Source organism: Hetaerina americana, unplaced genomic scaffold (assembly GCF_022747635.1).
Source record: "Hetaerina americana unplaced genomic scaffold, ioHetAmer1.1.p SCAF_19, whole genome shotgun sequence".
Lineage (NCBI taxonomy): Eukaryota > Metazoa > Arthropoda > Insecta > Odonata > Calopterygidae > Hetaerina > Hetaerina americana.
The window spans coordinates 4259018-4331106 of NW_027286752.1; the positions used below are offsets into that span (position 1 = coordinate 4259018).

The 72089-nt window shown below is 41.7% G+C and overlaps 2 non-coding genes across 2 annotated transcripts; one reads left to right on the forward strand and one right to left on the reverse strand.

The window, feature by feature from the left end:
- Positions 1–32462: 32462 nt before the first annotated feature.
- On the reverse strand, positions 32463–32534 carry TRNAD-GUC (transfer RNA aspartic acid (anticodon GUC)). Its single transcript has one exon. It is a non-coding gene; the product is annotated as a tRNA-Asp (tRNA).
- A 29619-nt stretch (positions 32535–62153) lies between these two features.
- TRNAP-UGG (transfer RNA proline (anticodon UGG)) lies at positions 62154–62225 on the forward strand. Its single transcript has one exon. It is a non-coding gene; the product is annotated as a tRNA-Pro (tRNA).
- Positions 62226–72089: the final 9864 nt, after the last annotated feature.

A 72089-nucleotide genomic window follows, 5' to 3' on the forward strand; every position in this document is an offset into this window, starting at 1 on the left:
AAGCTATTTTGATTTTCCGGGAGTTTTCCTTCGATTTCCCCTCTTCTTGTTACTAGTTTTGATGTATTTCACAGCAAACTTCGGATAATTATGTAATTCTTGTACATACAGGTATCCTGTATTATTCACTCCTATCATTATTTAACAAAGATGTGTGTGCCCCCTCTAAAATATGGATTTATAGATTTCTCTCGGTGAGGGCCTGAAGCATGTAGCCCCAAGGTCACCCTTATCGTTCCGTCGCTGAGGAATAAATTCCGATTTATCAAAAATTATATTACTAGTTGTATCAGTTTTCCAAAAGTTGGGCTATGAAATATGAGTTTTCAAAAATATTATTACTGTCGTGTGTCATATTGTTTCCAAAGCGCTGCTTGATGTAGGGTTTTTGCCGATTCTGCCTTTGATGGAAATAATAAAGTTCCATTTTATAGGAAAAACAGATGGTTACTGCCTAGATAAGTGTTACCGAAATGCAATGAAGTACCACCAGTTCCTTTTTTTCGTTCGCCAATGTTTTTGTCGCGCGTCTGACTGTGATATTTTATTATTCTGAAATTATATATTGTGAACTTTTTTGCTGACGTATTCTTGAGTTTTATTTAATTGAAAATTTATGTGCTTATTCAGAAATGGTCAAAATTCAAGGTGAACGTAGATACCGTTGAAGTACTTATTCCCCTCAGTGAATAAATTAACCAATTAAACCGCGAACACTCCACAAGAGCGTCAAAGGGTCCCGAGCTGAACCAATAAAATATACGAGGGTAGGTTGAAAACTAATGCACACATTCTTGTAGACCACAAAAAAATTATCTTTAGAAGCACTCCTAGTAGTATGTGGAAGTAACATTCCTCCTCAACTCGCATGCGTAGGTTTGAGGTCGTTACATTCAACCAGTGTATTTTGAGAAGTGGAAGTATGGATACGTGTTGTGGTGCTGTGTCAACGCGAGGTAAACAGCGTGTTGTTATCGAATTTTTAACTGCTGAAAAAGCGACTCCTACTGAGATCCATATTCCTATAAAGGCTGTTTATATTGCCGATGCTGTTGATAGGTCTACTGTAAATCGGTGGGTAGTAAAATTTCGTGGTTTCAAGCTTGAAAAAGCCATCATTCTAATGACTCCAAATAAATAAAATAGTTTCAGCGGTGAATTAAACGAGAGTGATTTATATTTTAGTTACATTTTAACTATTATCCAAAAGGAATTATTTATGTTTTGAAGAAGAAATTTGATGCTTATTTATCGTCGTATTTGTTTCGCTTGATGATCTAGAATGTGCAACAATTAAGTATTAACGATTTTTTGTCCTCACTTCCATATTAAGCGCCGCGGAATCTACAATGGTTATTTCTACTCTATGAATGGGCGTCTACGTGTTTATGTGAAATTGAATACCCTTGTGTGTTACGATGTCTGGTGTGATGTGGAAGAACTGTTCCATAGTGACTGAAATACATGTTTTATTTTTGTTCTCTTAATGGTGGTTTCAATTCCGAAGGGCTAAGAGTCCCGCCGTCCTTACCTATCTCCCCTCTCCCCGTTGTAGCGCCATGCCATTTGGCTACGGGCGAGAGAGGCGATGTCCTAGGGTCCACGCCCCTCACCAAACGCCTCGATTCCCCAGTCTTCATCCCGTGACTCATTTACGCTCCCGTCTATCCCAGTCCCACTGCTTCTCCCGAGTATTACCCTCTGTAAGTAACCATATGCGTCCGTGTAGGACTAAACCACTTGGTTAATATTTGACTTCTGTTAATGAAATTTTTATAGATTATTCCCACCCCTTTTCTATATGCTCTCCCACAGTGGGTTATTCGTATAAGAGTTAATTCCATAATCCTTGTTTCTGCTCCAAAACGTGTACATATCCATAGTTTGCAGTCGAAATACACCAATGTGATTTCTATGACTGACAATGGGCCAACACTTGGATTGTAGGGCAAATATTATTTTAATAGCTCATTTAACGGTTAGGTAGGTTCTGGATGGACACAACATAGCAAACGTTACAGCGATAATACCCTTGTCTCTCATTACAAAACATAACCGGGCATCCAACATTACAACTTTTCCCTTTTCATCTCCGGATAATTCCTTCCTCCCTTCAATTCATCCTACACCCCATCCTATTTCTACTCCTTCCTCGTTTGCCTAACATTCTCCCCTCTATTACAGTCTTCAACATCCCATTGCCAATCATAATGCTCTACATCCATCTCTCCTGCTTCCTTTGGATGTCTCCCAACAATACTCTCTCCTTCCCTCGCCATACTTAACACCTACTCATTTGTTTCCCTTCCTATCCACTTCACCTTCTCCATCCTTCTCCACACCCTCATTTCAAAAGCGTCCAATCTACTCCTTTCATCCTACTTCAATGTCCTTGTTCCCGAGCTGTATAAAACAAGGCTCTACGTCAAAGTTTTAATCAGCCTTTTCTTAAAATTGTTACTCAACATCTCTGTCATCAGTTCCCGCATCCTGGTGAACGCTTCTTTGCCTAGGGCAGTTCTTCCCCTTATACAGGTATACCCCTTGTATACGAGGGTAGGCTGAAAACTAATGCACACGTGCTTGTAGACCACAAACAAAATGACCTTCAGAAGCACCCCTGGTGGCATATGGAAGTAACATTCTCCCTTAACACGCATGCGTAGGTTTGAGGTCTTTACATTCATCCAGTGTATTTTGAGAAGCGGGAGTATGGAGACGTGTTCTAGTGCTATGTCAACGCGAGTTAAACAGCGTGACTTTAAAAGTGACTCCTACTGAGATTCATCGTCGTTTAAAGGCTGTTTATGGCGACGATGCTGTTGATAGGTCTACTGTAAATCGATGGGTAGTAAAATTTCGTGGTTGCGAGCCTGGAAAAGCCATAATTGTTGATGAAACATCGCAAACTCGTCGACGATTTGAATCAAAGTGACCGGTGAATTACTCAAAAGCGTATCGCAAACCATATTGGAATATCCAAGGAACGTGACGGCGTCATTTTTGAACAATTGGGATACCGTAAAATCTGTGCACGATGGGTGCCACGCCGTCTCACAGACGAGAACAAACAAAACCCTCCTTATTCCCCCTATCTTGCGCCTTGCGATTTTTATTTTTTTCTTCAAATGAAGAAACGCCTCAAGGGTAATCATTATGCCTCGGACGATGTGGTGAAGGCAAAAATTCGAAAACAGCACACTCTTTAACATCCGTTTAATAGCATTAGGACACGTCTCCATACTTCCGCATCTAAAAATACCCTGGATGATTTTAACGACCCCTAACCTGCGCATGCGTGTTGAGGGGGAATGTTACTTCCAAATGCCACCAGGAGTGCTTCTGAAGGTCATTATGTTTGTGATCTACAAGCATGTGTGCAATAGTTTTCAGCCAACCCTCGTTTCTACTATTTTAGCATTTCAGTCCAAAACACTTCCGAGATACGTAAACTGTTCCACCTGCTCTAGTTTTTGCCCTCCTACTTGAACGTTAAACTTGTACTTTCTCTTCTTGAAAAAACCGGATATTCTTCGTTTTCTTTACATTTATTCATATGCCACACCTATCACACTGACTTTCCAATGCACTCAGCAATGGTTACAACCCCTTGGCTGACTGGCAAACGGAAGCTTGATCTTTATCATTTCATTTTGGTGCTTTATTATTTTGAAAGCTTTATGGATATTGTTAATAAGGTTGAATGTCACCGTGTTTTGTGTTGCACGAATATTTATTCATTGTGTATTTGTGCACAATTAATGTATTATATTCTCGAAAAACTGATTAGTGTTAGTGTTGATCGCCTCTAATCTCACCTGGAGACATAGATGCCTCCATCTATCTTGCAATAAGATCCTCTTCTACCTTTCCCTCCTCATCCCTCCGTCGGAAGATTCATGTTTAAGATATGACGGATGAACTCAGCACGAAAAAGTTTAAAAGCAGCGAAACTGGTTGCAATTGAAATAATAAGTGGAGAGTTGCAAGAGGATTTCTCGTCACGTCGTATGACCTAGTTATTATAAAATGAGGAGTTCAGACGGAGAGACAACAGCTGGTGATGCCTTCTTTGTTCGTAATTCTTGCCGTATTAAGAAGCACATTTTGAAGTTGCTTGGCGTCGAAATCAATGAGTAGTCGTAGTTTTGAGGGGAGGCGACCGACAGCTAAGGTTATTTGCGCCATAGGGGATGGACAGGAAAGGATGAAGGGTGGAGAGAAACCCGGCGTCGGCATTAGCCTACTCTTTACGAAAGGCGCCAAGGGGTCCGCAGTTTAACGTCCCATCCGACGGACGGCGTACTGACTCAAAGTGCCCTCCACAAAGCACCTCAAGTAGGGATCGAGATACCTCTGAAAAATATTCAACACCGCCGGGATTTGAACCCGCGCCCTCAGGGTGGGAAGCCAGTACGTTAGCCACCGCACCATCTCGATCCCCCTCGAAATCAGTGATCGGCTGGGAAACCAGTAATGGGGTCCCCTCATGAAAACCATTATTCTGTAATTCGTCTTATTGCTTTAACAATGAGAAGACGTTGTGCTAGTATTGAACGAAGTTCAATTGTGTCAAGCGTATAAAAATCAATACGTGTAGTAATAATGGCAATAGTAATAGGCAGTACAATATGTGTAGTCATTACGACAGAGACTACCTGCCTTACACCTTTTTGGTGGTTCGCGGGGTATTTATGTCGATTTCTATTTACAGACACATCGCAATCTGAGGGCGGAGTGTGGCAGGGAGTATTAGCATGCCAACCTTCCATTGCGTAATTAATATTCAACACGAATCTTTGTAATGGAAAAAGACGAATTTTTGCTTTGAAGGTGGCGGGATGATTTAAAAATAGTTTTATTGTGTCGATCGTTCGCTATGTGAGGGGAGAGCGAGTGTTTAAATCGATGAATTCTGAATTCTAATTAGTAATATGTCCAGTGGGTTAATTTTGCCGATACAGCGTGGGATTCTAGCGGGAGACTTCACAGGTGGACTTGAGTGTTCTGCACATTACGAAAACTATTTGACGTAATAACACAGGCTCCAGCTAATCCCAAATATTTGTCTCATATTCCAAACAATTTAAAAGAGCTCCCTCCTTTTTACTTTCAACTACAGGTTCCTACGTACTCGCTGATAAAACCCCCTTTGCTAAAAGACAGAAGCGCATGTGATGTGTGTTCTAGATGAATAGTTGTAGATAGTTTGTGATTGAGATGTTAATGATTTCCAAGCGCTTAACTCTTTCACGAATTATTCGACAGAATTTCGTTTAATTTTCGATGTGTTTTCTATTTCACTCACTCCGAAAGTGCATCGCGGTTCATTGAAATTTAAAGCTTCCTTGAAACCAGCTGCCTAAGGGGTTTGTTTGAGCCCTTTCCATCAAATTTTAGGAGTTTTAAAAATAAGTGTAAAGCAGCCACTGGGTGATAAACTTCATTGATCTGTGATTACAGTATTAAACTGATATACTTATTAAAATATTGTTTGTGTGTTATGTGGACGGCGTGAGAAGTTGTATTGCAAAAGTGAATGATGTCTTAACGGTGCGTGGTTTTGAACGGAATATAAAATTGAAGAGAGTGTGACTATGGACGAAGTGCGGCGATGGACGGAGCGTTGTAGGTATGGTGTGAACCTAGCCCTTGTGCGATGGTTAAGGCGCGGTTGGTAATCTTTAAGTGTCATTGTATGTAAGAATGTTTTGTCTCATATGTTTTTCTTGTGTATGTATGTATGTGCATTGTAAGAGTGACCGTTGATAAGAGTTGACCGTTGCCACCAGGATAATTGTCTAATTGCAACGAGATTTATATAATAATAATAAATTACATCCTCATTTGTTTACATCTGTTCGGAATATTGCCTAATATGCGGGAGAGTATCCCGCAATATCATGGACTCGATACTTCTCTCCATTATAGTGCTGTGTCGTCGGCAAACATTCTCACTTTGTTGCTTGCGTGGGGACTTGAGTCGCAAATGGCGCGTGGGACTCTTTCTTTCTTCGCCCCTTCCGGTGACGAGCGGTGAGGTGGGGGCGCGTGCCTGGATCCCCTTTCGCCCCAGGACCTGTCTCTCCTGCCCCCACTCAGTCCTCCTGAGCCTCCCCCACACCCCTCCCCAAAGCCCCCCCCCTTGCGCGTTCGTCATTGAATTAGTATCGCCGCTGTCGCCCAAGTGCTCACCCCGACCCCCTCCTCTCATTCCGCCGAGCTGTTCCTTCGCCTCTCCCGTGGAAGAACAAACAAGTGCGGAGGCTAGGTTGTCACACCCTCGAGGGAACATGGCAAAGTCGAGGGGATTGGAAATTAGTCATGCATGCGGGGACCTGGGAAGCCAGGGAAATTGGAGGGCGGGGGGAACTCTTTTCCTCGCGTACTGAAAATTTTCGGGGTAAAATTGTCGGAGGATTTGAACGGTTGAAGTGGCGTAATATCAGAACCTTCAATTCCTTAAATAGCTCCTTTAGAGAAAATGACATTGCTTGAAGGAGTGCATGCGTGAAAAATGGTTTTTTGTGTGAATTCTTCGGCTCATGCATTTTTAAGGGTGTGGGTGCATAGTTGAAGGAGTGCTTTCTTGAAAAATTGAATTCAAAGTATCGAGTGTTTTCCGCATTTCCACTCTAATGATTCGTCGAGCTTTCTCTCACTCATTTCGAAAATTCAATCGAAATCGTGATAAGAATGTGTCCTAATACAGATTTTTGCGAATATTTAGTCTTTTATAGCGTCAAGAAGTATCACAGGAAGTCCCGATCTCAATGAATGAAATACTCAGAGATTTAGATGATAGTATGTATTTACTCCATAGAAACAGAAGTGGTTTTAGCTCATATGTTGGGCACAAACAGAGTACATATTTGAATTAGTGCTTGAAACCCCCTCGGCTTTCGTACACAAATGTTCATTGATCGGCAAATAAATCGTCAGATTAGTGATTTGCTCTGACATAGTTAAAAAAATCCAACTTCGAAATTTATAAACAGGTTGATCAGTCGAATGTTTCCTACAAATTTGGTTACAGTTCCGTCTAGTCCTGGGAAATCGTTAGTGTTTCAGACCACTTGGCATCCCGAGAACCATGTCAGAATTCGTAAATTTTAACCATAACATTTTGGACAAAATACCCTTGATTTTGGACCACATAATTTTTCAGAATGAGTGCTTCTTATTGCTCGGATGATACTCTATGTGTCATGAGATAGTATTAATCCACTGGCTAGGCTGGAAAATCCAGAATAGGATGAAGATTTTCCCAATAATCGGTTGGCTTCTGTTTCGTCACATCACTGTCTTCTGCCATCTTTTCCGGAATTTTTTAAATTCCTGAATTTAATATTTGCGTGAAATTGGCGTGTACCTGGAGGGAGGCGATAAAGGCGGGAAGTTTTACGAGGGCTGGCTGTTTGTTTTTGAGGGGGTGGGGGGCGAGGTTGGAAGGGTCAGACCGAGGAGGATTGGCGGACGTCTTAATACACCTCAAGGAAGGAGATGCGTTGTCGAGAAGGATGGATGGTTGGAGATGGGGAAAGAGAGAGAGGGAAGCAATCTCGTTTTTTTTATTAATGCAAAGATATTAGTTTAGGGCCGGTAAGACTAGTGGGTGAAGGAACAGGTGATGTATAAAGGAGGAGGGAGACTTCCATTCTGTTCTATCAAGTGAAATTTATTTTTCTCCCACCGTGAATCTGTAATAAAATAGTATCACCCGTGAAAGTAACGCTGCCTTGTGGAGGCCGCGTGAACTACCGCCGTTAATTACAGAGCTGACGTGTGAATGCGTGCATAAGCGATGCTGGGGTGGGGCATGGACCTCGTGATGGCGATGTAAAAAGTCATATCCGTTTAAATCGTCGTGCAGTACACTTATTTTCAATTTTGAATTCTTTTTCTTTTCTTATTTTTATGCCCGAATGTAATTAACATCCCAATCCGAATGCAGGGAGCGTGTGTAATATTTTTGCATCTTGCAGCGAAAAATCATGAGAGGACCCACCGATGTGAGAAGAGAGTAGTTATTTGGTGGGTGATGTCTGACGTTTCGGTGCACAGTCCCCTTAGCGACGGAGTCGAGTGGCGAGGCTTTGGAGTGGAGCTTGAGGAGAAGAGTTGAGCGGTTGAAAGAGCACCACCAGCCTTCTCATTTCCAAGTCTCGACCGGAGAGCCGGAAGCCGGAGTACCACAGAATTCGGATCCCATATACTCTCCAGAAACGTCACTCTCGCAGTATTGCAGTGGGGAGTGAAAGATTGAAGCGATGACTCTCTCAGTAAAGCGAACTCGGACCGTTGCCGTATGAAGTCAATTCATTCCGCGTCGTAAGCCAGTGGGGATACGGGATTCAAGTTTTGAGGTCGGCGTAACTACATTTACCCTTATTTCCGAGAAAAATTTTTTACGGGGGTTAAATTGCATTCAAATAAACTGCACATAATCGAGGGGTTTCTGTAGTTTCTTCACTTTTAAATTTTATTGGAAGTCATCTCGTGTGCTTTCCCATTAGTTCCTTTTATTAATATGCCTGCGAAAAATATATCCATCCGTGTTGGAGATATACATGTATGTTTTATAAATAATTAAAAATCGGACATTCATTATTACATAAAGAAATTAATTGAAATGGGAAAAAAGAATCGTTGTTAGCTTTGTCGAGAGGAATATTAATTACTGTAGAGTTTTTTACTCAATATATTTGACATTTATAATTAACTAATGTAAACAAAACAAGAGTGATGAGGTGTACAGGAAGGATTAAGACTATGTTAAACTTTGAATTAGTGGGTGAAAATTGCAACAGTTTACCTATCTGGGAAATGTTTTGGACCAAGATAATCAAAGCAGCAGAAGAAGAGGAAGAATTGCGTTAGGCAAAGAAGTTTTCACAAATTGGAGAGGACTTTGAGTAAGGATGTTGAAAGTCGTCTCATCAAAACTTTGACATGGAGCGTGTTTTTTTACTCCGCGGAAACATGGCTATTGAATCAGATTGAAGGTTTTTGAAATCTGGTTTTGGAGAAGAATGGAAAAGGTTAAACAGACCGGAAGGAAAACAAACGAGGAAGTGCTAGTTGGCATGGCGAGGGATGAGAGGGGTTTTTGTGGGAGAAATCCGAAGGATTCAGGAAAGATGGATGAAGGGCGTATTGACTAGCATCGGGATGTTGAAGACTGTTTTAGAGTGGAGAATTTTAGGCAAACGAGGAAATGGTGGAAATGGAATCGGGGTGTTGAGCCGAATGAAGGGAGGAATAAAGTGATCGGAATCGAAGGTCAGTTGAATGTAGTGTGAAGTGTGAGGTTGTGTCTTCTTAGACGACGCTAAGAAGTGTAGTGTCTGTCAAGGAGAAGATCAGCCTCTGTCTCTTCAAAACATACTTAAAACGATGGACTACCAAATATGTAATTAAGTTGATGAAAATATTGGAATGAATTGTGGAGTGGTGACTGGAGAGGGAGACTTTATTTGAAATCTCCACGTGAATCATCGAATTATATGAACCCATAGATGAATCTGAGTGACGTGGTTGTCCAGTGGGTCAAAACCTTCAAACTTCTGGCCAGACTGAGTCCCTGTTCAATTCCGGGTGACGCTCGCGAGGACCTTCAAATTCATTCAAGCTGTGTGATGTTGCGGCCACGAGATCTTTCTCAGTAGCGTTATGAGGAAGAAATTGCATGCCCCCTGCCGTTATGTGTGATATTCATACGCCGTTGGACACAGTGCAAGGTAGCGATTTATCTTTTTAGGTGCGGCTCAGCAATGCTCGGGTGATTAATCTGTTTGTTTATCCAAACTCGACTTCTAACGATTAACTGCCATTAATAAAAAAAAGTAATTCTTATTGGGTCGCTCAACCTGGGAAGGATGGCGGGAGGAGTAGATAGGTGGGCAGTGACAGCGATGCGATAATTTCAGTGTGTAAAAATCATTCGACTTGACCGGGATTCGAACCCGGATCCCTCGATGTCCGGCCGAGTGCTTTAGCCAGTGAAGCTGCCGAGGCGCCCACTTAACTTCTGAAATTGTGCTAATATGCATTGAAATGCATATTAGCGGATGACTCCTTTAAAAGTTACTGTTGCGGCATGTCCCGCAGTTTCTCGGAATCAGTGATAGTGAGTTGGGGGACGGCTTTTTCCGTTAACTCAAGTTTTCTTCCTGCTCTAAGCGCTGAGGGAAAATTAAAGAAACTTTACATGGGAAGAGCCTGAGCTGGTAATCAAAGTATGTGGTGAGGTGATTATGTCAGGTTTACAGATGATCCAGTGGTATTTGGAGTACGAGTTCGTTGGTTCATTTATTATTTCAGCACTTTCCTGGATAATTGTGAGAAGCATGGCCCGAAGATTATTCAGAAAAAGATTTAAGTAATGAGATTTTCAAAAAAAGGAAAACGGCTAAGTTAAACATTAAAATAGGAGGGCATAAACTTAACAGGTTTTGCAGTTAACGTATTTGGGATGTGCTTTGGAGGAAAATAATCAAACTAGTGAAGACATTTAGGGTTGGCCTGTCAGGGAATCGTGGAAATTTAGTCCAAGTTCTCAAAATAATTACCGGGCGAATACTCCTTGCACGAGAGCTCCACGGACAGTTTGAAGGAATGTCTAGTGAGGTAGGGATTACAGGCAGCGAGCACTAATTGAAAGTTATGGACTAGACTCCTCCCTGGTCGTATTGTCCTCCACAATTTCAGAGTTCGTTCGCTGTATTTGTAGGTTTCCTGGGCATTTTTTTATATATCATTTTGAAAGTCGAATAGTTTATAGAAAATTGCTTGTCCTTTCGACTGGTTTATATATAATAGTAGATAACATCAATTGAATCACCTAGTTATTACAAAATGGAAAACAATATTTTGTTTCTTAGTTATAGTTTGCTGAATGGAAGCCAATAAAGGGTTACATGGAGCTGCAGGCACTTGTATAACGCTGTTCATTGTAAAGCAATTAGAATATTTATAATAAAATGCTAAATTGGCAATTTCGTTCGTCGATTCATTTATTCTGATCTTGCAACAAGGGCGTACTCAAGTGACGACTGACAATGCGGCCCTCATAGGGGAACCTATGATTTCCCTCAACTTATTATTGTTAATGAGTATTATTATTATTACTACAATACAATTTGGCAATCGGACGGGTGGCAAGGTAGAATTAAACCAATCAATAATTATAAACAAGCGAGATAAATAGACAAATCAAAACATCAGAAATAAATATTGATTTAGTCCAGGTGTTTGGCCCTTTTTTGTGAAGAATAATCCATCGTCCACACTTTTTTGTGATGTGTGTTGACGTTTGCATGTTAAGACATTAAACTGAGTACGAGCCGACCATGTTTTAACACTACGAACATTTATTTTCCCGCAAAAATTCTGTTTCCAGCTGTCTTCTGATCCTTGACTCAGAGCCTTCCCACCCCCTCCCTCCCCCCAAGGAAGTTCAGGCTTTTCAACTGAGGCGGAGTATTTCCCACGCCATATCGTGTTTCAATTAGGGGGTGTGTTTGATCTAGCTGGTGCTCTCAGAGGAGAAACCGCTAAGTTTCCCTTCCGGATTTCTTTCTCTTGTTTCTTTTATCTGATCACCGATACATTACGTCACGTATACGTACCACTTTGTTTGCAGATTCATGAAAAACCTTAATTTTTAATATATAATATAATATAATGTTGAAGACTGTGAGCGAGGGAGAATGGACGTTGGGTAAGGGACGAAATGTATCTATTTACTCATGAATTCAGGTCTTTGTTTAAAAAAGATTGCGAGGGAGTTGGTAGAGTGCAGGAACTTATGTTTTACCGTATGTTTTGGTGAGAGTATGAACAGAATTGCATTCATGGCATGTTTCGGTAGGATTGTTAAGAGAATTAAGAATAAATAGTGGATGTACATAGCTGTCCATTTTTTGGGGATGTTTCGGAGGAGTAAGTGTGTAGGAAGTAGCGTAAATCAGTATTTTCGTAGCATATCTGAGCGAATGCCATCAGGTCGTGAATCGGAATTATTATAATTTGAACGCTGATTTTCATTAGATGCATTACCTTACATAGGAAAAATCTGTGTCCATCAGTCCATGAAATCGTCCGCAACCGTTCAAACCCGTCCCGCAAATCTTTCGAAACGCGTTAAAAATCCTTTAATTACGTCATTAACGGGCAGTCCCTTGGATCTTCATATTCTGCGATCAAATAACGTTACCCTCATTGCCCAGCGACTGTTCTCACTGCATTCGAATCGTTGGCTGGCTTTTTGCAATACCTGTAGCCTGTTGTGAATCGCGGGGTCTTGGTTTTGGTGTGCCAAAAAAGGAACCGTTGTAGTATGCGCAAATGCGTATTTATCCTTTTTGCTCTTTGAATGCAATTTGCTTAGCGGCGTGAGTCAATGCTCTGGTGTTATAGATGCCCAGTCTTTCTTGCTTTCGGAGGGATATCTTTTTTTTTTAAACATTACACTCCAAATCCTCTATTTTTCGTGATATCTGGAGGCCGTATTAGTACGTCATATTAGTATTTTTTCGCTCCCGCGCTGCGAGAGTGGCATGGCGCTTTTTATCTGGAAATCGCAGACGAGCGAAGGATTTGGCGATGAACATTTTAGCGTTATGTAGAGCTTTTCAAAGAATATATTTTTCTTTTTTTCTCCGCGAATTTAAGAGCCGGTGGCAGATAAATGAATACTCGCGAATTTTTTTTAGCACTCTTAAATAGCTCTGTAGACATTTCGAGAGTAATCATTTCATTTTTGTTTTAGAGGGTTTAACACCCCCCCCCCTTTCCCCGCTCGTGCGTGCTAATGGGCGGGGATCTACTACTTTCATGGGATGTATTATGGCACGCGGATTTGCGCGGTCTTTACCCGATCTCTGGATTCGAGGCTTTAACTTCACCTTGCACGCATTTAATGCCTGGATTGAACATGTAATAACCGGCATTTGCTTTACTCGCCGTATAAAAAATTGTATCAAAGGAGTACGATCGAGTTAGTCGGATGATGATGGGTTCAATCCGGAAGATTGGAAGAGCGTAAACTTGATAAACATCCCTCCATTAGTCCTGATTATTTTTTAATTCCCCCTGGGGTATCCTGGGGTATTCCCCATGTAACCTGAAAATCACGGAAATAAATGAAACGAGAGATGGAATGGTCGGATTTGAAACGACGTTGCCGAGTCCATCGAAAGCCACGGGTTTGTATTCCTCCATGGGCCTGGGTGCTGTGCATATATCATTTTGTTGTACTGCATGGTAATGTATTGTATTTCAATACATTACGATGGTTTTACGAATTCATTGGTTTTTGATAGTGTGAGTTAGCAGTGCCTCATGACCTCAGTCTTCCAAACAGGTTCCTATCTGTACACTTTCCAATCTGTACACCAAAAATAAATAATACCATAAACCAATCTGGATCTTTTAATCCGGCCAATTTTCACTAAAGGAAAATCAAAGTAGATATACTCTAGAATAAAGGATATTATAAAATGTCAATTCGCTGATAGACCCATAAAACTTACTTTTCATCCTATTGAAATGCACGCCTTCGCTTTCTTTAAACCGTGGAGTTTTTTTAAGACGAGGGTGCAGATGGCCACCTGGTACTAATCCTCGTGGTGCGAAGTTGATATATTCAGAGGAGGTTCGGGAAGCTCTTTGCCGTGTTTCCCCAATGTCATTTTATCCAGCAAATCACACAACTATGTAGATTACATTTTTTGAACAGCTGGCGGTATTTTGCGGACATCAACCGAATTGGCCGGCGGGTCCCTAACATCGACTAGTGCTGCCTTTTGGAACTTAGAAGCTAACGTTTTTACAAATTCTTCAAATGAGGATGGGAATTCAGTGGGATAATATTCCGCCACCGGTTCATACTGAATTTATGTACGATAATCAGAGGTATTTTCCTCTAGCTGTATTGATGGCGACCTTAGACAAGAGTCTTTCTTGTGATCTGGTGACCCAAATGTAGACTACTACACCTTACATATTAATTATAATTCGTCTTTATTCGGGCGAGATTGAGACAGTTGCAAACCCTTCTTCCATTTAACCCATCTACATCTACTTAACACCACGCAAGCTGCCACAAGGGCGTGTGGCGGGGGGTGTAAGGGCACCACCCGTAATTTCGAAAAAACCGTATACAAAAGCCACAAATTTGTACAGTCCACAAAAAAACATGGGATACATTCATGCAAAAACCCTTACACTCCAAACACATGCAAGCACACAAATTACCAGCTAACATACACGTGAACCTACAAATATGTCTGATATTTTTGAAATGTTTAATTTTGTTACCCATCGTCAAATACTTTCGATGAAAATATGATCACATTTGAGTGCTATAATTTATAAAATAGAACTGGATGATGAAAATCGATTAGCAATGAATATGCATGGGCACAAAGGGTTGAGAAGGAAATGCACAATAGTGGGGAAAATGAACGGAATAACGCTTTTATCCTTGACGAACAAAAAACTCACTGCAGAAAAAACTATGATTCTGTGATTATATAACACATTTTGACATTATTGACCCTCGATAGGTCGCGACGGGGCATCGGGGGCCTGTGCTGCTGGGGGATTGCGCTCTTGAGAGATTACTCTATACTCTTACCTATTCAGAAATGATTTCCTGTATGTGAATCATAAGTAAATTTAAATGGAATTCACCCAATCACTTTTTTCGTGACATGCAAGGGACGGTATATTTGTATAGTATGTGTATTTTTGTGAGATGATTTTGCATGTATGCTCGCACACAATCTTTATAAATACAAAAATCAGTTTGTGCGTCACGCTAATCTCATGATTGATATTCAGCGATTACTATGCAGGAGTTGCCTTGAGACGGACATCGGGGCTCATTAAAAATTGTAATTTTTGTGTCCCATTGCAGAAGAAAGAAGAATAAGAGGTTCGTCTGTATTATGGTGTGAGAGCTGTGCTGATTATGATGCTAAATTTGATAGACCCAAGTCAGAAATAAGTGCGTAAGCATTCCTGCCAATCTCGACTACCAGGATACATTCCCGCGTGCCCCGAACGATCCCTTTGCGACCTGCTCAAGGAGTATTGAAATTTGTACGTAGTTAAAAGAGATGCGTGCATAGTTAGGAGTAGCAGCAAAATGGATGGGAATGGTGCATGGATTAGCGATTAAAACATAGGGAAAAGGTTTTGGCTATTCACATGTGACTTTTGAAAAGGGGCTTGGTAATGGACCGACGGGAGAGAGGAGTGGACGGAGGGAGAAGTGATGTGGTCGCCGGTGGCATTTAGCAAATCGATGTGCTTGAGTATATTGTGTGCTTAGACCTTTTTCTTCAAGTTGCATTTCTCTCTAGTCCTCTCCTCTTATCACTACACTCGACTGCAGTCACTACAGTCCTATCCCTTATCCTCGCTACGCCGCTTCCCGGGACGCCTCGTCCGACGGGTCTGCGAGCAAGGGCGCGGCATTTCGCCGCATCACTCCCCCCCCGACCTCGTCCGAAGAGGAAGAGCCAGCCGTAATCTCCACAAAGAGCGGGTAATTCGGCAGCGTTCCACGGGGGGCCTTCTAGTTAGCACCAATGGGGGCCGCCACGGGGCAGGAGGAGGCCTCGGGGAGGGTCGGAGTGGCGGACTGGGGTTCATCTGCCAAAGGGGTGTGATCGGGAGAAATCAGGGGAGATAGTCGCATGTGGTCCGTCTCTAGAGGAGTCCGTCACCTAGGCTGTCTGCAATGGGTAAGAACGATGGAGTATTGGGATTTTTGACATTAAGAAACTTATCTACATCTACATCAATACCCTGCAAGCCACCAAAAAGTGTGTGGCAGGGGGGCTTATGTGTGTCGACTTCCGGTGTCGGTGGCGCTTTCTTTATTGTCAATGATAGAGTGATCGAGGGGCGAGGTGTTGGGGTCGGGTAACAATCTTAATCAAATGCATCCTCCTCACCTAGAGGTTTTTGGGATGTTTAAAGAGCGAGATGCAAGGATTGCGAAGGGAGGGCGTCGATGACGTATGCGGGAAAGGGGGGGCGAAAGACGACCCCTCCTCATTTCAAGAAGTCACGGAGACAGATGCCAGAGATCGTGTGAGGCTAGGTGGTATGTACGTGAGCTACCTGTAGATCGGTATTCGAGACCAGGAGCTTGGTGTTGTCTATCCTCTTCTTTTTCGGATTCCTTTCTTCCGCCGACGATTTTCTCTCTCGCCGATATTTCCTTCCAAGTGAAGGGGCATACGGGGGAGCGCCTGGAGCTGTCGGGACCGCACCGTCGATCAGTAGCAGTGACCGCGTTCTCTCCCCCACAGCCAACTCGGGCTCGTCCATCTCCAGGTAGGCGTTAGGGTTGGAGGCCATCGTTATTACCTCCGCAGAGCCCTTCCCTCCCTGGTTCCGAGGGGGTCTTTTGCTCGTGGCCTTCTTAGTTGCAGCGGGCGCAAGTGCGGCGCTGACCCTCATAGATGATGATGACCCGGTTGCCGCCGATGTGGAGGTACGAGGGTATATTTCTCTCGACTGTCATCCGCACCACCCTGGTGCCCGTAAGCACACGCGCCATCTTGTCTCCCTCCCACCTGTTCCTCCCCTAGCGATGGATTTTACCAAAACTTTGGAGCTCGCTTGTTGTGTCTTCCAACAGGGTCTTTACGAGGAGGCAAAGAACCCTGACATTACCCGGGCTGCCGGAAGTCTCGTCAATAGTTATTGTCGTCCTCTGGATCTTAAAGTAGGAAACGGTGGTTTCCGCGAAGTATTGTTTAAAATCCTAGTCATTATAGGTTCGGTTGCCAACTTCAGGAATATCAAATGGTGATTGTATCCAAATTTGATCGCCTGTATCTCTTCGGGTGTGAGGTGCAGCGACTCTTACGTGAAGAGGTGGACCTCTAACGGGGTTGGGGACTTCGCCTTCTCATCAATTTGCATGCGAGCGTGTGTACGCGGCGCATAGGCAATTAAAATATGAAATTAAACTCACTCGCATGAAGAAGGAAAGCGCACCAAAAGAGCGAGCACTCCTAACGGAAAAAACACTCGTGTACGCTCCCTCCCCGCTACAGGCACCCGGCAGTAGCAAACAAAAAGGAGCCTAAGATTGACTACACCAGGAGTCAAAGTCAGTTTTGAACCAGGAAACAAAACGAAAGCAAGGCCTTCCCGGCGGGAGAAAGTCGAGAGTCAAACCTCACGCTTCTAGAAGAGCCAGGCGGTCAACCGCCGCTCCAAAAAAAAACACGATCGGAAGCTCGACTTCCGATAGAGTCCGGCAGTGCCGCTTTCCAAATCCCATCGGCCGATGCTTCGGTCGCCGGCGAAAACAGGCGCGCCCTAGCTATCGCGGAAACGTAATTTACCATGAAATCTAAATGGCTGCAAGAAGTTAATTTCTAAATTGAACAAGATAAAGAGAACACTTGCTCGTTTCGCAAAAAAATCTTCTTTAACTGATGGAAAACGTTGAATTATTATTAGATAGATACTCTGAATTGGAGGCTATTGAAGCACCGTAGGTAACATGCATTTTTTAAAATTATTAGACAAATATTAATGAAACGAGTTTAACGCTGCCACGGGAGAAATATTTTAGTTTTAATTGCATTGCTCGGCGAAGCGTGAACGAGAAGTCAATGGAAAGGTTTGACTGAGGGTTATAAAGGAGTCCTTTCTCTTTCGCACAATCCGTGACCACTGCAATAGAATAAGAATCACGTGCAGCGATTTGAGTTTCTAATAAACTAAACTGTACCGTATATCAATAATTACCATTTACCTTAATTGCTATTAGCTACTGCCCTAACACTCTCTACCACACGCTTTCTTGACGCCCTACATGGTAAGATGTATATTTAGAAATAATGCACGGGCTTGCACATGGAGCGAACGAGGGCCAGTTACGAAAATAGAACTTTGGAACTGACGGCGCTAGCTAATAAACTAGTCTAACGTTTTACGTTAATTCTTAGGCCCACTTACGGAGTTGTACACCTTGATCCTGAGTGGGTAAAATTTGTCAAGTCCCTAGGTGTTGCGGTCTGTAGAAGACGTCCTTCCTTACATAAAATGTCAAAGCTTTAGCGGTACGCATATCGATATGTGTAAATGTGGCGCTTTAAAAGCTTTTAGCGCAGCGAAATTCAATAGAACCCTCCTGGAGAGTAGGAGCAAGCTTTTAACCGCGTAATGAGAAGAAGAAAAACAGGGCGGCCAAACGGCCATTTTGCATGTTCTAATCGCCGGGACTCGCGATTTTTCTTTCCTCGGGAGGATTATTTGCTCGCCTTGGACGTGGAGGGCCTACTCTGCGGAGAGCGGATTGCAACTGTCTTCTCCTCACCCCAAACCCCCCTCCCACTTCTTCCCAGTCCCTCCCCGCCCACCCCATGGCTGCACCGGGGTTTTCAGCCAAACCACTTGATGCCCCTTTAAGGGCGGGAGGGAGGGGGGTGGACTTGGGGCTCCAAAATCCCTCTTCTCCCCTCCAGCCATATCCCAAGTGCTGCCAGCCGCAATCTTCCCTCGGGGGCGCGCTAGCTGTTTTTCAATTTCCCATGGAGATTACGCGCCCCAGCGTTCAAAGCGAATAGTTTTTATCGGACCTTTTTCCCTGGCTTTAACCTTGCCACCTCCGCGCGGTCTTTTTCTGCAATCATTCTTATTGCGTGCGAGGACATGCATAGATGAAGCTCGTTATCTTCGTTTTTTATTTTTATCACGTATCCCGATGCGAGAAAAGGACAGCGTTGACAAAAAAATATTTTAAAATAAGAATAATATTGATGGCGGATATGCTAAGTAAAGAACAATTCTAAAGAATTCAGGGTAGAGCTGTAGCGCTCTATGAATCCAAAAACTGCTCTTTGAGGAAAGAGTGTAACAGTAGATTGAATGATTTTGAGATATGTTTGGGAAAGAATAGAGAATTGAATGGTTGGATAGAAAGAAAGACTTTTGATGAAGTTATAAATATAGCGGGAGAATGGAGGACCTTGCCAGGTGTAATCCGAAGGCAGGAAATGTGGGTGGAAGTTAATAATGATTCGGCTTTATTCGGGCGAAATTAAGATTGTGGCAGTCCCTTCTTCCATCTGACACATCGTCAAATACATTCAATGAAAATATAATTAAATTTGAGTGCTGAATAATATTTTAAAAACTAGTTGATGACAATCGATTTATAATAAATATGCATGATTACAAGGAGTGTAGAAATATATGCAAAATTGTGGGGGAAAAACGTTAGGAATTAAAATTTGGCAATTTTCCACAAAATAAAATTTATTAATATGACCGGTTTCAATGTAACTGCATCATCGAAAGATCTCGATGATGTGGTTACATTGAAACCGGTCTTATTAATGAATTTTATTTTGAGGAAAATATTGCCAACTTTTAATTAATTATGATATTCCACCATATCACGCCCGAAACGTTTCTTTTTAAAACGTAAGGGATAAGGCTATTATCGTTTAAACAACCCACCATAGGAAAACGCCCGCACATGAAGGGGAGTCTGAAAAACCTGCGAAAACCTATGGATAGATAACGCCAATGACTAATTATTGACTAAATTAAAAAAAATAATAAACTAAAATAAATAAATGCATTAAAAATAGGAGAAGAAACAAAAGGAGAACTTAAATTTGGAGAAAAATTAATTGAAATATAATTACATAATATACGTTAAGTTGAGTTGAGGATATAAGGTGGTGGGTTGCTGACGATCATTTTTCAAATAAAGAAGGAAATTTTCGGTAGGCAGGGGAGATGGAGGAAGAGAATAGGCTTTTTAGACGGCCGGTAAAAAAGTACTACCAGAACTTCGGATGGAATTGATTCGGAGCAGCTAGCAATAGGAAGTTCAAGCTGCACCTAGTGTAAGTTGGCGGGGATTGCCCAACTACTCTCCTACCTCTAATGGGTAGGCTACCGTTGATGATCCCGATGATGTCTTATCGCTCGTGGTTGCAACCACATGAATTTTCCGTTTCACTTATTTTTTGTTGTCTATATTTCTTCGCTTATTTGGGCGGTTTTTCGCGGTTACCTTCTCGTGTACTGTCCTCGCGAGTGTCGCCTGATGCATTGAGCGACATGATGTGGCTCTTTTGCATCACCCTCGCTCGCTGTGTTCTTGTCTCTTATCCCCTGAGCCGCCTCAATGCTTTTTTTCATCACCCCCACCTACCACATGTCGGGTAGCTCTCGTCTCCGAGGCAACGGAGAAGAACGTCAAGCCACGCCGCGCAACCTTGCGTGTGGGATAGTGGGCAGCTCTGGACGGATTTTCGACGCAATCCCTCGCTCCAACAGCAATATTTCACCCTCCGCATTTTGTCCAAATAAAGTATTGCAGTCCCTTAGTCTCAACTGTTTATAAATTTTTGGCGAAGGGAACGGAGAATGCCTCGGCGATATCGAATATATTATCACATGCCATCATGAAGGGCGATTGTTGATTATTGCTGGCAGAAGATAAGGAATTTCAGCGTGATTATGCATGTGTGTGCGAATAAATTTTCTTATAATGCCTAAAGAATATTTCTGTATGCTTAACGACTCGATCTCTTTGGAAGCTAAAAATTATAGCAGCGTGATTTAGTGAACGATCGCCGATGAAAATATTTATTATTTATTATTAAAAATACACATGTGCTGATAGACAGTGTCAGGTGGCACACAAGTCCCAAATAATCGCAAAAGATAACAGATAAAATCAGACTTCAAAACACAAATCTCTTTAACAAAACAGGCGAATCCCCATCCCATTTACATCCATCAATCAGCAAGAAAAAAGATAAATTAAAAAAATTAAGCTATTATATATAATACAATACACCACACATCAATCAAATTATTACATATATTCCTTACATCAATTCTTAAAAGTATACACTCTGTTAGGAAAGGGCTCGAATATTTTTGCAGGTAAGGTGTTCCAATCAACAATAGTTCTATTTAGAAAAGAAATTATTTATTTGTTCTCTGTTCCCGGCATTTTACCTTAAATTTGTGATCATTCCTATAAAATTTGGGTTCCCCGCCTCTTTCTAAGATCCGCCCAAGCTTTCTCCCCCTTCAGAATGCGGAACATTCCACAAAGTCTGCGTACTTTCCTTCTAGTTTGTAGAGGTTCCCAGCCCAGCGTTTCCAGCATGTCAGACACACACTCTCCATCCTCCTATGCTTCCCCAGTACATATCGGGCAGCCTTTCTTTGCACCTTTTCCAGTTTTTTAATATGACCTTCTTCATGAGGGTCCCATACAAGAGAAGCGTACTCTAAAATTGGTCTTACTAGGGTCTGATACGCCTTCTCCTTGGTTGCTCTAACGCTCCCTTTGAGATTGCTGAAATCAGGTTAAATGCCTTTTCTAATGGTAAACGTTTTCTCTTAAGTTTCACCCCAACATGCTACATTAATTTGGATCATAAATGCAAGATTGAATATAATGTTGAAAAAACATAAATAACGTGTCGATTTTCCGCCTATATTAAGAGGGCGAAATAACTGTGATCGGAGTCGCCCATAGGCAAATAAATTATGCCATATGCTTAAGTCGTAGGAGCTTTATGCATCGCGCATATTACATTATATCCAGTTCTAACAGTTAGTGTAGCTGTCGTGTGATTTTATAGTCCATTTGATGCGGGCGGTCACCCCAGTTACCTTCAGCGTTGGTCGTGTAAAATTTTGCGTCTAATAATCGAAAATTAACTATCGGTATTTTACGTGAATAGTTGATTTATGGTGGATAGTTAACCACTGCACAAGCGCATAGGCTAATCAAAGAGAAATGTGAGAAGGAAGGGGTGACCGGAGGAAATGACCTCCGAGGGGTAGGAAGAACCTAAAAGGCTGCTGAAATCAGGCGATCGTTGTCATAAAAGACGTGCGAATAATTGAGTGGTGCAATTTGTGGTGGTATTGACGCTCTACGAAGACATTCGATGTGAGAACCGGCTGCATCTCACCCGAACCCTCTCTTGACTCTTCATTAGAGGGAATGCCCATTTTGCTATTATCTGTCAACTACTGCATCGCATCTCCTAAATTCCTGCCCATGGCTTGCGGGCATCGGGTAATGAGAACACTCCCGTGAGTTATTATTTCGTCATTGTTTTCGATCAAACAAAAAGTTAAATAATGCAATCAACCCGAAGTTTGCTAGGTGATGCTTGAGTTCTCCCAGCACTAAGCGTACCCTGGCGGCGTGTGAAATTCACACATTAGGGTAGGGTAGCCAGTTCCTTTCCCTTTGCCGGCCGGTTATAGTTTCCCAGGAACCCGAAAAGTCACACAGCTGTTACGGGATCCCCCACGTGAGGTCGCGCAACTTCTGGAGTTCATCACGCGACACATGAGGGCGCGGTCATCGAGGGTAGCGGTGTGTCCCGCATGACTCAACTGCGCACGCCTTCGCTCGCTTGTCCGAAAGCCCTCCGTCCCGCCCCTCCGCCTTCCTCGCGAGCACTCGGAATTCATGGTTTCCGTGACAGTCGAGAGAGGCGCCTATTCATTACTAAGGCTGTTGCGGGCGCCGTTGATGCTGCCTTGGGAATGGAAAGGGCTTTGTGGGCAGGCGGAGTGATGGCCGGGCTCGAGAAAGATTTCCCTTGGTGCGCGAAGAATGAGAGGGAAAGGTTTGAGAGGAGCAGAAGGCTGAAAGGGTTGAGGGGGGGGGTAGGGGACCGATATCTCTCCTCCCGTCGGAAGTGAATGCCATGCCGCGTTGTCGACTGGAGATCTTCGCGAATGCAGATGCTCATTTATTGTATGGTAATCCACCGGTGAAGGCAGGTATTGGATGGACAGAGCCCGTACAAAATCTCCTAACCAAAAGCACAGTCTAAAATTGGGCACTAGAGTAAGTCCCTCTTCAATTCCGCATACCTCCTCCTTCCATTCATTCCATCAAAATGTCTATCCTATTCCTAGAAATGATGTAAAGAAGAGCCTCGTCAAAGCCTTGATATGGGTCCTAGTTTTTTTGCGGCGCGGAAACGATTTAATTGAAGCACGATGGCAGGCATCTATACGAGAAGGTTAATACTCGTAGAAGGCTTTTGAAATATGGGTGTGGCAAAGGATGGAAAAGGTCAAGTGGACAGAAAGGAAAACAAACGAGGAAGTGCTCGGCTAGGTGGGGAAGGAGAGAGGATTTTTGGGAGAAATCAGATTGAGGCAGGAAAGATGGATTCAAGGCGTCTTGATTGGCGATGAAATATTGAAGACTATGATGGAGGGGAGAACGCAAACTAGGAAGGGGAAGGAGCAGGATTGGGATCTTTCACTGAATGAAGGGAGGAACGAGGTATATGGAGATGAAGAGGGTCCTGATGTATGGTTGGATATCGATTTCTGTTCTGTTAAGAGTGAAAAGGGAATTGAAAGTGTACCGTTTGGTCGCTTGTGTTCTTCAGAAACCTACCTTAACCGGTAGAATACCGATAAGAGTGATAATAGTGTTGTATTAGGCGGGGCTTTGAATTACTTTGCTTATTAACTGTGTCCATAAAAAATCTATTTTTATTGATTGTCCGCTGTTAATAGAATGATAGGTATCATCGACCTCTGTAATTCGATTTCCGTTTATGATGTAACCCTATACAATTCAAAAATTTAATCATCGATGATTTTGAATCATATTAATTAGCAGTGTGGCAGTCAACCTGATGAAGCACTTCTTTGCCTACCAGAAAATTATTGGTTTAAAACTCCGAAATGCTTCCGATAACCTTCAGTAGAACGCTCGAATTTCGAGTTAATAGCTTACGAGATCTTCTAGAAATTTGGAGGGGATCGTATGAAGCCCTCACACAGGAAAATATTAGGAAAGAAACTATGGAACAGGAGTCAACCGCCCTGGATTAGGGAATCCGCGCTTGGGCGTCGCAATAGCACACTGATATGTTCAAACCGACCTGCGGGTTGGCGATTGTTTTGGCAATCGTAGATGTCAAGATGGAGAAAAAATCGACAATATTATAAAATTTATTTGTTACTGATCACTTTGGCTGTTGTGAACGAGAGAGTTGCCAGATAATATCCGATCGCTGTGCTATCCCTTTGAAGACTGCCAGGAGATGGAATGAAGAACACAATGTTTTTGCCACAGTTCTTTATTTGGGCACCACTAGTTTCAACGCTTAGGCGTCACACTCAGGTACTGACGATGACACCTAAGCGTTGAAGCGATCAGGTAACTGGTGATGACACCTAAGCGTTGAAATTAGTGGTACACAAATAAAGAACAGTGGAAAATACATTGTGTTCTTCATTCCATGAACATGAATTCCACAAACTGGAGCCAGAAACCATTTGATAGGAGACGGAAGGAGCTAGTTTCTGAAATATGTCGTATCCAAAAAAAATTAAATTTTAATGAAGCCATGGCTGGATTTTTTGGCTGTGAGACCTGATATGATTATTTCACCTACCTCTTCAAATATATCTGCTAACATATTCAAAACCTTTTAGATGTACTTCCTTGTGAAAGCAAGGTCCATTATTATGTTTTCGTTAATAATAATTCACTCGAACTCTCACATTATTTGAAAGGGAAAGGAAATAATCACGTTTTCATTAATGTCCTCGGATGATAACCTCGTGGGTTAATGGTTTTGCTGTTCCAGGCAGTCAATTAGCGCATATATATGGGATCAAAATCGATAGGTGTTTAGGATAAATCTTAATTGCAGATTTCGACCCCGAACGAAGCGAGTCAATTATGCCTCGAACCAAAAAAAAATTCATTCACTCGTTTTTCTGTGAACAGCTGCCCCTCTCTCTCTCTCTCTCTCTCCTCCCTCGCCGCCCCCGCACCACGCAGGGCCTTGCCCCACGCCATATTCCCGTTTAAATTGCAATGTGTGTAATGGACGTTCGACTCGTTATTCGTGTCCTCTTTTACGTGCACCAGTAAGCCCTCTCTCTCCATGATGCTATACATTTTTTCTGTGTTCGAGTGCTACTTCGTCCTCCCGATTCCGCTCTCTTCCCCATCCCCGTATACATATTCACTATCGCCGTGAATTTTCCACCAATTACGCCTCCATTACCTCTTCCCCGCTCTCGCCCCTGTTCTCTTGTCTCTCACCTTCCCCCCTCTTAGATGCTGTGTCTATCATCAGGTTTTCCTTTCCACCTGTGATCGACAGTCCTCCGGGGTGGCCGATCTCGGACTCTTTTTGTGCGAATTGGTGTAGAAAATAGAATCGATTGCTTTTATTTATTCCCTCAGACACAGAACATGCCTAAAAGTTTAATAATTTCTAATGGATATTCTGTGTAAATAATTGGAAAATTTCCGTTTTTTCACTAATGATTTAACTTGGAGAAATTGATGGAATGCAATGGAGTCAACAGCGAAATGAATCTTTCTCGCTTGCCGTTATGTCCCACTATCTCCTCCATTTGAAAAATAGCTAGTTGGGGAAAATATGCTGTAAAATTTACATTAAAATCTTTCCTGTTGAATGTCATCTATAATTCAAATGCGCATCAACGGAATCTGAAACCTGAAAACGTTTACGAAATTAATATAAAATTTACTTGGGGAATGGCTATAACTATTCAAATGGCCATTCAGAATTAGCTGGTTAATATGGTAGAATATTTCTGGAAATATTGACCACTGTGAAAAGACCCAAGGCAAAAATGGCCTTTCCTCTTCTGAGTCAGTCCAGGCTACGGTATTAAAAATGAAAAATATCTTGTTGTTCACGTGAGGCTAACGATGGGTGCGCTTTTGAATATTCTTTATGGTAATAACTGCCTTAGATATCGTGTTTGAATTTCCGTGAATTTTCGCACCCTAGAGGACTGCCGACATAAGAGTCAGAATCTGTGTAAAAAGTCCCAGAGATTTTCCCATTGGTGATTTATAAAACTTTCTTCTTGCGTCAAATATTGTGTCGTGAGGGATTCAAAGTCACCTGGTCAAGTCCTTACTTTTTCTCATTCGTTTTGGAATATTTGTTTTCTCGAAAGGTCAGCTTGGTTTTACGAGGAAAACTTTAACATTTTTCTTACCGATTCTGCAAAAGTGAGTAGAAAAATTAAAATCACCATCGCTCGCGATCTGTTCGCCGAATCTCTTTCAAATAATGCTACGACATAAATGGTTTTTCGTGTCGGACTCTAGCCTTTAAGACTAACATGGGATTCGATTAATTATTCTAAAAGTAAAAATATTTTTAAAAGGTATCATACATCTTGGAATTTGATTAATTTTAGCGTTTTTTGTCATTCTTTGGGATAATAGGAATATTTAAAATTAGATAAAGTATCGATTGTAGTTTTATATATTTGATAAATTTCATTAGTCATTACTTACACAAATCCAATTTATCAATAAAAGATCCAAATATTTTCCAAAGAAGGGATAGTCAATTTGAAGGAAATATAATGCAAATGGAAATACAAAAATAATTATAAATCGGTGGATTAGGGTGACAAGTCTGTAGGTTAAATAAATGGCGTGGAAAAGAGCAATGAATGTAGAAATCATCAAGCAGAGACAAGTTAGATCATGGTCACGTTATTCAAGAAATTGAGAGAATTCTCAGAGGGTAAATATGAGATAGCCAATGCTGCTTTTAAATATAAGTCGGGAAAACATATAGGAAACAAAATAAGTTCAAATTAACCGAAGTGAATTCTTGGAAAAACTTTATTCTTAAGTTAAAAGGTCAGAGAGTTTAACTATTTACAAGGAACCCAACTTGATAAAGGTAGATTTCTTTGAGGAATGGTATATCAAGAGATAAAAAAACTATCATGGGAAATAAAATCGAGTGAGACAGTTGGAATTTAATTTCCATAAAATTACCCCGTAAAAAATGGGAAAAAGACGAGTTTTCGTACAAATGCGTTATATTTAAGAATAAGCATGTTTTCTCATCCACCCCTGGAAGGGAATGGCAAGGCAATGGGGTCAAATGTTTAGTGAACTGAAATATTTTATTACTATTCAAATTTATATGGTCAATGTCCCTTCAGAATACTAATACAAAATTAATGGAAGAATGAATTTACGATTAAATCATATGTATAGGGTTGAATTATTGTTTTTCTTCTAATTTTATCCTCAAATGCTGATTTTTTCCTTAATGTTGCGGTGTTCATTGGTTCTTGACCTCGGGTTTATAGATGAAATTTGGAATTTTATTTGTTTTGAAGGTCCTTTTCGATTCACTATATTTGGCGAAAAGCAAGGTGGGTGTGAAGAACCAAAAGATTTGATGTGGGGCTGCCTAATTGAAGAATTCAATCATCTAATGGAAAGGGTATGGGGGTTGTGCCTGGTGAAGTGTCCACCTTTTCCATCATCGGTCTGTTTCCGATGGAATTGCGATTTTGTGTCCTTATTTTATTGAGAATTGATTTCTATTTTCACTATTGCGTGTTCGATTACTCTACAGTTTAATATTTTCTCCCCTTGTCTTTTTCTCTAATTTAAATGTAGAAGAACGCCAATGTATGAGATATTTTCCACTGCCCTTTCACGATGTATGTATAGCATATCTTGCACGCTACTCCATGCCATTCCTATTCATATAATGTGCGAATAAGGATGATTTGGGTGTCATGAAACTCCAGACTTAAAAGAACTACAAACAGTGTTCTAGAATAATTTGTGACATTAAATTTTGGCAAGGAGAAAAACAATTGCGTCGAGAGACACATGGCCCAACGTGCAGGGCAACTGACATATGGCGTGCGCCGTAGCACGTTTAGATCGAGCCCATGTTAAGTGAAAATCTGAATGCAATTAGCGTAGCATAAACGAGTTTTAAGATTAGGAGAGTAGAACTTATATTTTATTTCCAGTCGTAGCACATAAATAATAATAGAGTTAGAGAATGACGTGTACACATTTTTCCGTTGTTGTCACTCTTGGATTGAAGTTGAAGACACTTCTGTAATGCCTTAATTGGTTTTCTAAACGGTCCCTTTAACTGATAATTAACTTTGTGCTGAATTCAAATACATGAAGTATGATTTCATGGATCGTTAATTAAGTTTGCCCCACCTTGAATTTCGGTTTTTGCCTTTGCCATTACTCGAAGTTCCAAGTGTCTGTTTCATTGAAACAGATCCGAATTCACGGTAATGTTCTCGACGTTTCCTTCCTTCCACGTCGCCGTGTTCCTCGAGTGGCCGTCGTCGTGCCAATGTCTGCCGCCCCTTGCGACCAGACGCGAGGTGTCGTACGTATGCACGCCCGTGATAAGCGGTGCCCTTATCCCGCTGTCGCCCTCCAATCTCCCCGCCCGTCCGCCGTGTTAACACTCTCCACTCCCACTCCCCACACCTTCCCGCCAATCTAAAGGCGCGTCTCCTCCCCCCCCCCCGACAAATTAATCCCCTCGGCCCCTAAGTCCTCCTCCTCCTCCCGTTTCCCGGGCGTGCTGGATCTCCCTCGCGAATAGCGAACTTCAACGCGTCGAAAGCGATTGATCGCCCTACCCTCCCCACCCTCACCACCGCGTTTCCTCCATCCTGCCCTCCTCCCTTTCCACCCCACCCCTCTCCATCCCTGCGCTTACCCTTCGTGCATCCCACTTGCGAGTCTATCCCTCCTACTTGGCTCTATTTTCAGCCGCGGGAGATGAGACGTGGGGTTCGGAGTGGGGAGATTGGCAAATGGAGGCTGTTCTCTTTTGTTTTTTCTTGAGTGGCTGTAGCCAAGAGGGTGGGGGATGTGTGGGGAAGGGGGTGTGGGGAAAGCGGGTGGGGGCTCTCGTGAATCTACTCTACCATCCCTCAACGCCCGCAAGCGGCTTCTCTTTCCCCGAGCGCCACCTTCTTTCCCACCCCTCCACCCCCGCCGCCACCTGGCATTCACTCCCTCTCTGTAAGGTGACTATCTCGTTACACTTGGTGATGACGTGATAATGGCCGAAGCGTGCTCTATGCTGCGACTTCCTGAACAAATAGGTGCTTATTTAGATGAATATGAATTTCCGCAAATTTGCAATGCAAATCATATATATATATATATATATATATATATATATATATATATATATATATATATATATATATATATATATATATATATATATAATGGGCTGACACAACATAACACAAATAGAAAAGAATAGACACATATAAAAGAACACTTACACGGTAAATTGTTCGAGCTTTCGGCCCTCTCAGGGGCCTTCTTCAAGAGAGACTGAAAATATGCTATTGCTGAGGAGAGGGGAAAGAGCTATGGGCGGGGAGGGGAGGTGTGGCGGGAATGCTGGGAGGGAAATTAAATATGGCGGTTAAGGGTGGGAATTTTAAAGGAACGGAAGGATAGTATGTAGGCGGATTCTCGAGTTCTCACCTCTATGTTGGTGGCTGAATCAGGTAGGGATTCTTGGATGCTTAGAGCAAAACACTGGTCGAATTAAAGGTTGTGGGAATTGGCGTGTGAAGGGATAGGAAGAGAAGAGAGTGAGGCAGAATTGCAGGAGTACCGGTGATTATTCATTCGGATGGATAAGGGGGTAATGCATTCACCTATGTAAAAGGAAATGCAATGTTTGCATGATAAAAGATAAATAATATTTTTTGAGAGGCAATTAGCGTGGGAACGAGGTGGGGGGGCTATGAGGGGATGTAGGGAGAGGGGAGTAGGCATAATAAGAGGACAGGTTTTACATCGGGGGCGGTTGCAAGTTGGGGAAATATTGGGAAATTTGTCACGGGGGGGCGCCAAAGGGTTGGTGGATCTCAGAAGGTTTTTGAGATTGGCGGGTCGTCTGTATGCGATAGATGGGCATTGGGGTAGTAAGGATGAGGTCGCGTCATTGTCATGTAAAATTGGAAACAGTTCTTTAAGGAGGGTTTTCAGTCTGTGTGATCCGGGGTAATAGGTGGTGCAAAGGTTGAGTCCTGCGTCAGATGTGGGCTTGTTATTGTGTGGTGTGTGTGGTCGGGTGGAACGGTGGATTTTATTTCGTAGCAACTTTTCTGGGTAACCGCGTTTGAGGAGTGCAAGGTGTAGATTGGCAAGGTATTTGTTGAGAGTGGCTGTGGTGTTGCAAATTCGGTGTCCGCGGATAGAGAGAGAGTTAGGAATCGAGCGTTTCGTGTGTTGAGGATGACAGCTTGTGTGGTGTAGGTATTGCTGATGGTTAGTGGCTTTGATGTGTACTGAAGTAGTGAATTTGTTGTTTTGAAGTAAGATGTCTGTGTCAAGAAAGGTGATGGTGGAGTCTGAAATGGAAGAGGTGAATTTAACCGTGAAAGATGAATTTAAGGCGGATAAGAAGTTGTTGAGAGAGTCAGAGCCATGTGTCCAGAGAATAAAAATATCGTCTATGTAGCGGACCCAGAAAAGAGGTTGAAGGGGTTGCTGTGACAGGAAGGTCTCTTCGAGATGGCCCATGAAGAGATTGGCGTATGATGGTGCCATCCTCGTTCCCATCGCTGTGCCTTTTGTCTGTAGGTAAAAACAATTTTGGAAAGTGAATGCATTTTTTGTTAGGACGAAAGTGGCAAGATTGAGGAGAAATTCCGTTGAGGGGCGCTGGGGTAGGGGGCGCAGAGAAAGATAATGTCAGAGGGAGGATAAACCTTCTGCATGGGGAATAGAAGTGTAAAGTGAGGTAACGTCGATGGTGGCCATAAGTAGGTTGGGTGTGGAGGGAATAGAGACGGAATTTAGACGGTCGAGGAAGTGGTACGTGTCTTTCGTGAAGGAGGGCAAGGAGAGTACAAGTGGTTGTAGGTGGTGGTCAAGGAATGCGGAGATTCTTTCGGTGGGAGAATTGTAACTGGAAACTATAGGACGACAGGGGATGTTGGGTTTGTGTATTTTTGGGAGGAGATAAAACTGGGGTGTTCTGGGGTTTGGGGGTGAAAGTAGGGATATGTCTTGGGAGGTGAGGCCTTCTTCTGGTCCGGAGTGGAGGAGAAAAGACCGAATTTCGGTTTGGAAAGTTTGTGTTGGGTTTTTGGTTAGAGTGGTGTAGGTGGATGTATCGTTCAGGTGAGCGAGGGCTTTGGAAATATAATCATTGGTGTTTAGAATTACAACAGAGGAGCCTTTATCGGCGGAGGTAACAACGATGTTAGGATTGGACTGTAGGGTTTTTAGGGCATGACGTTCGTTCATGGAGAGGTTATTTTTCGGTCTGAGATGTTTTCTGAAGGATTGATTGGAAACTTTTTCGATGAGAAGACGTATAAAAATTTCGACAGGGTGGTTACTAGGAAGAGGTTTTGGCTCATGAGTTGAAGCCGGGCGGAATTTGTCAAGTGCGGGATTGGTTTTTAGGTTACTGAAAGGTTTACTTTGTGATTTCCAGAAGGCGCGCCATCGAAGGTTTCGGCAGAAATTGAGGGTATCAGTGAGTATGTTTATGTGGTTTATTTTTGGTGTAGGGGAGAAGGATAGGCCTTTGCTAAGAACGGATATTTCATTGTCTGAAAGGCTGGTGTTTGAAAGGTTTACAATGTCATGGGCATTGTCGGAGGGAGGGGGGGTGTTGGGATTGTTCGGTGGTGGCTGGCGTTTTGGAAAAACCGGAGGGCCTTTGGGAGGAGGGGGAAGGTTGTAAATGCTGCGGAGGTCAGGCTTATATTGAAAGAGTGGGGGTGGTTGAGGAGGAGGTGGCGGGAAAGGGTGAGAGTGTGGAATTTTGAGACCAACTCGGAAGTAGGAAATATACAAGTTGGACAGCTTTTTAAGGAGAGTTTGACGTTTTTGTTGGAGGGAACGTAGGGCAGACGAAATTATGGCGTTGAGTTGTGGAATTAGGTGAGCAGAAGCTAAAGAGATTATTTTAAAGAGGGAAAAAAGGTTTGATTTGTGTTGTTCACGAATGCATTGGTATTGCATAAGGATAAGGTGGGTGTATTCTAAAGATTTTTGGTAAGAAAATGCATTAAGTATGGGGTGGATATCGGGAAGAGTAGCAGATAGTGGTAGGGAAATGACTAGACCGTTGGGAACGATTCCTAAGGACAGGCAGGAGGTGAGAAACTCGGTGTGGCTTGTGTATTTGGCGAGCTTATAGGCGTGACGGCGAAAATTTCGGATCCAAGACGGAATGGGATGAGGGTGGTCCATGTTTAGGCGATTGAGAAGGTTGTGGAAAATAAATAGGAAACGAAGGAAGACAGTGGTGAGGGAAAGGATAGCACATTCAAAATAGAGCAGAATCCGCGGCAAATTCAAAAAATATTATTTATCTTTTATCATGCAGACAGTAACTTCAGATTCATCCAAGATCTCATCCCCTGGACGCCTCACGTCCATAAACCAAAGATTTCCCTATTAGGGCCAGCACGGACGATATCTTTAATTCCGCAGGGTTCCTGGATGGTCAAACTAGACCTAACTAGTGCCTTCAACCAGCTACAAGTCAACTGCAACCATTGGAAATACTATGGCATAGTTATCCAAAAATGCAATTTCTACTGTGCCGAGAAAAAAAATTCTCCCCGGCGGGGAATCGAACCCCGGTCTCCCGCGTGACAGGCGGGGATACTGACCACTATACTACCGAGGACTTAGAAACTACCGGTCTTTGTACTCTTTTTGTTTGAGTTAATGGGCATTTCAACAACAGCAGCCAGGGGATACAAGCATAACAGAGGGCATTAGATCGTCAGTGTGATAGGCATGGAATGAGAATAAAGGTAAATATAATCGCGGTTATGTCGTTGGCGAGAAAAAGAAAAGCTAAGGAGGTTATATGTAAGGGCATCTGGAAGAGCTTACCGAACAATGAAAGTGTATCGCGCAAATATTGTCAAATTAGTAGCACGGAAATAAGGAGAAATGCATTTAGCAAAGAAACTGTCAGTTTATTAATTTCCTTACTCAATGTTATATAAGTTAGGCTGTTAAGAAAAAGTTCTTTTAAACTTTATTTGCAGGTTTCTCTCAGAAAGAGGCAGGAAAGACGGATGCAAAGCATTTTGATTAATGATGGGATCTTAAAGACATAGATGCAAGGGATAAAGTTGGCCAGGCGAGGGAGGAGTTGGAAAATTATTGGTATATTAAACAACCTACTCGGTCTAATGCTAGGAAGGATAGGACGGAAAGATAGCTTTGTATATTGGAACGATACTCGTGGAGTAATTTGTTGCGTAAAGTTAATATGAGGTAGCTATAGTATCAATATGAATCTTGGGAGAAGTGCGATGAGCTTGGAGCAGGTGAAACTGTGGGCAGGTGACAGTATTGTAAATAGAAATAAGAGCAGGCCCGCTAAATGTAGTGGTAATTCAGGTGTACGTACGTGCCGACAAGCAGTCATGGGGAGGAAGAAGTAGATAGTGAGGAGGTAGGAGGGAGAGCCGGGAGTGAGGTTGGAGAGTACGGTTTAAGAGAAAGAAAATACCCGTGGGAGAAAACTATGGGGAAAAATGAGGAAATCGAAATGAACGATGAGGAAAACCAACGATGTAGTACTAGGCGCCATGGCAAAGGAAGAGAGACGACTTTGGGGAGAAATCCGAAGTGGGTGTAGTTAAAATGAGGTAGTGGCAGGAAAGGAAGAGAGGTGTTTTGGATGGATTTGAAGAAGGTAGGCTGAGCTACAGATTGAGTTGTTGTAATATGTAATACAGGATCGTTGTATATTTTGTCCTGTTGGTTAGGGCTCACAAGTATATTAGTTAATGGGGTCCATCGAAAACCCACTCTAAACCATTATAGTACTACTAACAATCACATAATGACTGAGTAGAATGTCTGGATCACGCCGAAGAAATGTACTCAGACAATTACGCGTTTCAGTGTCGGTTCTTCTTTAATGTCAATGGTTATTTTGCTGTTGTTATTCACTTTTAAATATTCTACATTTTTCTCAAAATGGTATCTTCTTAATTTCCGTTTCAATCTCCCGGAAATAACCATCGATCAATTATAATGAATGTACAGACTATATGAACACTAGGTTAGAAAAATAATGTTTCTCAATTATGAGCGTTTGATGTGTCTGAAATGCCCATATGATGTTCATATCCATTGATAGCAAACCCTCCCTCTATGAGGATCCATTAAAGTTAAAAATGACTACAGCGCGCCGCTTTACCTTATTCATTTAAATACTTAACTGTTTAATCACATCCAGCTGGGTATGCAAAGAATAAAGGTTTGGGATCACCTAGAATAGCTTGTGCTTAATTCATTACCGCTACTCCATCATTATATTACACATTTTCTATGAGATATATGTATAATTTTTCAATTACAAACCTCCTTTTTTCTAGTTATTTGGTATTTACGTTGTGGAATTCCTATTTTTTTTCATTGAGAATGGTGGAGAATGTAGCAAGACTATTGCAATTAATTGAACTGCCGGGATAGATATTTCAAATGGGCTGATTATAATTAATATTTCAGGGCCAGTTTGTTATCTATATATCACACGGACATGTTTGCGGGTTAACCCTTCATATGTCCCGGTTTTTATGACATCTGTGCGCACCTTCAAATGTGAAAGGTCGTTTACAATCTTTTAGGGAAAAAAGAGCGGTCCGGGGTCTGTATTTTGACGCAATAAATGTCGCCTAGTTTAGGTATTGATTATTTTGTTTCATTTAATCATTTCCATTTCTTCAGTCCTTCAGCACAAGCCCACAATTTAATAATTTTTCTCAAAAACGTCTTTTTTTTATTACTAGCGTAACTTATATTCTTCGAATCGAAATGAGTGCAAGAATGCTGATTCTAATTACTTTCTTCAAATGATGGAGAACCATTTTTTTACTATGTGTACCTAATTTGTTATTTTTAGTCTGATGGAGACTACGACTAAAACATGTAATTACGAGATTTTTAGTTTATAAGTTTAGTTAATTAGTTTAGAAGGCATAATGGCTTATGTCGTTTCCGCTCCTTTCAATTTCTCATCATTGGATATCTGTCCGAGGCTATTTTTGATGCGGCTCTCCACTCCCGTCTCCCGATCTGCTGGTCTCTTGACTCCGTCATACATTTTCTCTTCCGGCCACTTCTTCCATCCTTTGCTTGCATTACCCATCCCATACCATTCTTCTACTCTGCCCTATTCCATCACTCTCGCCTTAATTTCACGTGGAGACTGCCATGTCTTACACTACAAGGATATGCCCAAGTAATATCAGTCTTTCTTATTGACATGTTCTATGCGTCCGTTATGTCTTTACTCCGCGTTTCGTCTCTTTAATTATTAGTGACGCCATCTCAGCAAAATATTCATTTATTTGACGAATAATTCCTAGCACTTGCTGTCTTCTTTCTCTTTTCAGTATAGGGTTCGATTCCCTCAACTTGATGAAAGGGCGCCACAGAATCGAAAAAGGGCTTGTTGTGGAGTTGGGTGTCATGTTTGATTTTGTTAGGGGAGGCAAAGAGATGCATCGCTGTGCCTCTGTATAGTCCATGTCCGTCAGAAACCTATCTTAAACTTTAGAATACAAGTTATATTAATAATGGTAACATAACAAAGAGCCATAGCTTTCGATTCATTAAATGATTTGAGGCTCTACTTAGTGAAAATTCATGATCTGACTGAATAAATGATGACTGAATAAATGATAATTCATGATGACTGAATAAATAAACCTGGTATATTTTCAAACACAAAGCCTTTATAATTCTACCGGTTTCGACGCATAGGCGACATCATCAGGTAAATGAGGCCTGATGTTATCGCCTAGGGAGCCAAACTGGTAGTATTGAAAAGGTTTTTTGTGTGAAAAAATGCCAGATTTATTTATTAGCGAGCTTCAATGAAAGATTAGCTCAAGAGATTTATAAAATGTCTATCCCGTTTAAATTTTCACAGAGAAACCAAATATTTGAAATTTGGAAAATCTTATATAAGAAAACCAGGCATGAGAGTGAAATTTTAACGAGAATGATAATTTATATTAGATTACAGCCGTTACTTTTTTACTTAGAAATTTATGAGAAGTTTTAATGTCTTGAGTTACCTCGAGTTTATATTTCTTCATCTTGAGGATGATATTCCCATGTTGATGATAATAACAGAAATCAATGATAATTATTCACTTTACTCATTTTTATATTTTGAGCGTAATTTTTTAAATATGTTTGATAATGTACATTGACTGTTTTCAATTTTTCGTACTTATCCGATGTGAAACATTCAAACTTCTTTAATCAAGACTTATTTTTAAGGTAAAAATGTATGAATTTACATTTCATTTATGCTCTGAAATGAGGATAATTGTTCATGATTCTCTTTGTCTACGCCAGTAATGCATGCAAAATCGTACCATTTTCACCTTGCGAATCGGTCAGACTCTCTCGCGGAACGAAGAAGCTTCCCACCGAAACTTTCTTGCGAACTCTGCCGTGCTGCTGACCTCGTGTCGTGAAACATCTCTCGCTATTTGACTCGCACTAGTCGGCATGAACCCTGCCGTGTAAGAGCGCTTCGATTTATCTCAGTAGGAGGTTGAAAAGCGAACACAAGAGGCATTTAGCGTCTAAAAGAACGACTAGGCTGAAACCATTGAATTAAGGGATTTTACTCTGGAATTTTAATCCCACTGTTATCTACATATATATAGTAAATATGGCGCTGTGTGAGTGATGCGCGAAAAAAAAACTTCCCAACGGGATGAGTCGCGCGCGTGTAACACTGTAGACAAAATTGAAATGGACCACCCTTCGAACGATATCGGCGGCAGAGGTGAAGTTTCTACCCTATGCATAATTTTAGGTGAAGGATGGTTATTATCAATGATAATGTACCGGTTAATGTAGGTTTTGGATGGTCACAAATACCAAATAATTCTCTTGTCTGCCCTAACAAAACCCAACCCAACATCCTACTCTACATCAGGTTCCTCTTCATCTCTGAGTACTTTCTTCCTCCCTTCATCCCGTCCAACATCCCTATCCTGTTCCTTCCCTTACCTCGTTTGCCCAACATTCTCCCCTCTATCACATTCTTCAACATCCCACTGCCGGTCAATACCCACTTAATCCACTTTTCCTGCCTCCATAGGATTTCTCCCAACAAACCCCTCTCTTCGCCCACCATACCAAGTACTTCCTCATTTGTTTTCTTCTCTGTCCATTTCACCTTCTCCATTCTTCTCCACACCCACATTTCAAAAGCCTCTAATCTACGTCTATCCTCCTGCTTCAATGACCACGTTTCCGCACCGCACATTACTACGCTCCATATCAAAGTTTTGACGAGCCTTTTTTCGTAATATCCTTACTCAAAGTTCCTGTAATCAATTCCCTCTTTGTGAAAGCCTCTTTATCTGGTTCAGTAATTCTCCTTACGTCCCTTGTACCTTTATCATTATGCTCCGGAACACTTCCGAGATACGTAAACTGTTCCACCTGCTCTAGTTTTTGCTATCCTATTTTAGCGTTAGGCTTACCCTTTCTCACTCTGGAGAACCGCATAACCTTTGCTTTATTTATATTTATTCTCATTCCATATGTATCGTACTGAATTTCCAATTCACTGAAAAACGTGGCGGATAATGTGAAACCTTATGTTAATTCTTCTGAATTTTGAAATGGGATTTTTTATTGATTGTACGTGATTTTTCATCAAAGTATTTACTTTTAAATTGAAGAGTATGAGGTTTACCTCGCCGGCGTATGTCCGAGTTCACCTCGCAGTCGCCTTTTCCTTCGGTATTCTCCTGCCTCCTTGGTGAGGAGCGGGAGATCCAGCGACGCTGCAATCCCAGAAGTCCATTGTTCACGCTCCTGATGCGACGATTCCCTTGCTTACCGTTTGGGGATGATGCGAGACCACTGCGGGAAAATGAGAGATTTTGAGTCTGCGTCGCTAGGAGATAGGCTTGTGGGTAGCGTTCGAGGGAGAGCGGGGGGGGGGGGGGGTAGAGAGGGGTGCGACCGAGGCGCTTTCATGCAATATTCATCGGCCCGCCCTTTCAGTGATTTTAGTCGCACGAGTGGTTTGTAATAAATCTTATTTAGACTCGTATCTGAAAGCCAAGATACACATACAAGGTAAATTCACGTGGAATGTTCATCTGTTGAGGCGTGAATGTTATGTTTCAATTACTCTCTGTTGAATTGAATGGGACCCGATACGGAATTATATGCGAAAATCTGACATCTGTTCATCCAAATGGATGAATGGGGAAGGTGAGAATGTCTTTTGCATTTTAATAATAATTCATGGCTTGCTTATTTTCCTTATTCTTCCGTAATAAGCCTCAAGCCGTGCTTGACATTAGTCAAGCAGTGCATAGGCGACTTAACATTTATTTTCCGACTCCGATTTTAGATATCATTCTCTATCTTTTGCAAAGAAATGAAATCCGAATTGCACAATCGTTGTCATGAAATATTCAATAATATTGAATTAGGCTGATTCTTGTCTGTATCTAGTGACGTGATGGAGAATATCGTAGATATCATTTCCGAGTGCCATAATCCTTTCTTAGAATTATTCATCTTATGTGAATTATTTGATTAAACCCAACTTGGTTATATTGTATATTATTACTTAAAATGTTCGTAATTGTTTTTTCTATCTTAAATGGTAGAATACCAATGATAATATTCGTTCGAAGGTTTCCGCGGCGATGAGTAGGTGATTTCCACATTTTTCGGGCTGCGTCCGCGTATGTCGTTTAAAAGTACAACAGTTTCGCCAGCTATCCTGCTGGCGTCCTCAGGTCAAGGATGAAAAGAAGCTTGTTGTCCCGTCTTATATAGGAAAAATCCGGCGCCAATACCGGGAAATTTCTTGGCCAATCAGGGAACGTCCTCATATTTGCGCGGGATTATTCGTTTCCACGCACTGTGGAGTGGATATCCATCCTCTCTGTTAAAATTTTTTGGCCTTTTAACGATTTCAATGGCCTCTCTGATTATTCTCTGGAAGTATTTTCCTTCTTTCGCTATTATTTTAGCGTCGTCGAAGAGAATAGAGTGTCCAGGTTCACTCCAGGCGTGCTCAGCGATGGCCGATGCTCTAAACTGTTTGGCCTTGGTTGCCCTCTGGTGTTCACTCATGCGTGTTTTCAGCGCTCTGCACGTTTCACCGATGTACCATTTGCCACAGGAGCATGGCACTTGGTACACGCCTTCTGATATTAACGGTGAAATTCCATCCTTGGGTCCGGGTAGGGTGTCAGCTATCTTGGTGACGCAGTTGAATCTGGTCACCACATCATGTTTCCTTAAAGCCCTCGCGATTCTTTCCGAAGTCCCTGCGATGAAGGGGATGGTGACGTAAGCCTTCGGACGTGGTCTGGAGTCTTCCTCTCTGTCAGGAACAGCGGTGGTTTGTCTCTTCTTTTCTTCCTTCTCGGCCCTTTTTTGGATCATATGAGCGCTGTATCCATTCCTTTGCAGGGCATTTGTCAAGTGTTTCTTCTCGTTAGCAATAGAATCGGAGTCACATATTTTATATGCTCGGTTGACAAGTGTGTCTACCAGTGAGGTCTTCTGACTGGGATGGTGGTGCGATGCAGCATTAAGGTAGCGGTCGGTGTGAGTAGGCTTCCTGTATACTCTGTGTCCAAGCCTCCCATTCCCTTTATTTCTCTTCACCATGACGTCCAAGAAGGGCAGTTGATGATCCTTTTCCACCTCCATAGTGAAGTGGATGGCTTGATGCTGTGAGTTCAGATGTTTCAGGAACTTTTTTAATTCTTCCTCTCCGTGTGACCAAATGACAAAAGTGTCGTCGACATATCTTAGCCACAGTGAGGGCCGCTTGTCGCAGGATTCCAGTGCTTTCTTTTCGAAGCTCTCCATGTAGAGGTTGGCCACAACCGGGGAGAGGGGTGAGCCCATCGCAGCTCCTTCCATCTGCTCGTAATGGTCACCATTCCATAGGAAGAAGGAATTGCGGAGGCAATGCTCCACCAATCCTGGAAAGTCCTTAGGGATTCCGCGGGAGGTGAGTTCCTTGATGATATTCAGCGATTCCTCAATAGGGACGCTGGTGAAAAGCGATTCAACATCGAAGCTGACCATGAGATCGTTGTCGTGGATGGTGATGTTTCTTATTACGTCAATGAAATGCGTCGAGTTTTTTACGAAGCTGGGTGTCTGTCCGACGTGGTCCTGCAGAGACCGCGCCAAGTACTTGGCGAGTTGGTAAGTCGGAGCGTCAATCTGGCTCACAATCGGTCGGAGAGGTACATCCTTCTTGTGAATTTTGGGCAGGCCGTACAGTCTCGGTGGTTTCGGTGCAGTCGGAAGCAGGCGTCGTTGCTCTTCTTTTGGAATAAGCGATCGTTTAATGATAGCCCTTGTGCTTCTCTCCGTCTTGGCAGTCGGATCGCTTTTCAATTTCCTATAAGTCGGACTGCTGAGGATGAGCGATATTTTCCCTTCGTAATCCTCTCTATTTATCAGGACTGTTGCGTTGCCTTTGTCAGCTGGTAAAATGATTATACTCTCGTTGTCCCTTAGCTCCTTCAGTGCTCTCCTTTCTTTGCCGATGGTGTTTGATCTTGGTGGTTTTGCGCCATGGAGGATACGTGCGACATCTTCTCGGATTTCGTCGGCGGCCGCCTTCGGAAGTCTCCGGATCGATGACTCTACCTCCGCGATGACCTTCTCAAGTGGTATCGTCCTTGGGGTCAAAGCGAAGTTCAGACCCTTAGATAAGACTGCGAGGGTGGCTTCATCTAAATGAAGGTCCGTCAAGTTCACAACCGATTGGCCATTGTCAGCCCCATTAATCGAGGTCAGTGGATGCTGCTTACAATGAAGTTTGTTGAATTTGTTGACTTGCTTTTCCCGCGTCGCCATTAGACTGGCTCGGGAAGAGTCGTACGTAATCCGCTCGGTTGTGTCCCAATCGTCAGCTTGTAGGGTGGCAGCCAGCTCCAAATGAATATAGTACAATTCTTCGGAGAGGCGGTCGAGGTTCCAACGTTTATCGTGAATTCTCTCTCTCAGAAGGTCTTCGCTGCAGCGGCGGAGGATCTTCTTAGCCTTGGGTGTGTTCAGGTGGTGTTTGACTTCTACGCAGGTAGGAATCGTCTCCGTGTCTCTGCATCGTTGAAGGAACGCTAACGATGTCAAAAGTCTCTCCTTCCTCGTTCTGAGCTTCTCGAATCTCCTTATCTTCCTGTGAATCTCCTCCCCGTAGAGGTGAGTAATGTTCGTTCGAAGGTTTCCGCGGCGATGAGTAGGTGATTTCCACATTTTTCGGGCTGCGTCCGCGTATGTCGTTTAAAAGTACAACAGTTTCGCCAGCTATCCTGCTGGCGTCCTCAGGTCAAGGATGAAAAGAAGCTTGTTGTCCCGTCTTATATAGGAAAAATCCGGCGCCAATACCGGGAAATTTCTTGGCCAATCAGGGAACGTCCTCATATTTGCGCGGGATTATTCGTTTCCACGCACTGTGGAGTGGATATCCATCCTCTCTGTTAAAATTTTTTGGCCTTTTAACGATTTCAATGGCCTCTCTGATTATTCTCTGGAAGTATTTTCCTTCTTTCGCTATTATTTTAGCGTCGTCGAAGAGAATAGAGTGTCCAGGTTCACTCCAGGCGTGCTCAGCGATGGCCGATGCTCTAAACTGTTTGGCCTTGGTTGCCCTCTGGGGAAAAATTTTAACAGAGAGGATGGATATCCACTCCACAGTGCGTGGAAACGAATAATCCCGCGCAAATATGAGGACGTTCCCTGATTGGCCAAGAAATTTCCCGGTATTGGCGCCGGATTTTTCCTATATAAGACGGGACAACAAGCTTCTTTTCATCCTTGACCTGAGGACGCCAGCAGGATAGCTGGCGAAACTGTTGTACTTTTAAACGACATACGCGGACGCAGCCCGAAAAATGTGGAAATCACCAATGATAATAATTCGGAATTGCAACTAGTGCCTGTACCACAGGAAAATTATGTAATTATGAAAATAAAATTACATTGGCTCAGCGCCATGGATTATTGGCTTGAGCGATGACCTCCATAGCATGCATATAATGTTGTATTATGCCACCCAAAAATAATATTTCACCAAATATCTTGTGTTGCCGCTCGGTATCTGGGCATGTCAAATTATTATTAATAACACTCCTGTCAACTCCCCATCGCATGAGTGTGAACTCCACCTTTGATGCGTGGTCCGCTGGCGTATTTTAATTCCTAAGCGACAAGTTGTAGAATCCAAAGAATTTTGGCATGTCTCTCCTCGGAATCTACCTAAGACCTTTGTAATGAGAAACGTGATTGATGTAATATGCTAAAAAACTTCGACTGCGTCGGTTATTACTAAAAGCTTTCATTCACAAATACCTATCTTTTGAGCTCTGAGTGAAACTCGAGCAAGACTTAAAATGGACCTTAATGAAGAAGGAAACAATGCCATGCCTAGGACTGGTGCCCGTGGCGTCGGAGTGAGAGAAGTACTTCAAATCTACCTCATCCACTCATTCCCCTTCCTCCTCACAGAGTCTGCACTGAACATACAAAGCCGGACGATTGCGACGGTATTCGATGTTCTTCCTCTTCCATGGGATATCCCTCAATTTGTCATTTTCTATCGTAAATAACAAACGAAGCCTCCGCCGAAGAAATGAACTCGGCATGCGGTCGCATCCCTTAGCAACCCGTCCTCGGGCCTGTTCCAGTGTTTCGTGTGAACAAGCTTCGCGTTATGTAGACGTCTGCATTTATAGATGCCAATGCGAAAGTTATATTTGTAAAGGTGAGAATATTCTGGAATGGTATTACGGAACGGAGAGGCCGATGGCTTGTTTCGGGCATCTCTCCCTGTGTGTATGTGTGTGTTTGCGGAAGGGAGCTCTCTCCGCTCGCGTACCGTGGCTTCACTTCCCTCCTCTCCCTTATCCTTGCTCCGTAATTAAGGTTTCGGTACCCGTGATTCAAGGGGATCAGGGAGTAGGGATTTTAAACATTAAAAAGACACGAATACAAGTCAAAATACAATGAAAGATATAAGAGAGTTTGAACGAATTTGATGTCGGTAGAAAGTATTGCATAAGATTGTTGCAAGAACTCGGCAAATGACGTATATTTGGGAAACGAGTTCAGGGAAGTACCTAGGTTTGCCTGGAGGTCTCCTTTATTTTTAAATTCATGTCCAATTGACCGAATGTTTTTTCCAATGTGAACTTTTGACGGTGCACGTATTTTATGTTTACTATAATTACTAGATTATTCTTCAATCATTTTTAGTTTATACATTCGGATTTTCCGGAAATTACGCTTAATTCGGTTCGCACCAAATGATAGAAACATATTGTGTAAAAATATCTGTCCGTAAATATTGAAAATTTAACTTGTTTTTTGGTAACACAGTGGTGGCATCATACCAAAGTTCCGCAAGGCTAAAGAAGTTGGAAGACGGTAGTTAAAAATGTGATCAAAAGCACTTTTTTGTAGAGGTATATATGCGTCTTTGGAAAAATGCCATTTACGGGCAAAATGATATCGTTTAAGTAATTTTTTCCCGATTTATTTCATAAAAAAACATCAAATCCTCCTTTCCCGTTTCTTACCGTGGCCACCACAAGTATTTGGTCACCTCACTATAATCCCATTAGCATAAATTAGCGCCTGTGATTCGTGCGAACTGATTGCCAGTGTGCACAGCGTTATCGCATTAACGAGGCCGAGATACAACTTCCATCTTCCGCTCCTCGCTTGCGTATGCGGGGGAGGAGGAGTATGCCTTTCGGCCCTGATTGTCCACTCCCACGGAGTGTTTCCACGGAGCACGGACCGGCACCACCAGAGGATATCCCCTCTCTGCCCCGCCAGACCAACGCTCGCCCATTGGTGGATATCGGCGCGACTCTTTTCCTCTTTCTCAGAGACTTTCTCCTGATTAAACTTCGCCTCCATCTCATAGGAACGGCTCGCCCTTTCCCCCCCCTATGTAAATCCATGGATCCTCTACTTCCGCGAGTCTTCTACTCATTAAATCGAGTGCTGCTCGGTTAGAAGTCCCTTTTCCGAGGAGAGCGGGGGCGGGAGCGATTCTAATTGCTTCGAGGGCTCACCTGTGATGCTGGGGGATTCGCTGGAAGGAGGAATCTTCTCGTATCGTCTCAGAGGGCGAGAATGAAGAGAGAATGAAAGCAAGAAACCGGGCGATTATCAAATCCAGAGGAGAGGCAACTTCAAACTCATTACTTATTTCGAATTAACAAATTAAAAAGAACGAAGTGTTTCCTCGGAGGGAGTGAGGAATGTTTGATTTCTGTCGAGGGTCTTCAACTCGGCCTCTCTCCCGCACCCCCCTCCCCAACACCCGACTCTGTCGGAAGTGCGCATCTTTGATCTCCTTTTCACGAAGGCCTAATTGAATTTTTTCTAAACCCCTTCTCGTATTTCCTCCTCCTCCTCGTCCTGCATGTGGCGGTGCCGACTGGGATAACGCAGGGTCGCGCGCCGTGGAGGTGCGAGGTGTGGTGAGGGGGTGCCCCCCACCCTCCTCCCCTTGCTCGTCCCCCCCGCTCGCCTCTGCTCCCACTTCCATTTGTGCGTTCGAGTTGCGAATGCAGTAAGTATTTACGTTCCCCTCGTGAAGGACCGCTTAGTGCGTCGTCTGCTGTGGAAGCAGTCGCGTCATTCCCGAGTTCCCCGTGTTTTCTAAGCCCTTCGGTGATACTCGTATCGACTTTCCTTGCTTTGTGACATGTGGTGCAACATATCTTACCGTTCAGGAGGGAAGAGGTTTGCGTGTTTGCCCAAGCAGTATGTAAGGCAATATTATTTGAATCAGGATTCAGAGATTTAAATTTCTGTTCATCTTATATTTGTCCACGCAATCGGGGAAGATTTCCACCTGGTGTTGTGGATATAGTTTTGTTGACCTCATAGAGAGAATTATAGAATTTATTGTAAAGGAAGTCGCGCAGTATTCTGTTCCTCAGTACTATGTAAATGGGTGTGTTGATACCTTTGCAAATTTTTCGAGAGCACACACCGTAAAGGGTTCCACTACAATAATTCACTTTTGGACCACTTTTTTGAAGCTTACATTCAAGGGTTACGGAGGCGGGAGGATTGTGGCTAGTGGATATGGCTGGTTTTTAGGGTATGCAGAAGATTGGGGGTACTTGCTTCGTGGGCGTTTGAAACGGGAGTTGATGGGTAAAGGTCATTCGAAATGGAAGGGGCCTGCAGAGGAAGGTGGTCATAGTTTTTCCAAAATAACCCTCACGCCATCGTTACAACATTCAGAGAAAAGTATTTGGCTTTTGAAGTAATTTTTTAAAAGTATAAAAAGAAATAAACCCCTTTGAACCCAGATGTTGCCCTTCAACGTTTTTAAGCCGTCAATTCTAATGGGTCCCTAAATATAGTCTGCTCCCTCCCCTCTGATAATGTATATGTACTCGTATGTTTTTCGTACTCTCAGTAATTATTATTGTAAGGTAATCTACTGGTTAAAGTAGGTTTTTGGATGAAAACAACTACCAAATAAATATTTTGTGACTCCTAACAAAACACAATCCAGCAACCTACATCAGGCAACTTGAATGCACAATGGTGCTTAAAAGTAATGGTTTCTTTTTCCTATCCTGTTCCGGTGATTATGTTTGCTTTAAATGATGTGATACATTTAGTTAAAGAATTTTCTAGAAACCCTTAACCTTACAAACCACTCTAGTATGATATTTTTATCTTTTCAGGAAATATATTTACCCAAAATCACTTCTCATTGATCTTACATTATAGACTATTTTATTCACGTCATTATTCTGAAACGCTTGGTCTCTTGGCTCCGCAGATGTGGGGATTTGCCCCGCGTCTTCATTCCGAACTCTCGAGATTCCTTGCAGACGACCTTTGTGTGCCTCCTACTCTTGCAAACTTTCTTTTTCTCGTTCCCTTTCACGTCTCTTTTCCACCCCTCCCCCGCATTCCCAAAATAAGTGCTCTTCTTCCTTTTTCTTTTACTTTAAATGATTTCCTCCCGTTTCAATCTTCGTCGTCTCATGTATTGATATGTATCCTTGAAATATCCACTCCCAATGAAGGTGAAACCAGTCACAGAAACTGGACCAATTATCTGCTAAAGAGAACTGTGAAGAAGTGACAGTCCCTTACTTTTCTTGAGTGCTATCTCTTCCAACTACCTGAATGTGATACTACTTACCGAAATATTGATATCGGAAAACTTTCTCCGCGGAGAAATCAGCTGTTAAGGGAATTCTGCATTAAACATCTATCCAGTTCTGTGCTTCGAATGTTTCGCATCATGATTTTAGAATTTATATTTTTTCATTTTATTGATAATACCTGTATCCTTTTTTTTGGAAAGATTCCTAATTTACGAACATTTCAACTTGGTAAACCTCGGCGTCATTCGGAGAGTCGCGTAAGTGGCAAGCCCGTAATCAGGCTCAGCGATAAAAAGTCATCTAGTTACTCTTATTGAACGAATGAAATCTTTGTCCATAATCTCGATAAAACACTGGTCGAATCATGAAGATTTCTTAATTTTTTCGAAAATATATAAATTTGTTCATTTTTGGTTCATCATTCATTCATTTTCTGGTTATGCAAGGCGTCAAGTAAAACTTCTAGCGATGCTGGACGAGTTAGTCGAAGGGCGTTATTACGCATTAAATAACTCATTCATAGATATTACCGACTTCGAAGATAATGGTGGAAATATTTAGTGCGACACAAGTATTTTTCATTGTTTTAAAAGGAAAGACAATATTATCATCGTAAATTTTCCAAATGCAACTTAAATTACTTAAATTCGATGAATCTATCGTTGGTGTCCAGCAACCACACTCAAATGAGTCCAAATTGTGGCTCTTGAAATAAAGTCACCAGAGTAAATGTGCTATTCCAACTTAAATTCTAGTGGACTTGTAACCTAATGTGTTATTTTTATTGTTGCCACAAAGATATTATTTTGAAAGAAAATTAAATAGTGTTCACATTTTAAATTATAATATTTCCACATAGCTCTGAAATTTAAAAGGAATTTCAAGAAACTGCGATAGATGCCGCAACAGTAATTTTTGACGTCATCCACTAATATGGATTTCAATGCAACATTTTCAGAGTGTAAAAATCATTCACCTTGACCGGGATTCGAACCCGGGCCCCTCGATGACCGACCGAGTGCTTCAGCCAGTTAAGCTATCAAGGCGTTTACTTAAGCTTTGAAATGTTTGGGTCTTTAAAGGAACAAGATGTTGTGGCGAAATACCGTGCGTGCAATATCACAGGCATTCGCATTCCAATCCCGGTCAAGGCGAATGATTTTAACACTCTCAAATTGTTGCGTTGAAATGCACATTAGCGGATGACTCCATAAAAAGTTACTGTTACGGTATCTCCCGCAGTTTCTTTGGAATTTGTCAAGGTAAAAACAGCCTAAGTGTTTAAAGTTGTCCTTAACCTCGTGGACTGTGGCGCGTCGCGTACGACTACAAATTCCCGTGGCATTGTATGTATAGTATTTCGTCACAACATCTTGTTCCTTTTAAGCCCCCACAATTTCCGGGTTTAAGAGGATGCCTCGATAGCTTAACTGACGAATGCACTCAGCAGGACCTCGAGGAACCCCGGTCCGAATCCCAGACAAGGCGAATGATTTTTACACTCTGAAATTGCTGTATTTAAAAGGTATATTTCGTCAACATAATAATTTTTTATTCAGGAAGTTCTCTCGGGTTTCCCACCGGGTCAGCGTGGTGTGCACCGACGTTTCGACGGCTAACTCTGTCATCGTCTTCAGGGTGAAGACTAATTTTTAACTAATTTCAGGCTTCTGTTGCACTCGCAGGGTGTCGTTATATTCGGGATGTCTACTCACTAAATGGAAGACTGGAAAAAGATTTTACCCTCCAGCTTGATTCTTGATTAAAAACAACATTCGTTTCAGTAGTTGCCGCATAAAATACCGGGTTGATTTTTACCGTTTCCATAACTTTGTAAACTAATGAGTATAGATTATTTATCAAAGCTATGAAAGATAGTTAAAATTTTAATTTGTGAATCTTCTCGTTTCGCCTGTTTTCATTGCATAAATCCTTCTAACGAAAGATTGGGACCTGGGAGTATCCTATCTTAAACCATTATAACCATAAATACGTCTACAACAGTATTACTCTGTGCATAATTACAAATCATTCCGTGTATGGCCTCAGTAGGTTTTGAAACTTAATCAGATACGAAGAGCACGGCCCAAAATTGTTCGGTACATTTGTGTCATTGGAAATTGAGATAGTCCTGCGGTTATGAGGTCTGGTATGAGTTCGATTCTGGTCGACGCACCTGAACATCCAGAGCTGTTCTAAAGCTGTGTTAGTTTTCAGCCACTAGATCTTCCTAGGAAACTGCGCGCGGCCCAGGAACTGGAGAAAGGCCCCCTTACTCTGGCGTGTGAATTTCACGCGCGGGTTTGAATTAAGTGAGCTATCTCCTTACCTGTCGGTCTAATCAATCTTCAGGTTTATTGCCATGGTTGGTGCCGTTCGTAACACTGTTTCCTCTTTTTTTTCTACGCGTGACCGTATAAACTTATCGAGACTTTAATGTTCCGTGTTTGATAATAACGTCAGTCTCCACGAGAAAGAAGTTTTATTAATTAATTGTTTTTTTTTGGCTCGAAAGAACGCATTCTTACGAGGGATTTCTGGGATGGGCTCTCGTTCCGTGGGTCTGGTCTTACGATTTTCCGAGGAGAACATTTTCTTGGGAGTGGCGTTGAAGAATTAGTTGCTCGGGGAGATTTAAGCTCTACTGGGAGAGAGGGCGGAATTTATCTAGCAAGCTGTCAAGCAATAAATGAGCATTCTCACAGCGCGCTCCCTCACTCCCATTCTTTTCCCCTCTAAAAAGCAAGATGAATTACTTTGGAAGTTATTTGGCCAAATAAGCCCTATGGAAGTCCGTTTCGTTTCCCCGCCATAAGTCGCAGGCGTTCATATTATTCATATTTAATTGCCCTCGCCACACGCCCTTGGATCGCTTCTGATCAGGGAAAGCATTTAGCTGGTGACTGCAGTACTCCGTTATGTGTTCTCGGATGTAAATCTAGTTCACTTTTGAATCTATGGGCTGTCGGAATTTCAAGAAAACGGTTTGTAGCTAATAATAACGGTCATTCGGTATACTAAGTACATGAAGAGAATATCGCTTTCGGTAAAAAAGAGACGAGCTTCAACAGCATATGGAAAAGTAAAAGAAAGCAAGTTTACGTCTTTGAGGCCATCCCTTCACTGCTGCTGGATAAAATTGTTATTTATTGTTTCCATTAAAGGTAATACACCTGCGTCTTAATGGAAGACTGTGGACGGTCCGTACCGGCAATATTCCAGGTATCGTGTGAGCTTCCTCCCGTGAATTTTCTTGCCTGCACCAAATAACTTTATCATCAAATAAGAAACGAAGATGGCGTGAACTATTGGCTGTGAATATGTAAGATGTCAATCCTGAACTTAATATTGGATTTAAAAAAAAATCTGTACCGATATTTTGGTATATTTGACGAATTGTGACCCATGGTTATCCAGAAATAATTGATAAGAATAAATATAAAACGACGAAACAGCTATACGTTGTTACTGTTGTATTCCTTGTTGTCAAAATTTCCCCCTTCAGTTAGTTGGCGGTCACCTAGTTGACCGAAATATCGGTACAGATTTTTTTTCAAATATTCAATATTGGCTATAGGAGTGACAACATACATCAAAAAAGACTTCTGAAAACATCGGAGAGCTTAATTTACAGTATTAATAATGGATGAATGTAATAATAATCAAAAGAGGTGGTTTTAGTGAGGAGGAAGCTAATCATCCTTTGTTTATTCGTTTTATCACGTTTTTCATGACTGAAATAAGTAAGAGTTGCTTGTTATTTCACGTTTTTAATCTTAACATAACCATTTTTATTAAGAAAATGTATCAAATTTACACCCATCTTGCTATTTATGGACTGTCAAAAGTTGGTTTTTCGATGAAACGCCTGAGTGGTGTCATTTTTTTAAGCCTGGTTTTTGTTAATTGTGTTTTTTTGTGTGATTTTTCCCACTTTTGTTTTTTTTGGCCTCCATTCACTACTGACGAGATTTATTAGCCGACAAACGGACTTATCCCTTTGTCGTCCAGGCGATTAGTATCTCTGTTCATTTTTGTGCTCCTGCCTCTGACACCGCCACGAAAAAAGGCACAGGCCGTCTTTCTTTTCAACTGGACAGCTCTTTCTTTTATATTGATGTCCAAGAGTGTTTTTGGGGAGGCCTTTTTGCCTTTCTCGAGGAAATGCTGTGTCGTTTATAAACTCAGACATTTTTATCAAGTTTATTGTGAATCCAAGGACCAGCTACAAGTTCCCCCACTTGTCCTCTACCATTTATTCCGTCCGTGCATTGAACAAAAACGTGGTCTGTGAATATGATTCTTTGTTTCATACGTTTAGCATTACAGTCAGCCGACAAACTCCCCCCCAATCGTCGTATTATTTTTTATATTCATGTAAAATACTACTGTCACAACTTCTCACTCTTCCCCTTTCTCCCTGCCATTGATTCTAAATTTCATGCTCTCCCTACCAACGTTGAAGGTAGAAAAAGAGTAAGGCAACGATGGTGCAATATTTTTATCTGTTCGTGATATCACGACTTTATATATATATATATATATATATATATATATATATATATATAATGGGCTGACACAATATAACACAAATAGAAAAGAATAGACACATTTAAAAGAACACTCACACGGAAAATATTCGAGCTTTCGGCCCTCTCAGAGGCCTTCTTCGAGAGAGACTGAAAATATGCTATTGCTGAGGAGAGGGGAAAGAGCTATGGGTGGGGAGGGGAGGTGTGGCGGGAATGCTGGGAGGGAAATTAAATATGGCGGTTAAGGGTGGGAATTTTAAAGGAACGGAAGGATAGTATGTAGGCGGATTCTCGAGTTCTCACCTCTATGTTGGTGGCTGAATCAGGTAGGGATTCTAGGATGCTTAGAGCAAAACACTGGTCGAATTAAAGGTTGTGGGAATTGGCGTGTGAAGGGATAGGAAGAGAAGAGAGTGAGGCAGAATTGCAGGAGTACCGGTGATTATTCATTCGGATGGATAAGGGGGTAATGCATTCACCTATGTAAAAGGAAGTGCAATGTTTGCATGATAAAAGATAAATAATATTTTTTGAGAGGCAATTAGCGTGGGAACGAGGTGAGGGGGCTATGAGGGGATGTAAGGAGAGGGGAGTAGGCATAATAAGAGGACAGGTTTTACATCGGGGGCGGTTGCAAGTTGGGGAAATATTGGGAAATTTGTCACGGGGTGGCGCCAAAGGGTTGGTGGATCTCTGAAGGTTTTTGAGATTGGCGGGTCGTCTGTATGCGATAGATGGGCATTGGGGTAGTAAGGATGAGGTCGCGTCATTGTCATGTAAAATTGGAAACAGTTCTTTAAGGAGGGTTTTCAGTCTGTGTGATCCGGGGTAATAGGTGGTGCAAAGGTTGAGTCCTGCGTCAGATGTGGGCTTGTTATTGTGTGGTGTGTGTGGTCGGGTGGAACGGTGGATTTTATTTCGTAGTAACTTTTCTGGGTAACCACGTTTGAGGAGTGCAAGGTGTAGATTGGCAAGACATTTGTTGAGAGTGGCTGTGGTGTTGCAAATTCGGTGTCCGCGGATAGAGAGAGAGTTAGGAATCGAGCGTTTCGTGTGTTGAGGATGACAGCTTGTGTGGTGTAGGTATTGCTGATGGTTAGTGGCTTTGATGTGTACTGAAGTAGTGAATTTGTTGTTTTGAAGTGAGATGTCTGTGCCAAGAAAGGTGATGGTGGAGTCTGAAATGGAAGAGGTGAATTTAACAGTGAAAGATGAATTTAAGGCGGATAAGAAATTGTTGAAAGAATCAGAGCCATGTGTCCAGAGAATAAAAATATCGTCTATGTAGCGGACCCAGAAAAGAGGTTGAAGGGGTTGCTGTGACAGGAAAGTCTCTTCGAGATGGCCCATGAAGAGATTGGCGTATGATGGTGCCATCCTCGTTCCCATCGCTGTGCCTTTTGTCTGTAGGTAAAAACAATTTTGGAAAGTGAACGCATTTTTTGTTAGGACGAAAGTGGCAAGATTGAGGAGAAATTCCGTTGAGGGGCGTTGGGGTAGGGGGCGTAGAGAGAGATAATGCCGGAGGGAGGATAAACCTTCTGCATGGGGAATAGAAGTGTAAAGTGAGGTAACGTCGATGGTGGCCAAAGTAGGTTGGGTGTGGAGGGAATAGAGACGGAATTTAGACGGTCGAGGAAGTGGTACGTGTTTTTCGTGAAGGAGGGCAAGGAGAGTACAAGTGGTTGTAGGCGGTGGTCAAGGAATGCGGAGATTCTTTCTGGTGTAGGGGAGAAGGATAGGCCTTTACTAAGAACGGATATTTCATTGTCTTAAAGGCTGGTGTTTGAAAGGTTTACAATGTCATGGGCATTGTCGGAGGGAGGGGGGTGTTGGGATTGTTCGGTGGTGGCTGGCGTTTTGGAAAAACCGGAGGGCCTTTGGGAGGAGAGGGATAACCGCCATATTTAATTTCTCTCCCAGCATTCCCTCCACACCTCCCCTCCCCGCCCATAGCTCTTTCCCCTCTCCTCAGCAATAGCATATTTTCAGTCTCTCTTGAAGAAGGCCTCTGAGAGGGCCGAAAGCTCGAACAATTTACCGTGTGAGTGTTCTTTTAAATGTGTCTATTCTTTTCTATTTGTGTTATATTGTGTCAGCCCATTATTGTGCCGCTCGTGTGAGTTTTTCCGTACAATCGTTATATATATATATATATATATATATATATATATATATATATATATATATATACATATATATATATATATATATATGCATATATATATTTTATATATATATATATATATATATATATATATATGGCGGGTCGCGGTAGTCCAGTGGGCAGAGCGTTGGACTGCTGACCGGAGGGTTCCGGGTTCGATTCCTGGGCGAGGCTCTCTGGGCACTTGCAGCTCCACCCAAGCTAAAGTGATTTTTCGGGTACCAGGTCTTCCTGGGAAACCATAACCGGCACAGGGAAAGGAACTGCCCCCCCTACTCTGATGTGTGAATTTCACACGCCGTATAGGGCTTTGCACTGGGTGATCTCTACCATCACCTACTAAACCGACCTTCGGGTCTGGTTTAGTAGGTGATGTGTGTAGGAATACTGTGTATATGGTTTTATATATATATATGCTGTGTGAATTTATCACACTGTTCCTAAACCTGTGCCTAACCAGATTATAATCTAGCTGATACCTCTCTGAGTCACCTGGCAATTTCCATGTGTACCTGCGCCTTTTTTGGTGTCTAAAACAAGTGTTGGTGATGACTAACCCCTGTCTCCTGCAGAACTCAACTGATTTCTCCCCGCGGTCATTCCTCGTGCCTAAACCGTAGTCCCCCACCTCATCACCATCTCTTCCCTCGCCTACCGTCCCATTCCAATCCCCCATCACTATCAAATGTGTCCCTGCAGGAAAACACGCGATTATGTCGTCTAATTGCTCTTATATTCTATCGACCTCTTCCTCCGTATGGTTGCTCGGTGGCATGTATACCTGAATAAAAACAAAGTTCGTCAAGCTGAGAACAAGAAAATGATAGAGAGTGAGTCTAAAAAGAGTCTGTAAGAAGCTCAAATTATTTTTTTCATGACATTTCATCATAGCTGTTTTATTTTAATTATATCTGAATCCCTTGTGCACATTTTTGATGGAATATAGTGATGAAAATAATGTTTTAGTGGACGTAGATATTCCAGGATTTAAAACAGCCTTCTACAAAGAACATCATAATAAACTACCCACAATGCTAGAAGCCTACGGCATTGTTAAGCATATCCTATCCTGGGCTGAGAACCTTTTGGATGGTCGTGCACAAAGGGTAGTCATAGATGGTGTTAGATCTAATGCAGCAACAGTCACTTCAGGTGTTTCCCAGTGGTGTGTTACTCGCCGTCGGCGAAGTGGTCTACATAGATATATTGGCATATCGTAGTCATGAGGATAAAGTAGCTTTGGCAGATGCTCTTAATGCAGCAGAACGTTGGCAAGACAGTTGAAAATGGGAATGAACCTTAAAAAGAGTGTGTAGTGATGAATGCTGAGGAATAGGAGTAGTTCCCTCCCGAACGCTTATGACATAAAAAATGCAAGAAAGTGCAGTCTCGACTAAATGTTTAGGCGAACTCATAACCTCTCTTTGGTGAAACTTATGCGAGGAGAATACGGAGGCAAGCTAGCAAAATACTAGTGTGCGCTTTCCGTTGCCCTAAGGGAAAATAAGAGGTATCCAACCCTTTAATTTCAAATATATGCTCATGCAAATCCATTTCACACGTACGCTTTCTGCATAGTTAGCATTGAATTGGCATATTTTTTAGAATTTATTTAAGTTATAATTTTAATAATTTTGACATTCTTCACCGTTTTGTTGCATGCGATTGATTAGTATTGCATCAACAACTGTCACGCATATGGTAATGATTCCAGCGGATCACTGCTTTGTAATGTTTCAAATTGCGAGCTCAGCTGCTAACTTTTGTAAATTTAGCATATTTAATGTGTAATAAAGATGAATGTGAATTCACGAGAGCCTATTCATTATGTACGCCGAAATACAACAGGCTGGGCAACGCCACGTGATACAAAGCATGACGTAAATCTAATTCTCACCTTCCGAATTCAGCGATAATAATAATCAATAAATAGTCAAAAGCGAAGCGACTATTCGTATGCGTATGGGATCAAAATGCAAGTTGATGTCTATTTCAGCGATCATCTGCCAGTGGGGTAAATATGGTATTTATGAGGAAACTCACAATATTCACACACATGGAAAATATTTTTAAATATTATTCGTTACGGGATGGATAATTTTATTCCATGAAGACGCAGATATTATAATTAGGAACCAAAATGGTGCAACAGAGAAGTTAGTGCGGCGTTTAGAAGGCAAAGAAACATTCGCTCAAATTTTAAAATCAGTTTAAAGAGGAGTGACGAAATTGTAATAAAGACTTCTTAAGCGATTTTTTAGAATGTCGAGCAAAAACAGGGAAGCTTTTAGTATATTTAATAGCAAAATATTGTGCAAATATTCTGTGGAAAACTCGTAAATCATTTTAGTTTTACTTTGGGAAAATACATGGGAAAATTCCTACTGTACATTCCTTAAAAATGGAAAATGGGACATTTAATACAGGCACACAGTAGAAAAGGCCAATATCTTAAGCAATGTCTTCCAGAACAGGAATGACCTAGCCATTCATTATCATCATTGCTTGTTCTGCCTCCTGGCAGGTTTACTCCTGGTAGACCTCCATGTCTTCCTGTCTTGAGCCATTATTTACATTCCTTCGTATCCTTCTTTCCCCTATCCTAACCATATCCAGCATAATGTACCTCTTCTTTTCTCGTCCTCTCCTCCCCTCTATCATGCCTTTTAACACAGTTTTCAACCGGCACTCCTTCCTCTTACCAATTAGCCCTAGCCAATTACCAATTTACCAATTCTCTCCTCCTCCAATCCTTCGTAGCACCTCCTCATTCTTTACTCTATCCTCCCTCCACTCTCTACTTCCTTCCACCTTCCTCCAGATCCACATTTCGAAGGCCTCCATTCTTTTTACGTCATCTTTTCGGAAAGTCCATGTCTCTGGTCCGTACAGAATTACACTCCAGGTGTAAAACCTTGCCAATCTCTTTCTCAGTTCATTTTTCAAAGTTTCGCGCAGTAGTTTCTTCGTATTTTAAAATCCCTCTTTTACCATAGCTATTCTTCACTTGATTTCCTTGGAGCAGGACATGTCTTCACTGATGACACTTCGCGAACACCTTAAACTCTTGACTTGTTCGATCTCTTCATCTTCCGATGTGACACTAATACTTTCACCTTTACCTTCCATTGTCTTACTCTTAATCTTTTTCTTGTTTATTTATGTACCATATTCTTTACATTTACCTTTAAGGATCGCTAATATTTCTATGACTTTCATGTACATCTACATAATAGCCCGCGAAGCCGCCACAAGGGCGTGTGGTGGGGGTGTTCACCCGTATTTTCCCGGACCACAACACCCGGACTTTCCATATTCTATCTGCAACAACTACAACCATATCATTAGTAAACTTGATGAATTCCGCTATTTTACGTCCCATATTCACTTCTACTATTTCATCAAAACAGTCTCTTGTTTTCTCTTCCTAATGTGTGTTAAATAGGGTTGGAGACAGGCAGCATCCTTGTCCAACACCCCTTCCTATTTCAAACTCATCCATCAACCGACCTCCTATCCCTATTCTGACTTTCTGGCTGAGATACAAGTCTTTAATTATAGGGTGCTCAATTTATGCCATTCTTTCTCACCATTCATAGAAAAAAAGGTGGTACAGGACGGTTTAAAACCTACAATTAATGGAATAATTTCTCTTGCCTCTCTGCGGATGTCAATTTCCCTTGCAAGCTTCCCGGTCGGTATTAAAACGGGCAGGAGGTACGAAGAACTAAAGAAGGAATTATTTTAGAGCAAAAAGGTGATTATGTAGGGAAGAAGTGCGCGTAAATAGGCTAAATAAATGGTTTTTGACGCTTAAACGTGCAGGTAGTCGTTAGAATACTTTTGATGATAAGGCTGATACTATTTTGAGGTGGACCACTATAGTATATATATATAAATTTCAAACCTTCCCACGACCATCAACACTCCTACCGACCCGCTCTCATATCCCGTTGGGCTGACTGACATTCACATGTTTTCTCCTCTCGTTTCAGGCGGGTGGTGGCACCTCTAAGACCGCTCCCTCGCCCTTGGTGGGCCGCACTCCTCCGCCTGGAGTGGTGCAGTCCCGTCGCCTCGATGGGGCGCCCGCGTCCGTAGCCGTCACTCATACCCCCGGGGGTATCGCGCGAACATCTGATTCCGCCATTCCCGCCTCTTCGGTTCTCCCTCCTTCCACTTCAAAGGTAAGTCTACTTTGATAAGCGGACGGAGGCTCCGTTTATCGTGTTTTCAAAAGTGTCTCAGTCATCGATTTCCTCGGTTTTTTTTTGGAAACAATCCATTTCTATATGTTGTTACCCTATGCCAAATCCCAACGCTAAATGTTGTGCCCGAATCGATGGAAAAAAAGGGCTGGCCATTATTTGCGAATGGCGAATAATTCCGGCTGGACTGACCGGACAGGTCTTAATATATTTCCCTTCCCAATCCATTCACTTTCCGCCGCTCATCCGACCGTTTTCGATTTCCCATATGTCGGCACGCATTGGGTTTTTTTTAATTTTCTGTCCTTCTCCCTCCCCCCCGCTTTTCGTTTATTTTCCGTCCGGATTTAGCCCGACGTTCGTCTTCGTCACATCTCTCCAATTAATTCGCTTCCCGGCCCCGGTTTTATTATTGTCCCATCGGCCGGAGCGCCACCGCCCTCGGCGGCCGTCGCGTTTCGTTTCGATCCGTCCCCCGACCGCCGTCCCGTCCACTTGGGAGACAAGTGAGAGGCGAAATCCCGCCCGCGTGTCCTCTCTCGCGTGTCGGGGTCCCTTGCCTTTTGTGCGTGCGCGCGGGAGCATTCACATATTTTGGGGATTAATGTCCTCGGAATACGTTGGCGCTCGGACGTTTATCATGTTGTCACGACGACGACAGCTTTCGGGAGCCGTTTATATTCCTTTCCACGCACGCACCCCCTCTTTCCCTATCGGCTTGAATTATTTTTCAATTACAAGTCTGCGCGGATTTCTCCGTTTATGTTGTCACGCGGCATTGGTTCCTTTTTTTTCTCTCTCCTGGCGGGAACTGAGGCGCAATCGTGGCTTTTTTTCGCATGTTATCGCTCTCGCCTTCCACAAAGCGATTGTGGTACAGTTTACGATCACGGATATTGAGACACCTAGTAACTAGTGATTCGTGCTTACGTCACAGATAGAATTGGTGTTCGCAACGAGATATTTGGAGAATGGCGGTAATGTGTTTTTGTTACGAGTATAATAAGCCTATATATTTAAAATTAACATGAGCATAGCGAAAATTTAATAATTAAAACTATTATCACAAAATAAGTTTTTGGATAAGTGCAATATAATGGGAGATAATTTGTAGAAATATTGCTAAATGTTTAGCTGTAAACTTCATAAATTAATTGTACATTTTTTGTGTTGTTTTGAAATAGATATAATCATTTCTTGCATATAGAACTCCGGTACACGAATAAATTGATAGGGAGAAACTAATAGGCCAAAGGAAACAAAGGGAAAAGAAGAGTACGGAGAATGTGGAAAGTTTACAAAGACAGAGTCAATAGGTCAAGCTGTACAGTAAGGTGAAGATATTTTGGGATTGCATTGAATTTTAAGAAAAGTAAAATCGTGTACACTTTTTAAGATGGCACGGGAATTTATCTTATCGAAAGAGTTTCTGAGAAAATGGAAAGAATATATCGAGGAAATACAAGTATTCAATTGTTCCCGGCTCACTCGATGATGATGCTGGAGCATTGAAACTAGTTGGGCGTGAATAAAGGACAGCGGAAAGATGCATTGTATTCTTCATTTAAGAAATACTAGTATTTGATTAGATAATGACTTCAGTGTTTAGATATACCAGAAATTTTATATATGATATTAATGAAAATTACCGAAGACCAAGTAGATTTTACTGATGGAAAAAGCATTTAAGGAATCGAAATGAAAGACAGCTCTAGGAGCAGATAACATTGCTGCTAAACTACTCTAAAATTTTGGGAAACGAAGAAGAAAGAATTTTTATAGGCTTATTCGTAGCATGTGAGGAATTTTTCCGGAGGACATTGATTGATCAGTATTGTAAAACTGATTTCAAAAAAGGAAACACGCAATATGTGAGCACTATGGGACTATGCGTTTGACTTCGCACGCGTTAAAAGTATTGCTTTAGGATCATTTATATAAAGATGGAGAAGAGAGCAGATGGGTGCCTAGGAGATGGAACAGTTTGGACTTAAGAAGGGTATGGGTACGTGTGATGCCATAGCAATAATCAGGTCACTATTAGTTAGATGCATAGAGTGTAACCCAGATGTTTTTGAATGCTTAGTGGATATCTAGGGCGTCGGCTGAATAACTGGGGATAATCAATGAATGTTTCGCCGAAGATAGCATTGGACTGCAGAGTTAAGACGAATCCTGTACATGTCTCAGGCTGCAGAGGTGCGGATAGATGGTCTAGAAGGACGATGGTAAACAGGGATGTCGATGAGCACCTGTTCTTTTTAACACACATGTGGAGGCAATGATCAAGTAGTCATGGGGTGGGGGTACTGGGAGGCTGGACAGAAGGTAGGCGGGAAATTCTTCAAATCAGTTCGATTAGCGGATGGTCTAAAGATAGATGGCTAGTCAGCCGTGCAGTTGTAATAATCACCTAGCTCATTGCAGTATTTTTACAGTGCAAAATGTTTCTTGGAAAGTTTTATTTTTAGGTTTTAAGACTATCGAGATTATGTCCTTATGCTCGAGTTTATTTTTAATTTCTAATAATTTATTTATATTTTAAATCCATGGCATCATTTGGATTAAGTCTTCCGCCAGCATGCATAGAAATTTCGCACGTTATTTGATAGATTTTTACTAAATATTTCTCCCTCTCCCCTTCCTCTGCGTGAACCTGGGCGAAACTGGGAAAGGGACTCATGGTATGCTCCAGGCAGTTTATGGTGATAACGCTATGGGTAGGTCTGGTGCTTTTAAGTGGCACAAGTTGTTTCGGTAGGGTAGAGAATTTGAAGGCACCGAACGTTCAGGACGCCCGTCAACCTAGAAAAGGGTCGAAAATCTTACAAGAGTGAAGTCCCTGTTACAACAAGGCCTTCAATCTTCACTCTAGGGATCGGAGATTAAGTGTTCGCAAGGTTTTTGATGAACTTGGCATCCCTAAAAGTGAGGTACATCGCGTGAATTGTGACCGAACACTGGAGAATGAGAAAGGTGTGTGCGAAATTGGTGCCGCGAGTGCTCTCGGACGAACGTAATAAAACTCGATCGCGGATCTGCCAAGAGCATATCGACCATGTGAATCCGTCGTGAGTTGGTCGTGAGACCAGTCGATCATCTCAGCCACCTTAAAGCTCGGACGTTGCTTCTTCCTCTTCCCCCGCCTCAAATCCGTGCTGAAAGAATGTCACCACGGCTTGGTGGAAGCGTTACTGCAGGCCGTGACCTGGGAGCTTTGCAGCATTCTGGGCGCCGCCTTCCAGAAGGCGTACGAGACGTGGAAAACCCGCCGGCAGCGGTGTGTGGGCGCACAAGGGTGCCACTTCGAAGACATTGGAGTGTATGTATCAGTTCTGGCAATAGCTGTTTTAGAAATTGAATTCGTCCCACTACTTAAGGGGCAGGCCATGCATATGTGGATTTGCACGTCTGTTCGGGGTTTTAGGTGAATGTTTTCTCCTTTTCCTTAACGATTTGGACATCCTTCCTCTCCCTTACTCCTGACCTATATCACTTGGTGCTTGCGCCCACTGCCATTCACATTTTTGGTAGATCGCGGGGTATTTATGTACATGTTGATGAGCTCGAACACCTTTCACTTTGCTGTTTCAAATGTTGTCGCCCCTTCATATGATTCCCTCCATTTATATTGCATACACACATTGTGGTCTTTTTATGGCCCTTTTATCGGTCTTTTGGGAACATTTTTTGTTTCCATTGCTCCGTGACAATCGGGTGGGGGAATGTACTCATGGAAGCGTTTTTGTTACTTTCCACATTTTTGCTCTTTTGAAATTAAATTTGTATTTTCCCGTGCCATTTCCCTTTGCCCAGGTGACATCAGTCTTTCAAATGTAAAAAATGTCAAAACTTACGTCCCGGTGAAAGATTCGTGATCGTTCCCGATATATCGCAATGTTTTTGTATTTCGAGTTAACGTTCCGTAAAATGTATCCTATGACCCTTCTTTTTCCACTCGCTGACTTATCTCCGATTTCTAAGGAATCTCTCATAAATGGTTTGCTGCTTTGCAAATGATGCAGAAACGATGTCAATATCAGATAATCTATATCTATCTACATAATATAAACGATAATATAATCGATAATAAAATCGATAAAATAATCTATAATATAATTGATAATATAATCGATAATATATCGATAATCTAATGATACTCATGTGACACTAATATTAAGAGGAAAGTGCAGGAATGAGGATGTACGTATCGTTAAAGGGGTTTTCTAAGAAAATAATAGGAGCGAAATTGAATGAATAGTGGCATCGCAAAAAGATTGTTTTGTCTTCGGCTGTCGTCGAATAAATTCGAGCTGGAAATGAAACGAGAACGACTCATGTTTTTTCACTAAGAAATTCATCCTAAGAGACGAGGTTTTCTTGAAAGCCATTACCATTTCCATTTACTCATGTCACTCTCAGCCCCTGAGTCAAATTGTGGCCCAAATAAAGTTTTTCGGTTTGCGACGTTTGTTACGTCGTTACTAAACGGAAAAATCAGCAGAATTACTCCGCTTGACACTATGTCTACTTCATCCTCTCTGAAAAAGAGAGACGAATCGAATTTCAGGCGCCGCGGAAACTGTTGGAGGTTAAATCGAGCAATTTCGAGACGGTAAAGTTTGAGCTGTGTAAAAAGTGAAATAGCTAGAGATGAAAGGAAACGGCTTGTTGGATAAATTGGGAATGTGAGAAGGTTGCGAAAAGAGATGTCATGACGATCGAAAGAGATAGATGAATGAGATATTGGTATTCAAGAAAATCTGTCGGGTTTCCCACCGGGTTAGGTTGCAGTACACCGACGTTTCAAAGGCTGACTCTGCCATCGTCTTCAGAGTGAAGTGGGTCACTTCACCCTGAAGACGATGGCAGAGTCAGCCTTTGAAACGTCGGTGTACTGCAACCTAACCCGGTGGGAAACCCGAGAGAACTTCTTGAATACCATACACCGGGAAAACCTGAGATCCTTCAATAAGTACTAAGTTCAGCTGTCACGTTTTAATTTTCCATTTGCGAATCGATTTTATCGAACATTTTGATCAGATTAAAAAAAAAGATATTTTATATTTTCCTCTGTTCACGTTGACTTGAAAACCTGAGATCCTTCAATACAAGATATTGGTGTTACATTCCTACGAATGTTATGGAAGGGAGGCCTTAATACATAAATTTATTATTTCTTTTCACATAACATGTGGCCTGTTGGTCTAGGGGTATGATTCTCGCTTTGGGTGCGAGAGGTCCCGGGTTCAAATCCCGGACAGGCCCATTTTTTTCATTTTGCCGTCCCCGACGGGTGGCGGGGCGACCTTCTCGTCTACCAATCCAAGGTTCGCCGGTTCGATTCCCGCCTGGGTGGGTTTTCCTCCACCTAGGGCTTGGGTATTTGTAATCGTCTCGATTGTTTTCACTGTTAGCCCGATGTAAAGGCCTAAAAGTGCTGTTTCTGACTAAGGCTGAATAAAATAATAAAATAAAAAAATTGATAGAATTTCGATTGAAAAAAATTGAATGAATATTATGAAAAAATAAATATGGGAAAAGCTTATAAAAAAGAATGTTCATATTATTTCAAAAATGTTTCAAAGAACAGGAAGGGTGTTTTATTCGATCGAGAGTGATTATGTAAACAGGTGCTTTTGAGGTCTACATACATTTCGTAGGGTGCAGCGGTATACTATGGCGCTGGCCGTCGTGTTATAATTACGAATAGATGAATTAGAGATGAAAATACCGCTTCTTCTTAACCAAAAAAAACTATTTTTGACTCATTTTAAGATTGCATTTTAGCAGAGTACCTTTCAGCAGATGAAATCCACGCCTCAATGCGAGAATTTGGTAACATACTCAATTCCAACTGTAAAATATCTCCGGTGGTCAAGTCATCCCTTGCCTTGGGGAGAGATCCTCTAAACCCGTCGATAATTAGTGCACTCCATATTTTATTTATTAATTTAACGACTTCATTGGGATGTGATTAAGATTTTATAGTCCCTTCTTCCACATAATCTCTACACATAATATTGAAGGCAATGGCAAACATCCAAGCTCTAGTTGGAGGAAAACCCACCTAGGCGGGATTCGAACCCGCGACCGAGCAAGATTGGCAAGCAAGGGCGTTAGCCTGCCGCCGCCGCCGGCATATTGTGTAGCCGAATCATTCGAAAGAAAATTGAATTTTCATTTGCACAGAATATGTTTGTTCCAACAAATCAATTCATTATTGTGGTTGAAAGTCATTTGATTTCGAAATTGCTGTAAGTATTTAACGCTGGAAATTTGTTGAAAATGTTTCATTTTGAATATGCAAAATTAAAAATTTGCATCTTAAACTTTTTTTAAATGAATTATCTGCTATTTATTTTCAAATAAATTACGATGGAGAAGACATTTCAGCAAAATTAATGTCGCTAATTGATAGCTCTAGACTGTTATTGGCAAGAAAGAAAGGCCTCTATGTTTATATGTAAGAGCATGCCATAGTTGACAAATGTAATGATTTCCAGTGTGATTAATATCGCCAATTTTTGCAGTCGGAGTCCTTTCCCTATACCAGATAAAATGGTAGTCGGAAGGAGATTACGTTTTATGTATATTTCATTTTCAATCGTGCCGTACTACTCATGTGGATTCCCGTATTTCATGGTCACATTGGGGGGATATAGCTGAATGGAAATGTGTGCGGTTAGTTGGAAGACAGATTTGGAACACAAGGATTAGACCCTGAATGCCACTCCTAGTAAATGATTTCGTGCCGAATTCAGTATGGAGAAAATGAATTCAAAATCCTGATGAATGCATGGGGAGAGAAAGGTAGAAGACAGTTGACCTTGGAAGCATCAAATCTCGGAAAACGTCTTGGTGAAACGGACGAATTTATTTTAAATCATGCGCAGATATACCGCACATGACGGATTATTAAAAAAAATGAAAATAGGATTCTTTGTCGTCTGCAAATGTTTGGTTGGAGGACGTTTTACTTCAACCGTTGCCTGAGATAGAGCATAAGAAATATTCTTTGCCAGGTATTTTAACGACGTAATTTCGATTTTCGTGGATGAAAGCACCTCAAAAACTTTTGACAAAGCCAACGTGTTTTGCTAAATTAAATGCCTTTTCTTAATTGAATTTCAGAATTAGGTATCTTTTTTTGACAGGCCAATCAATAAATTTTATCAAAATATTGGAGGACAAGGGTCAGTTCTGGTCCGAAGTATCGTGGAATTATTACTTTCAATTCCTAAATTATGAATGTTTCAGATACTTCACCCAGATTATTTTCATCGTTTTATAATTGTGGTGCCATTTCTTCAAATTGTGTATTTTAAGAGTTTTTACTTGGCTGGAAGTAAATAAGATTATTCTCGTAATTCCTTTATCGTTATCTGCTTTTGGTTTTTTTTTCATTAGCAATCGAACTTGTAGATAAGTTTTTTTGGTTGAGCTGAGTCAAAAGACAAAAATATTTTGCCAAATTATATGCCTATGTATGTGTGCATATATATATATATATATATATATATATATATATATATATATCTATATATATATATATATATATATATCTATATATATATATATATATATATATATATATATCTATATATATATATATATATATATCTATATGTATGTATATATATGTATGTATATATATATATGTATGTATGTATATATATGTATATATATATGTATATATGTATATATGTATATATATATGTATGTATATATATATATGTATGTACATATATATATGTATGAATATATATATATGTATGTACATATATATATGTATGAATATATATATATGTATGTATATATATATATTTTTTTTTAAAGGTAATCTACCGGTTAAGGTAGGTTTTTGGATGGACACAACTATCAAACAAATATTTTATTACTCGTACAAAACACAAAATCCATCATCCTACTCTATATCAGGTCCCTCTTCATCTCTGAGTATTTTCTTCCTCCCTTCATCCCGTCCAACATCCCTATCCTGTTCCTTCCCTTTGCTCTTTTGCCCAACATTCTACCCTCTATCACAGTCTTCAACATCCCACTGCCGGTCAATACCCCCTTCATCCACTTTTCCTGCCTCCATAGGATTGCTCCCAACAAACCCCTCTCTTCGCCCACCATACCAAGTACTTCCTCATTTGTTTTCTTCTCTGTCCATTTCACCTTCTCCATTCTTCTCCACACCCACATTTCAAAAGCCTCCAGTCTACGTCTATCCTCCTGCTTCAATGACCACGTTTCCGCGCCGTACATAGCTACGCTCCATATCAAAGTTTTTACGAGTCTTTTCTTAACATCCTTACTCAAAGTCCCCGTCATCAACTCCCTCCTCCTTGTGAAAGCCTCTTTGCCTAGCGCAATTCTTCTCCTTACGTCCCTACTACTTTGACCGTGTTGGTCCAAAACACTACCGAGATACGTAAACTGCTCTACCTGCTCTAGTTTTTGCCCTCCTATTTTAATGTTAAGCTTGGCCTTTTTCTTTCTAGAAAATCGCATAACCTTTGATTTATTAATATTAATTCTCATTCCATACCTGTCACACTGAATTTCCAATGCACCCAGCAATGCTTTAAACCCCTTGGCTGACTGACCAACTAAAGCTTGGTCATCAGCAAACCTAACTGATTTTACGAATCCCCCGCCCACTTTCATTCCTACCTCGAGTTCTTCCCATGCCTCTTTGATCATTTCCTCTGCATACAGGTTGAACAGCAACGGTGATAATGGGCAACCCTGCCTTACACCCCTTCCTAACACTGCCCATCCGGACTCCCCGTTTCCCACCCGCACCTGAGCAGTCTGAGACATGTACAGGTTGCGGATTAGCCTCCTTTCCCTCCAATCTATTCCTATTTTCTGCAATATACTCATTAGTTTTTCCCAATTCACTCTATCAAACGCTTTTTCGAAATCTACAAAACAGGCAAATACCTCCTGGTTGTGCTCTATATTCCTCTCGATTAATAATCTCATTACTGCAATGGCATCACGCGTACCTCTCCCCTTCCTAAACCCAAACTGATCATCCCCTAAGTAATCATTTGCCCTACTCTCTATCCTTTTGTTTATGATCCTGAGAACAACTTTAGCTGCGTGGGATATCAAACTAATTGTCCTATAGTCCTCACATGACGTGGCCTTTACCTTTTTCGGAATCGGAACTAAAACTACTCTCACAAAGTCTTTCGGCCAGATTCCCTCCTCATAAATGCTACGGATCAGCCCATATAGCCTCTTCCTCCCACATTTCCCTAAGCATTTTAAAAGTTCCACGGGAATGTTATCTACCCCCACGGCCTTATTTAGTTTCATCTCCCTTAATGCCCTTTCTATCTCATTGTCTAGTACGCCTGGACCTAAGCTGTCTTCCTCTACGTCATTTTCTTTTTCAATGTCTAACTTTGTTGGTCTGAGTTCTTTACCATACAGTTCTTCTATTACTCCTTCCATCTCTCTTGGATCTTTCCTGCGTCAACTATTACCTTACCCGCCTTATCTCTAACTCTTAGCGTAGCTCTTCCTTTCTTACTTCCCGATAACGATTTAACTTTGCTGTACAGCGCACCGATTTCACCCTTCCTCTGCAGACTTTCCATATCCTCGCACTGCGTCTTCCACCATGCGTCTTTTGCCTTATTTGTTGCCCGCCTCAATTTATTGTTCAATTCTTTGTACTTCATTTTGCCTAATTCTGTATTTATATTCTTCCACTTTCGCCGCTCATCCATCTTTGTAATCATCTCATCCGTGATCCATGGTTTCCTAGTCCTTTTAGCGTTAACGGTTCCAATAGTGTCTTTTGCGGCTTTAGACAACCCTTTTTTGATCATTTCCCATTTTTCTTCGATAGTACTTAGCTCTTTACCATCCTCCATGATTTTCTCTACCGCCAGTTTGTATTCCTTCCTTTTCAACCCATTTAATGCTTCTACATTCCATTTTCTAACTCGCCGCCCCTGCCTTATCTTTTTGAAACGTACGCTACATTTCATAACAACTAAATTGTGGTCTGAGTCCGCATCCGCTCCCGGGAAGCTGTGCGAATTTATCACACTGTTCCTAAACCTGTGTCTAACCAGGATATAATCTAGCTGATATCTTCCTGAGTCACCTGGCATTTTCCATGTATACCTGCGTCTTTTGTGGTGTCTAAACCAAGTGTTGGTGATGACTAACCCCTGTCTCCTGCAGAACTCAACTGCTTTCTCCCCGCGGTCATTCCTCGTGCCTAAACCGTAGTCGCCCACCTCATCACCATCTCTTCCTTCGCCTACCGTCGCATTCCAATCCCTTCCAATCACTATCAAATGTTTCCCTGCAGGAACACACGCGATCATGTCCTCTAACTGATCGTATATCCTATCGACCTCTTCTTCTTTATGGTTGCTCGGTGGCATGTATACCTGAATAATAACTAAGTTCGTCGGTTCTGCTTTTATCTCCACTAGTAGTATTCTATCCGTTACCTGCTCTATGTTGACTACGCTTCTTCCTACCTCTTCATTTAATACTATGGCAACCTCTCGTTGGCTCTCGTCCCCGCCGCTGTATATTATTCTATACTTATCACTCCAGTAATCCCCGCTATCTTTCCATCTCACCTCGCATAGACCTAAAATATCTATATTTCCCCTTTCCATCTCTCGTTTAACATTCTCCAATTTCCCTGTCCTCATCATTGTCCTAACATTCCATGTTCCTATTCTAACTAATTTGGTTTTCTTCTCCTGCGTCTTCTGTCCTGCTGCTGCTGGTTTTCCCTTGCAAGGGTTTCGTGGGATGACGACCGCGGAAGCCTTGCCTCCCCCGCTGCCGGGCACGACACACGGCCGATTGGGCCGAGCCCCGTGGTTGCCAGGACTCAAAATATCTCTATTGTCCATCATATTTTTCTAGGGAATGATAATTGAGGTGGTTTCCCGTTGCCTTCCTCAATAGTGTTTTTAACGTGACACCATCACTTACTGGCCGCCCCACTGGGGTCAGACGCCATTGCAGCCGCCTCACTGAGGAACAGACGCTGCGTATGTATATATATATGTATATATATATATATATATATATATATGTATATATATATATATATATATATATATATATATAAACCAAAAAAACAGTAATTAACCCGAAGGTCAGTTTTTGTAGAGATTTCAGCGACGGTGAGTGAAGTTAGATGGTAGAGTTCACCCAGTACTAATACCCCGACGGCGTGTGAAATTCACACATTAGGGTAGCACGGCCAGTTCCTCTCTCTGTGCCGGGTTCGGTTTCCCAAGAAGATCTGGTACCCGAAAAATAGCTCGGGTGAAGCTGCAGGTGACCAAAGAGGCTTGCCCGGGAATTGAACCCGGGCCCTCCAGTCAGTAGTCCAACGCTCTACCCCTGGACTACCGCGGCCCATATATCTATACATATACGAGGGCGATTCGGAAAGTAAGGTCTCCTATTTTTTTCATGAAAATTCAAATTTATTCTCAACTTTGTGTGCATGGTAGGGAAGGCTGCGCATTAAGCTATTTTTCTACATAGTCGCCTTGACCATCGGTCACTTTTTGCATCCTTGTAAGCAGCTTTTTAATACCTACTCTACATCAAGTCCCTCTTTATCTCTATGTACCTCCTTCCTCTCTTCATCCCGTCAAACATCCCTATCCTGTTCCTTCCCTTTCCTCGTTTGCCCAACATTCTCCCCTCAATTAAAGTCTTCAACATCCCACTACCGGTCAATACCCCCTTCATCCACTTTTCATGCCTCCTTTTGATTTTACCCGACAAACCCCTCGGTGGGCGAGGATAGGTATGAGATGAGAACAATTTAAATGAAATTGATTACTATTTCGAGCAGGAAGGAGGCTTATCTACAAGTTAAAATTAGAGGGCACAAACTCGGAACAAACTTGGACCAAGATGGTCGATTTAGTAAGTACATAAGGAGAATATTTACATTAGGTGAAGAAGTTTCCATAAGGTTAAGGGAATTGATGACTGGCACGTTGTTTAGTAAGTAGTTCAAGATAAGCTTCCAAATAGAGAGCTTGGTGTTGTGCAGCTCGGAATCATGGTCGTTAAAGCATGACGAGAGACGTATGTTAAAGGTTGTTCAGTCACGGGTGTGGAAAAGCATGGAAAAGGTGAGGTGGGCTGAAAAGTAAACAAATGAGAAAGTTTAGGGAAGGTGAGGGAGGGGAGGGGATCATTGCGAGATATCCGAAGGAGGCAGAAAAAGTGGATGCAGAGCATTTTAATTGGGGCTGGAATGTTGAAGGCAGTGATGGAGGGGGTGGACTAAGTCAGGCAAGGAAGAAGTAGGAATATGATAGGGATGTTAAACGGAATGAGGATAAGAGAGAAGCATGCGGATTTTAATAGCATGTAAATGTGTTATGAGTTGTCAGGGTGTTTCTCATTAGACGAGGTAATGTGACCATGCAAAATCTATCTTGTTTTTCCTCTATGGTACCTATAATGGAAGAAATTTAATTCATACAATATTTTACACATGCATGAATTCACTTGTCTCGAGAATTCATTAATTTTTATCACCCTGGGATTACCTCGCACACGTCTGTCATTATTCCTAATGTATAGTATTTCCGAATATGCTTAGGTGATTGCTCATGTTCGTAATTTAAAATATTACACCTTTTGATCTTAAGATATTAGGGTATACGCAAATGGGGATTAAAATTGGGCTGATATTGTAAGTTCCAGTTAAAACGGTGCGTAATGCATTTTTACGCGAATGCATCAAAGTAATTTTCCAGCATTCGTTTTATTCTGCGAATTCGTTGGTAATCTCGCCCGTTTTGCGTTTTCCCTCGTTTTCCTGTTGGGAAATTACCACATGAAATACAGCCTGAGAGGGCGAGCTTCATTAAAAATTAAAACATGAAGAGGATCTTCATTTTACTCATGTAGAATTTTAGCGCTTGGGATTTTAAGAATGACTGTTAGAAATCTCTTTTCCGTGCAAAATTCTTTTATCTCTAATTTTGTCGAATCATACGACTTCCGCGTGTATAAAATGCATTCAGGAACAAGAATTGCTCAGCAAAAAATGTAAATTTCATTGAAGAAGCAGAAATATTTTGTTTTAACATTCTACAAGCATTTAATAGTAACATTTTCCCCGTTTTTTTAATAGTACGTACGCAGTTCGGGCATTTCAATGATTCACGGGATTCGCCGATTCCATAATCGCTGTTTCTTGTAGTGAGTTCACAAACATGTTTTTGTCGTATTTTTTTTCTAATTTTTATCACAAACTCCTTGGAAATCAAGCTGTCCAAAACCTTACTTCAAATATGTGCGAATTTGAAGAAATTATTTCTGGTTGCAGAAAACCTGGAATAAAAATTTTCATTCGATTATCAATAGATTTGATGAAAAACTTGAAGAATATTTTGAGATAGTTGAAACAATTACGTAATAAATGAAAAGCCTCTCGGAACTCCGCAAACTGGTTAACATTGCACCTCTCTGGGTCGGAGTTTATGGAGACCAATAAGCATTGGCAATGGTATAATTCTGGCGTAAAATTAAACCATTTGCCGAAATATTGAAGAACTGAATCACATGTAATTTATTTCATTAATGAATTGACTGCTTCAACGACGATTAAACCTAGACAATAAATTCTGGGCAAGCACCCCAAAGACTTCTTTGAAGTTAGAAAAAGACGTACGGACTTGACAACTTCCTGACATGTTACCTAAAAAATAAGTTGGACCTGCTATGGATTTGCTCGAAAATATTCATCAATTGGCTATTCATCGTGGAGCTTAACACCGGCACATACTCGTATACGTATGAGCCCCATACATCTTAAAAACTTTATTAAGAAAACCATAAACCTTAAGAAGAAATTAAAGGTTATGCCGTAACTGTTTATTAATATCCGCAGGAAAGCAACACCAGAGGTAATAATGAACCAAAACCCTGAAGAACATTGAAGAAACGGCAAAATATTTTTTCTCCTGATTCAGTTTTTCAGGTATAGCTGGGCAAGCAATTTCAAAAATCGGTTGATACATGTGAAGATATAGATAACAGTCAGATATTTCTAATGATAACAAAGGTAGTAAGAATTATTTCTTACGTCACAAGGTATTCTTACAGGAGAAATTAACAGGCGTTAGCTGATGTGGAGTTAACGTATATTGATTTAAATTGAGCTTAAAATTTCATCAAAAACTTAAACCCTTCCGCCGAATGTAGATATGCAATCACTATTCATCTCGTTGTAATTTGAAAACCAGCATGTTATAATCTCCAATGGTTTTCCACTACCCAATAATGCTATCTATTCATTTCAATTTTTAGGGAAATACTTGGGCCGTTCAATAATTCCTTACGAAATCCAAGAAACGTCTCTTGTGGTATAAGAATGGTTTGCTTTTAGTAAGCCTCATCCCTCACTGGAGCGTTTTAACATTTCATTGATGCACAGGGTGTGATCCTAAAGTAATGCAATTAAATTATCCACGCCGCTCCTATTGGTTGGAGTAGGATCGAATGACTTAGATTAGGTGGGGGGGGGATGCTAACCTTTACGGCGAAACCAGTTTCAGTGCTCTCCAAGCTGCGGAATCGACGGAAAGTCAGTTATTGTAAACCTCTGCGCGCCGACCGTGTCACGAAAGACCAACCGAGCGGAAATGTTAAGTGAACTTTTGAGAATGAACCTGATTATTTGGACAACGTCATAACTGGTGATGATACCTGGGTTTTTTAATACTACCCAGAAACAAAATGTCAAAGCTAAGAGTGGCCTACCGACCAGGACCCCAAGCCCAAAAAGGCAAAAATTGAGCCAATTAAAAGTGAAAAAAATACTCATTGTCTTTTTCGACTGCAAAGGAGTGGTCCATAAGGAGTTTGTTCCTCAAAGATAGACAGTTAACGCTACCTATTCCGTGGATGTGCTGGAAAGACTCCGAAAAAGGGCCATCAAGAGGAGGAAAGACATCTCCGCTACAGGGCAACTCCATCACGACAACGCACTTTCCCACAACGCGATACGACTCCGCGAATTCCGGGCCAAACACCAGGTGTCAACACTGCCCCACCCCCCCCTAAAGTCCTCACGTCGCCCCAGCAGACTTCTTA